General features: G+C 40.8%; 2 protein-coding genes across 8 annotated transcripts; both read left to right on the top strand.

Annotated features, from left to right (window-relative positions):
• The first annotated feature begins 732 nt into the window (after positions 1 to 732).
• On the top strand, positions 733 to 45076 carry LOC120852500 (kinesin-like protein KIF23). 6 transcript variants are annotated; one of them, XM_040225768.1, is made up of 24 exons: positions 733 to 933; positions 3337 to 3406; positions 4429 to 4557; positions 12572 to 12677; positions 25176 to 25312; positions 25533 to 25642; positions 26004 to 26174; positions 27858 to 27899; positions 28574 to 28686; positions 28823 to 28944; positions 30520 to 30622; positions 35149 to 35228; positions 35322 to 35441; positions 35657 to 35783; positions 36118 to 36276; positions 37125 to 37282; positions 37910 to 38083; positions 38546 to 38725; positions 39040 to 39348; positions 41962 to 42192; positions 42977 to 43059; positions 43250 to 43328; positions 43678 to 43748; positions 44450 to 45076. In XM_040225768.1, exons 1-24 carry the CDS (start codon positions 923 to 925, stop codon positions 44463 to 44465), a joined length of 2901 nt encoding a protein of 966 aa, XP_040081702.1. In that variant the 5' UTR covers positions 733 to 922; the 3' UTR covers positions 44466 to 45076. The 6 variants fall into 6 exon arrangements, with proteins under 6 accessions (XP_040081702.1, XP_040081704.1, XP_040081706.1 ...); XM_040225770.1 differs by lacking the exon at positions 41962 to 42192; XM_040225772.1 differs by lacking the exon at positions 39040 to 39348 and having other exon boundaries at positions 44450 to 44840.
• An 11484-nt stretch (positions 45077 to 56560) lies between these two features.
• Positions 56561 to 58782, top strand: LOC120852502 (60S acidic ribosomal protein P1). 2 transcript variants are annotated; one of them, XM_040225776.1, is made up of 4 exons: positions 56561 to 56784; positions 57604 to 57678; positions 58329 to 58446; positions 58657 to 58782. In XM_040225776.1, the coding sequence occupies exons 1-4, from the start codon at positions 56713 to 56715 to the stop codon at positions 58734 to 58736; spliced, it is 345 nt and encodes a 114-aa protein (XP_040081710.1). In that variant the 5' UTR covers positions 56561 to 56712; the 3' UTR covers positions 58737 to 58782. The 2 variants fall into 2 exon arrangements, with proteins under 2 accessions (XP_040081710.1, XP_040081711.1); XM_040225777.1 differs by lacking the exon at positions 57604 to 57678 and having other exon boundaries at positions 56571 to 56784.
• Positions 58783 to 60948: the final 2166 nt, after the last annotated feature.

Genomic DNA, 60948 nt, shown 5'->3' with positions numbered 1-60948 from the left:
TCTTACATGTCTCCTAGGATTCTGCATTTGGACATTTATGGAGGACAGTTTAGCAATATCTGTGAAACATTATGTAAGACAAGTATACTCTTTATCACAGTACTCTTCTGTAAAATGATGAATTTCCAAGTTTACTCACTGTAACTATGTAACAGCAAAGATAGGAACCATCTTTATGTGGAACATTATGGGTTGAGGATATTATGTCTATTCTTACTGATGTCTGGTCCTGTAGAAAGTTGAGGAGAATAGGATTACAGTTCCATGAGAGCAAAGATGTAGGTGCATATTTCATAGTCATTGGTTTAGGGGCAAAGGTGGAAGTGAGAATCAGTTCATCTTAGAAAACAGTGGTTCGGGAAGAGCTAGAGAAACCAGAGAGGGAGATTCCCGGAAGGACAAAGAAGAGAGAGAAAGGAAGCCAACGTGATGTGATGATCTGGAAGCCAGAAAGTGAGTCTGTCTCTGCATAGGGTACAGACCAAGGACTGGACACTCCTGGGTCGGACCGACACTGCTGATCTCTGAATCAGTCCTGGACTTGCCCTTCCATTGGACTTACTGGGATATGGGAACAGAAACTCTCAGTGTCCTCAGAGAATACGGATGGGGTTTATTTCCAGGCTGCCAATGCTCTGTTTGCGTCGGTCGCCTAGGAGACGAGCACCACATCCCACTGAGCAGGCGCTTTTTCTGAGGCCACGCCCCTCCCGTGGGCGGGTGCTGATTGGCCCGTTTGAAATGCGCCGGGCGCGAGCTCACCTGGCCCCTCAGCGGCGTTTCACAAATTCCTCAAGCGCCGCGCTTGAGTCGCCGAGTCGCCGTCCCTGTGGCCGGTCCCTGAGGCCCGCCGTTCTCGTCAACCCCCGACCGAGTCCGGCATCCCCCGCGCGCGCGTCTGGGCAGTTCGGAGCTTACTACCATGAAGGCAGCGTGAGTACTGGGCCGCGGAACTGGGGCCGGCGTCTCCCCCCGCCGCGGCAGGCCCCCGGCCGCGCCGTGGGCACCAAGCCCTTGCCGCCCGGGACCACCGAGCCCCCCACCAGGACCGCCCAGGGGCAGACGGGCGTGAAGACCCGTCCTCGTCCACCCCGTCTAGCTCCGCGCCTCGCGGAGTCGGGCGCCTGGCTCCCCGCCCTGGCTACACTCGGCCGCGAAGGGCGGCCCCACGTTGGGAGGGGCGGGAGGTTTGGGCCGGGACCGCCGCCTCCAATCCTTTCTCTAATTCCCCTTTGCTTCCCTGGCCGCCCGCACCCGCGGGTTGCATTTTGCCCAGTTAGTGAGGGTCGGGGGTCGTCCCGCGGGTGGGCCTGCTGTTGTGTCCTGGGTTTGGGGTTGGGTAGGTGGTCTCAGTTCCTGAAGAGCCCTTGGCATCCGGGCGCACTGCCTGCCTTTCCTAGTCTAATTCGGTAGCCTCGGGGCCGCGACCCTCGGGTGTAGGCCAGTTAGTTCCTTTTGCTCTGTTCTTTTGGTCTCAGACAACCCCGCCCCCGGCCACAAACGTCCACATTCCTCGCGTAGTTGGTTGACATTTGCGCCGCAGCCTAATTCCTTGACCGCTACTGGGTGACGAAATACTTGTGCAAAGAAGGTTAACTTTATAATCATCATCATGATATCGCTGCTGCTGCTGCTGCTGAGTCGCTTCAGTCGTGGCCGACTCTGTGCGACCCCAGAGACGGCAGCCCACCAGGCTCCGCCGTCCCTGGGATTCTCCAGGCAAGAACACTGGAGTGGGTTGCCATTTCCTTCTCCAACGCATGAAACTGAAAAGTGAAAGTGAAGTCGCTCAGTTGTGTCCGACTCTGCGATCCCATGGACTGCAGCCTACGAGGCTCCTCCGTCCATGGGATTTTCCAGGCAAGAGTACTGGAGTGGGGTGCCATTGCCTTCTCCCATGATATAGCTAGTCGTTTGCCAAAAAAAAAAAAAAAAAAAAAAACAACCCAGCTTGTTTTCTTAAGAGGCTAAAGTCAAAATTTTTATCTTTGGAGAAAAAAAAATGTTGAGTTTAAGTAAACCTACCATAATATTTTGCACTTAAAACACGAATTTGTTTTGTTTCATTGGGAAAGTGCTGAGAAAGTATTTTAACAACCTGTATAGTCCAAGCCAATAATTTCACTTAGTGTCAAATGTTTATCTCGTCTGTAGATAAATGGAGGGGAAGAGGGGAGTGTCATACTAGAGAAATGGTGAAATAAACCAAAATATCTTTTTCTACTGCCCCCACTTAAGAGAGCACAAAATTGCAGTTTGGGGACCACATTTTGTCTGGGAACAAAGGATGATAGTTTTGAGAATTCAATAGTCACTTGTTCTTTAAAAATAAAGACATAAATCTTGATCAAAGAGTGGATTTCTCCATCTGCATTTTTATAATTTAGAAATTAATCACTTGGTCTGCCTTGGCAATGGGCTAAGCACAACATGTGTGCTTTATGAAATGCCTTTTGAGATAAGTGTGCTCAATTATCTGTTGAGTTTTCAAATTTGTTATGCCTGTAAAATTGTTGGTCAAGAAAGCAAACCACTTAACATACAGAACTATAAGTAGATACTAAAAAAAAAACAGAATTTGACTGAGTAAGTTGTAAAGATCTTACAGGTTTTATTCAATGATTTGTGAATCAGACAGCCTCCTATCTAGCAGAAAGGTGTTCCTAAGAGCTGTACAAAATGGAAGATTTTTGGGGGGGGGTTGTGGAACAAAGGAATTATACTAGCAATGAGTGGGTTGTTTGTAGCAAGGTGAACATCCTTTACTCTATGGCAGGGGTCTATCAGTGGCTAAGGAAACGGCAACCCACTCCAGTGTTCGTGCCTGGAGAATCCCAGGGACGGGGGAGCCTGCTGGGCTGCCGTCTCTGGGGTCACACAGAGTCGGACACGACTGAAGCGACTTAGCAGCAGCAGCAGCAGCAGCAGCAGCAGCAGGGGTCTACCAGATAGATCACTTTACCAGTGCTGACCAGGTAATTCCAGATTGACTGGTTTAAGATTCTTCTATTGGGAGTGGTTGGAACTGTAAGTTAGGTATTAAGTCACAATTTGGTGGCATGGAACTTAGCACAAATAACTCCATTTGGGGCCGGTTATTTCTGTTTTTGGTGCCACAAATGTCTCCTAAGCCAAATTTTAATTACTTTTAAGTTTCACATGTCACAAACACTCTGCTACTAAGGTAGTTTGTACGTATTCATATTATTTGGGGCATAGTGTTTTGGAACTGCTGAAGAATAATTTTATAACCCCTAGGAAGATTGACTCTGTATGAATTATAGGTTAGGTTTTTATGTTAGTATTGAACTGAAATGTTTTTGTTTCTATGACCAGGAGGACTAAGACACCCAGGAAACCACCAGTGAAAAAAGGATCCCAAACGAGTCTTAAAGACCCAGTTGGGGTAAGATCTGCCTGTGAATTTGTGTATTCTTTCTTCAGTCCCTTTATGTTTTGTATGCTTGAAAGGGACAGAGATGTGGAAGTGGAATCAAACAACATTTAGCTAAAAGGACTGTACTAAATTGCTTAAGGCTGATTCCAGCTTTGAAATTTTGTTTCTATGTAGAATTTATTAGTCTAGTGAAATGAAGCCTTTGGTTGTCAATTGCATACTTCCTATAACTACTTATATTTGAAAAGTTGTAGATAATGAAAAAATATTTTTCAACATGTTGGAGATATTCTTCATAGTCTCTGGGATGGGGAGAAATTTTGTGCTTGGATGAACATCCTCTATCTTTACGACAGTTATATAGTAACTTATGGCATACTTCAAGAGTAAAGCCCCAAACTCCATGCTTTTGGGGACCAAGTTTCATAGACTGGTTTAGAACAGTTTCATTTATCTCGTGACTACTCTATGAACTTCACTAGTTTCAGGCTTGGGAACTTTTAAAAGCAAATGGCAAATAAAAGAACATTGGCTTGCTCTGTTTTTTTGTTTTGTGTTTGTTTGTTTTAATTTTCCCTTCATTGGCACTGGAGTGTTATCTTTGATCTGAGTTGTAGGAACCAGATGCTTTGCATATACAGCAAACAGTTTTCTCCCAACCCTATTACTGATTAAGAAGATGACGTTTTGAATCTCTCACTGTAGTATATTGTGTTACGCTGGCAAGTTTTACCTGACATCCAATTCCAAACAATCCTAACAGCTTTTCAGATATTTTTCATTGTGTGACATGTTCTTGATTTTTAGAGTTTTGATTTTATGTGCATTTAAAATTGTCTCATATCTCATATATCTGTTTGCGTTTGACAATCAGCAAATTAGGTAGCAGATTTTTGGCTTTTGTAGCTCTTAAGTTTATATAGCTCTCAAGTTTAGATGCCAAATGTTGGTTGGTGAATGAATAAATGAGTGAAGGAAAAGTCAGGTAAAAAGTCAACCTTTGTTGTTTAAGCGCCTTCTTGTATTTTCAGGTGTATTGTAGGGTACGCCCACTGAGCCTTCCTGAGCAAGAGTGTTGCATAGAAGTAATCAATAATACAACAGTTCAGCTTCATACTCCTGAGGGTTACAGACTCAACAGAAATGGAGACTATAAGGAGGTAATTCTGCTTGGAACCACCTGTTTTTAATTGATAGGTTTTTTTCTTGAATTGGTTTTCTGTTTTTTAAATATGACAAAATTCCTGTGTTTCCACTTGACTAAAAGACTTATTTACTTCAGTCTAACTACCTACCATATTAAAAGTGTCTAATTTCTGGGTTTTATAAACACACCTTTGGTATACTGAAGTTAAAAGATTCTTTTCAGATGATAATTTCTTATACTGGATATTTATTGCTTTTTAGAGCATATGTTAGGGATAGTTTAATGTGCAATGATATCTGATTGTGCTGCTGCTGCTGCTGCTAAGTCACTTCAGTCGTGTGCGACCCCAGAGACGGCAGCCTACGAGGCTCCCCCATCCCTGGGATTCTCCAGGCAAGAACACTGGAGTGGGTTGCCATGTCCTTCTCCAATGCATGAAAGTGAAAAGTGAAAGTGAAGTCGCTCAGTCTTGTCCGACTCTTCGCTACCCCACGGACTGTAGCCTACTAAGCCGCTCTGTCCATGGGATTTACCAAGCAAGAGTACTGGAGTGGGGTGCCATTGCCTTCTCCAACCTGATTGTACTAGGCAGTTACATATATATATATATATAGTTCCATGTGTGGGATTGAAGTAACATAATAGGCATTGTGTACTTGTATCGATTTCTTATGAAGTGTTTTTATTTTTGTAAATAAGCAAAGAGTTCAGTTCAGTAAATATGTGCTAAGCTGGAGGGTGGAAGGAGACTTAAAAATGAATAAGACATGATCCTTGCTTTTATGGAGCTTACAACTTAGTTGGGAGCACAGACGCTAAGGAACTAATGCTCAGAGGTAAGACAGAGATGTGCTTAAAGAAATGGACTCTGGGAATGCAGAAAAAAGATTAATTCAGGCTGTCAGCTCTTGTAGATGCCTTTACTCTTTTATGTACACTACTCCTGGGAGATTGTTGGTCAGAAGCCTACCAGTGGCCTCTTTGGTGGTGTGATGTGATGGACACCTCTTTGTCTTCATCATGATCTGTTTCTCAGCAGCACTGTTCTGTCTTCCCCCTCGAACTTTCCATGTTCTGTCTTTTATCCATAGCTTTACACATTGATTACATGGTAATAATTTTGGAATTTTTATCTTCAACCTACATCTTTTCTCTAAACTGGAATGTCCACTGTTTGGATACTGTGGCATGTCCAAAAGAACTCTTGATTGTTTTTCCCCTCTAGATCAGTACTTCTCTTGTTTTTCTTGTCATTAAATAACATCACCACCATCTATTTGCTCAAACCAGAAACCTTGTCCCTACCTTTTTCTTGGGGGCTTCCCTAGTAGCTCAATTGGTAAAGAATCTGCCTGCAATGCAGAAGACCTGGGTTTGATCCCTGGGTCGGGAAGATCCCCTGGAGAAAGAAATGGCAACCCACTTGAGTACTCTTGCCTGGAGAATTCCATGGACGGAGGAGTCTGGTGGGCTACAGTCCATGGGATCATAAAGAGTCAGACAGGACTGTAGACGAACTTTCACTTTCACTTTTCTGTTCAGTTCAGTCGCTCAGTCGTGTCCGACTCTCTGTGACCCCATGAATTGCAGCATGCCAGGCCTCTCTGTCCAGACCAACTCCCGGAGTTCACTCAGACTCACATCCATCAAGTCAGTGATGCCATCCAGCCATCTCATCCTCTGCTGTCCCCTTCTCCTCCTGCCCCCAATCCCTCCCAGCATCAGAGTCTTTTCCAATGAGTCAACTCTTGGCATGAGGTGGCCAAGGTACTGGAGTTTCAGCTTCAGCATCATTCCCTCCAAGGAAATCCCAGGGCTGATCTCCTTCAGAATGGACTGGTTGGATCTCCTTGCAGTCCGAGGGACTCTCAAGAGTCTTCTCCAATACCACAGTTCAAATGCATCAATTCTTTGGCACTCAGCTTTCTTCACAGTCCAACTCTCACATCCATACATGACCACTGGAAAAACCATAGCCTTGACTAGATGGACCTTTGTTGGCAAAGTAATGTCTCTGCTTTTGAATATGCTATCTAGGTTGGTCATAACTTTACTTCCAAAGAGTAAGCATCTTTTAATTTCATGGCTGCAATCACCATCTGCAGTGATTTTGGAGCCCCCAAAAATAAAGTCAGCCACTGTTTCCACTGTTTCCCCATCTATTTGCCATGAAGTGATGGGACCAGATGCCATGATCTTCGTTTTCTGAATGTTGAGCTTTAAGCCAACTTTTTCACACTCCTCTTTCACTTTCATCAAGAGGCTTTTTAATTCCTCTTCACTTTCTGCCATAAGGGTGGTGTCATCTGCATATCTGAGGTTATTGATATTTCTTCTGGCAATCTTGATTCCAGCTTGTGCTTCTTCCAGACCAGCGTTTCTCATGATGTACTTGGCATACAAGTTAAATAAGCAGGGTGACAATATACAGCCTTTTCCTATTTGGAACCAGTCTGTTGTTCCATGTTCAGTTCGAACTGTTGCTTCCTGACCTGCATATAGGTTTCTCAAGAGGCAAGTCAGGTGGTAGGTATTCCCATCTCTTGAAGAATTTTCCACAGTTTATTGTGATCCACAGTCAAAGGCTTTGGCATAGTCAATAAAGCAGAAATAGATGTTTTTCTGGAACTCTCTTGCTTTTTCGATGATCCAGCGGATGTTGGCAATTTGATCTCTGGTTCCTCTGCCTTTTCTAAAACCAGCTTGAACATCAGGAAGTTCACGGTTCATGTATTGCTGAAGCCTGGCTTGGAGAATTTTGAGCATTACTTTACTAGTGTGTGAGATGAATGCAGTTGTGCAGTAGTTTGAGCATTCTTTGGGACTGGAATGAAAACTGACCTTTTCCAGTCCTGTGGCCACTGCTGAGTTTTCCAAATTTGCTGGTGTATTGAGTGCAGCACTTTCACAGCATCATCTTTCAGGATTTGAAATAGCTCAACTGGAATTCCATCACCTCCACTAGCTTTGTTCATAGTGATGCTTCCTAAGGCCCACTTGACTTCACATTCCAGGATGTCTGGCTCTAGGTGAGTGATCACACCATCGTGATTATCTTGGTTATGAAGATCTTTTTTGTATAGTTCTTCTGTGTATTCTTGCCACCTCTTCTTAATATCTTCTGCTTCTGTTAGGTCCATACCATTTCTGTCCTTTATCGAGCCCATCTTTGCATGAAATGTTCCCTTGGTGTCTCTAATTTTCTTGAAGAGTTCTCTAGTCTTTCCCATTCTGTTGTTTTCCTCTATTTCTTTGCATTGATCGCTGAGAAAGGCTTTCTTATCTCTTCTTGCTATTCTTTGGAACTCTGCATTCAGATGCTTGTATCTTTCCTTTTCTCCTTTGCTTTTTGCTTCCCTTCTTTTCACAGCTATTTGTAAGGCCTCCTCAGACAGCCATTTTGCTTTTTTGCATTTCTTTTCTGGATGATCTTGATCCCTGTCTCCTGTACAATGTCACAAACCTCCATCCATAGTTCATCAGGCACTCTATCTATCAGATCTAGTCCCTTAAATCTATTTCTCACAGGTCATACCTGAATGGTCTAGTGGTTTTCTCCACTTTCTTCAATTTAAGTCTGAATTTGGCAATAAGGGATTCATGATCTGAGCCACAGTCAGCTCCTGGTCTTGTTTTTGTTGACTGTATAGAACTTCTCCATCTTTGGCTGCAAAGAATATAATCAGTCTGATTTGGATGTTGACCATCTGGTGATGTCCATGTGTAGAGTCTTCTCTTGTGTTGTTGGAAGAGGGTGTTTGCTATGATCAGTGCCATTTTCTTGGCAAAACTCTATTAGCCTTTGCCCTACTTCATTCCGTATTCCAAGGCCAAATTTGCCTGTTACTCCAGGTGTTTCTTGACTTCCTACTTTTGCATTCCAGTCCCCTAGAATGAAAAGGACATCTTTTTTGGGTGTTGGGTCTAAAAGATCTTGTAGGTCTTCATAAAACCATTCAACTTCAGTTTCTTCAGCATTACTGGTTGGGGCATAGACTTGGATTACCGTGATATTCAATGGTTTGCCTTAGAAACGAACAGAGACCATTCTGTCATTTTTGAGATTGCATCCAAGTAGTGCATTTTGGACTCTTTTGTTGACCATGATGGCTACTCCATTTCTTCTGAGGGATTCCTGCCCTCAGTAGTAGATATAATGGTCATCTGAGTTAAATTCACCCATTCCAGTCCATCTTAGTTCGCTGATTCCTAGAATGTCGACGTTCACTCTTGCCATCTCCTGTTTGACCACTTCCAATTTGCCTTGATTCATGGACCTGACATTCCAGGTTCCTATGCAATATTGCTCTTTACAGCACTGGCCCTTGCTTCCATCACCAATCACATCTACAACTGGGTATTGTTTTTGCTTTGGCTCCATCCCTTCATTCTTTCTGGAGTTATTTCTCTGTTATACCCCCTCATATCTAGTTCATTAGCAGATCCAATCAGTTCTGCTCTTGAAACTGTCCTTTTATTTCTATCTCTACTGCTGCTACCCTTGTCTGAGGTCTGTTTTAATTAAGGAGACTAGTGCTTCTCAAACTGTCTATGATGAAGAAGCAACTTTTTTATTTTCAGTGCATTGTGACTGATACTTTTATGCAGCTTTGCCACAAGAAACTGTTACACAATTGTTAGGCAAAGTTAGACAATGGAGAACTGGTTTATAATCTGTTCAGACTAAGCTCACTGATCACATGCTGGGATGTTGCAGCCATGTGAAATGACTGTAGAGGTTCTGAGCAATTACTCTCCATCTCTGTAATTACTTCCCCGGGACAGGAGACAGATAGCCCTCAGAGGGGCACTGGCTCGCCTGCTGACCGCACTTTCAGTGGCTTTGACAAGACTATGCTGAAGCCAACTGGACCACCTGCTTCCATTCTGAATCTTCTCTGATCTGTTGTCACAGAGCAGCCAGTCAAAGCAGAAGTCAGACCTCACTATTTCCCTTTTTTTTTTAAAATTGAAGTACCGTTAAGTTATAGTGTTGTATTAGCTTCTGGTATACAGCAAAGTGATTTGGTTATACATATATGTACACATTCTTTTTCATATTCTTTTCCTTTATAGTTTACTACAAGATACTGAATACACCTGCCTGTACTATAGAGTAGGATGTTGATGTTTATCTATTTTATATATGTTGTTGTTCAGTCGCTAAGTTGTGTCTGACTCTTTGTGACCCCATAGACTGCAGTACACTAGGCTTCCCTGTCCTCCACTATCTCCCAGGGTTTGCTCAAACTCATGTCCATTCAGTCAGTGATGCCATCCAACCAGCTCATCCTCTGTTGCCCCCTTCTCCTCCTGCCTTCAATCTTTCCCAGTATCAGGGTCTTAATACTTTGTATCTCCTAATCCCAAACTCTTAATTTGTACCCTCCCCCACCATTTTTCTTTTTAAAGCCTTCTAAAGGATAAAGTTTTAAAATGGGAAAATCCTATTTAACCTCACCTCTCAGTACTCATCCAATCCGTAATGGGCTTCCCTTGTAGCTCAGCTGGTAAAGAATCTGCCTGCAGTGCAGGAAATCCGGGTTCAATCCCTGGGTTGGGAAGATCCCCTGGAGAAGGAAATGGCAACCCACTCCAGTATCCTTGCCTGGAAAATCTCATGGACAGAGGAAGCTGGTGGATTGCAGTCCATGGGGTCGCAAAGAGTTGGGCACGACTGAGCGACTAACACACACACAATCCGTAATTGCTTGGATAAGCCAGAATCCTGCCTTAGGCCTTTTGCCTTAGCTCTTAGCAGGATGGCTCCTCATCCTCAGGTTGAGCTTAAACCACCTTCTCCAAGAGTCTGTCCAGACCACCCCCATCAGAAGCAGTACCATTCCTCCTTCTGTCCTGGTCTGGTCTATACTTCCTTAATAGCACTTATCACAATCTGTAGACTTATGTACTTGTTTATGGTCTCTTTCCCCAGGTGCAATATGCACTTCTAGGGGGTGTGCACCTTATGTGTCCAGTTGGCCAAATACTCAGTAAAGTGGAGTAAGCATGAAGGAATGGTTTGGGAAGGCATGGAAGAGTAGGGCTTTGAGAATATAAAATAGTTGAGAAGTGACTTATTGAATTTTACTTTTATTAGAGTTAATTTCATGTATGTGTAAATAGTACAAAAGCTTCAGTGGGGATTAAAAGTTCTCAGTGTCTTGTGACAGAAGGCAACACTGGATAATGGGAAAAATGTTAGAATGGAAATGGCTTTGACACCAATTAGCTTCATTGGCTTGGGCAAGTTCCTTCTTGGCCTCAGTTTTCTTCACCTGGAAGGGGGTGGGAGTTGTTCGTGAAGACTTGGAGGTCATCTGATTGACCTGTCACACTATCCTGTGTGTATCCTTTCAGTTCCAGGATTCTTTGTTCTTTCTATGAACTCTAAAGCTGTTTTCTAAAGGGCTTTCCTCATAGGTCAGTTGGTAAAGGATCTACCTGCAATGCAGGAGACCCCCCCAGTTCAATTCCTGGGTCTGGAAGATCTGCTGGAGAAGGGATAAGCTATGCACTCCAGTATTCTTGGGCTTCCCTTGTGGCTCAGCTGGTAAAGAATCCGCCTGCAATGCAGGAGACCTGAGTTCAATCCCTGGGTTGAGAAGATCCCCTGGAGGAGGGAAAGGCTACCCACTCCAGTATTCTGGCCTGGAGAATTCCGTGGACTATAAAGTTCATGGGGTCACAAAGAATTGGACACGACTGAACAACTTTCACTTTCAAAGCTGTTTTATAGCATTGGAATAAAGACAAAGGTGAGAGTTAGCTGAAGTAAGTGTGTGATATGCTAGACAGTGTTTCAGACATGATTAGTATTAAGTGTGAGCTGCTATTATGATGATGGTGTATTTCAGTCCTAATCTATACGGTCTCCATTTGGGGGACAAAACTGCTAATAGTTTTCATAAGGGTTATGATATTGATATCTGAGCAGGTTGAATTTAAGATAAAAGATATAGAACAGGGAAAAGGGGCCATGTTATAAAGGCTATAATCCATAATAAATTCTGATGAATGCTCAGACACCAATAACAGCATTGATGTTCATGGAGCAAAAACTGAAAGAAATTCAAGAAACCTACAGGAACAGTTGCAATGTCTACAAGCTACTAAAACTAGGAAATAATAAAAATAGAATAGAATTCCAGTCTTTGGACAGTTAGGTCATTTTAGTTTACCTTGAAATGTATTTGTTTACCCCAGTCCCTAATCTTATTTTTCAGTTGGAGGTTGGTAATATTTTCGATAGTATAGCTATATTTCATATGTTGAAAGATCTGAGTATTGAAGTATTACTGCACTTTAAAGGTCACAATTACTTAAAATTTATTTTATATTAGAACAGAGATCAAAGGTTTCCCTGGGGGTCCAGTGGTTAAGACTCAATCCTTCCACTGCAGAGGGCTTCATTCCTGATCAGGGAACTAGGATCCTGCATGCCTTGCAGTGTGGCAAAAGGAAAAAAAAAAAAACTCAGATGAGATTATATTGACAGTTATTTTCTAGTTTTAAAAAAGCAATACATCAAAACTCTTAATTTTTTACTGTTATGCTATTTTAGAATGACACCTTTATTAAAAAAAAAAAGCAGTAAAGTAGTATATGAAGTAATGCTTGAGGATTTTCACAAATCTGTGACTGAATTGTTATAATACCTTTTGATCTTCTTTGTCACTTAATTAAAACAAAATCAGCCTTAGTATATGAAGCATAAGTAGATTTAAGACTTTTCTCCATATATACTTTTATACATATATATGTACATAAAACCCTTCAGTAGTTGTGACCATACTATATACTTCAGTACTATAACCATAAGTATTTACCAGTTTATAATTGGTATAATTTAAGTATGTCATGACCTTTTAAAGGTTCCAAGTTTAAAGTCTATTGATATTTTTTCTTTTCATGTCTAGATTTAAGTGTTCATGAGGAAACATCTGAATGTGTTTAAGCAGATGTATTTCTATCCTAGATATAGTGTGATTCCATTTATGTGCTTTTTATTTCTTCCTTCTCCACAGACTCAGTATTCATTTAAACAAGTATTTGGCACTCATACCACCCAAAAGGAGCTCTTTGATGTTGTGGCTAATCCCTTGGTAGATGACCTCATTCATGGCAAAAATGGTATGATTCTGGAGTTTTGCTGAATTTTACTTTTTTTCTTCTGGTAAAACTTTTTTGATACTTACATATTTACTTTATGTTTGGCCTTGAACTCAGTTAATTTGTCAGGATTGTGTTAAACCTACTTTTTTGAGCAGTTGATTTTATATTTTAATTCACTTATTTTTTAAAATTTCATATTGGAGTATAGTTGATTTACGGAGAAGGCAATGGCACCTCACTCCAGTACTCTTGCCCGGAAATCCCATGGACAGAGGAGCCTGGTGGGCTGCAATCCATGGGGTCGCTAAGAGTTGGACACAACTGAGTGACTTCACTTTCACTTTTCACTTTCATGCACTGGAGAAGGAAATGGCAACCCACTCCAGTGTTCTTGCCTGGAGAATCCCAGGGACGGGGGAGGCTGGTGGGCTGCCGTCTATGGGGTTGCACAGAGTCGGACACGACTGAAGTGACCCAGCAGCAGCAGCAGCATAGTTGATTTACAGTGTTGTATTAGTTTCAGGTGTACAGCTAAATGATTCAGTTGTACATACATCCATTCTTTTTCAGATTCTTTTCCTGTATAGGTTATTACAGAATATTGAGTAGATTTCCCTGTGCTATACAGTAAGTACTTGCTGGTTATTTATTTTAAATATAGTAGTGTGTGTATGTCAGTCTCAAACTCCCAATTTATCCCTCTCTGGTAACCTTTGGTAATCATAAATTTGTTTTCTAAGTCTGTGAGACTGTTTCTGTTTTATAAATAGGTTTATTGGTATACTTTTCTTTTTTTTAGATTCTACATCTAAGGAATCACATTGTCTTTCTCTGTCTGATTTGCTTCACTTACTCACTTAGTATGATAATCTCCAGGTCCATCCATGTTGCTGCAAATGACATTATTTCATTCTTTTTATGGCTGAGTAATATTCCGTTTGATATATGTACCACGCCTTTATCCATTCATCTGTTAATGGACATTTGAGGTTGCTTCCATGTCCTGGCTATTGTAAACAGTGCTGCAGTGAACACTGGGGTGTATGTATCCTTTCAAACCATAGTCTACTCTGAATGTATGCCCCAGTAGTGGTATTGCTGCCTCCTATGGTAGCTCTATTTTTAGTTTTTTAAGGAGTCTACATACTGTTCTCTTAGTGGTGTACCAATTTACATTCCCACCAACACTGTAGGAGTGTTCCCTTACCTCCACACCCTCTCCAGCATTTATTGTGTGTAGACTGTTTGATGATGGCCATTCTGACAAGTGTGAGGGGATATCTTATTGTAGTTTTGATTTTCATTTCTCTAATAACTAGCAATGCTGAGCATCTTTGCCTGTGCCTCTTGGCCATCTGTATATCTTCTTTGGGGAAATACCTATTTAGGTCTTCTGCCCATTTTTTTATTTGATTGTTTTGGATGTAGAGCTGCATGAACTGTATTTTGGAGATTAATCTCTTGTTGGTTACATCATTTATAAATGTTTTCTCCCAGTCTGTTGGTTGTTTTTTCATTTTGTTGATGGTTTCCTTTATTGTGCAAAAGATTTACATTTTAATTAGGTCCCATTTATTTTTGTTTTTACTTTTATTACTCTTGAAGGTGGGTCCAAAAATTATCTCACTGTGATTTATGTTAGAGTGTGTGCTGCCTATGTTTTCCTCTAAGAGCTTTATAGTATCTGGCCTTACATTTAGGTCTTTAATCTATTTTGAGTTTATTTTTGTGTATGGTGTTAGAGAATATTCTAATTTCTTTTTTTTTTTTTTTTACATGTAGCTGTCGAGTTTTCCCAGCACCACTTATTGAAGAGACCCTTTTCTCCATTGTATATTCTTATCTCCTTTGTCGCAAATTGACCATAAGTGTGTGTTTCTGGGCTTTTTTTCCTGTTCCTTTGACCTATAGTGTTGTTTTGTGCCAGTACTGTAGCATTTTGATTTCTGTAGGTTTGTAGTATAGTCTGAAGTCAGGGAGCCTTATTCTTCCCACTTCATTATTCTTTCAAAGGATTGCTTTGACTGTTGGGATGTTTGTGTTTCTGTATAAATGTAAAAAAAAATTTGTTTTAGTTCTATGAAAAATGCCTTTGGAAATTTGAGAGAAACTGCATTGAATCTGTAGATTGCCTTGGGTAGTACAGTCATTTTGACAATATTGATTCTTCCAATCTAAGAACAGGGTATAACTTTCCATTTGTGTCATCTTCAGTTTCTTTCTTCAGTGTCTTGTCGTTTTCAGAGTACAGATCTTTTGCCTCCCTAGGTAGGGTCAGTCCTAGGTTTATTCTTTTTGATGTGATAGTAAATGGGATTATTTCCTTAATTTCTCTTTCTAGTCTTTCATTGTTAGTGTATAGGAATGCAAGAGATTTCTGTGTATTAATTTTGTGTCCTGCAGCTTTACCAGATTCATTGAGGAGCTGTAGTAGTTTTCTGGTAGCATCTTTAGGATTTTCTGTGTCATCATGTCATCTTCAAACAGTGACAGTTTTACTTCTTTTCCTTCTGGACTTCTTTTTCATTTTCTTGGATTGTTGTGGCTAGGACTTCTAACACTATGTTAAATAAACATGAGAAAACATCCTCATCTTGTTCCTAATCTTAGAGGGAATGCTTTCAGCTTTTCACCATTGAGTATGGGCATAAACTGCAGGTTTGTCATACATGGCCTTTATTATGTTGAGGTGTGTTCCCTCTATGCCCACTTTCTGGAGAGGTTTTTGACAAAAGCATTTTCTGCATTTATTCCTCAGTTTGCTAATGTGGCATATCACACTGATTTGTGGGAACTGAAAAATGCTGTATTCTTGAGATAAATCCCATCTGATATTAGTGTAAAATCCTTTTTATGTGTTGACTGAAAAGATGAGTTTTCAAAGTTGCGAGTTAAGTTTTATTTGGGGCAAAATGAGGACTGCAGCCCAGGAGACAGCACCTCAGATAGCTCTGAGAGACTGGTTTAAAGAGGCAGTAGGGGAGAGTCAACAAAAAGATTTTGGTGAAGGGGGAGTTCAATGCAATCAAGCCCTTACTTTACAAAAGCTTTTCTGCTAGTCATCAGCTGATGTCACTATGAAGGGATTTAGTGATTTTTCTAGATATGAAAAGAGGCAAGGATTTGGATCATGAAATCAGTTCCTGAAAATACCTAACTATCTAAAGACCTGTTCCACCAGTTTCCCTATCCACCAGTTTCCCTAGAGCACAGAGTGACGCACTCTCCACCCTGAATTCCCCTCAGGGTGTGTTGAAGGTTGGCAGCTGAAGCAGCATAGGGTTCAGGTGGCAAATGCTCTTGTTCAGTTGCTGGCAAATGCTCTTGGCAAGTGCCAGTTTGTAGTTGATAATGTATTGTTGGTTGTGCTTTGCTAGTATTTTGTTGAGAATTTTTGCATCGATACTCCTCAGTCATGTTTGCCTGTAATTTTCTTTTTTGTGATAATTTCTCTGATTTTGGTATCAGGATTATAATGGCCTTATAGAATGAGTCTGGGAGAGTTCCTTTCTCTGCAGTTTTAGAAGAGTTTCAGAAGAATAGATGTTAACTATTCTCTAAACATTTGATAGAATTCTCCTGTGAAACTGTCTGGTCTTGGACTTTTGTTTGTTGGGAGTACCTTTTTTTTTTTAATGGCGTATAGTTGATTTACAATGTTACGTTAATTTCTTCTGTACTGCAGAGTGACTCAGTTATACACATATATATTCTTTTTTATATTTTCAGTTATGCTTTGTCACAGGATAGTAAATATATTTCCTTGTGCTATATAATAGGACCTTGTTCATCCATCCTATGTATAATAATTTGCCTCGCTAACTCCAAACTCCTACTGCTTCCCTCTAGTACTCCCTTCCCTCTGAGAACACAAATCTATTCTCTGTATCTGTGAGTCTGTTTTAGTTTTGTAGATATGTTGATTTGTGTCATATTTCAGTTCCACATATAAGTTTTATCATGTTATTTGTCTTTTTCTGACTTAGTATGGTCATCTCTAAATCCATCCTTGTTGCTGCAATGGCATTGTTTCATTCTCTTTTTTTTGTGGCCGAGTGGTATTCCAGTATCTCTGTGTATGTATGTGTGTACACCATATCTTTATCTATTCGTCTGTCAGTGAACGTTTATGTTGTTTCTATGTCTTGGCTATTGTAAACCATGAACACTGGGGTGCATGTATCCTTTCAAAACATGGTTTTCTTTAGATATATGTCCAGGAATGGGATTGCTGCATCCTATAATAGCTCTAATTTAGGTTTTTTAGTAACCTCTATACTGTTCTCCTTAGTGGTATACCAATTTACAAACCCACCAACAATATAGAAGGGTTCCCTTTTCTTCAGACCCTCTCCAGCATTTGTTGTTTGTAGACTTCTTGATGAGGGCCATTCTGATTGGTATGAAGTGGTACCTTATTTTAGTTCTGAATTGCATTTCTCTAAGAACTAGTGATACTGATCATCTTTTCATGTGCCTCTGGGCCATCTGTATGTCATCTTTGGGGAGATGTCTGTTTAGTTCTTCTGTCCATTTTATGATTGGGTTGATTGTTTTTGTAAAAGAGATGCATGTTATTGTTGTTCAGTTGCTCAGTTGTGTCTGCTCTGTGACCCCACGGACTGCAGCACGCCAGGCTTCCCTGTCCTTCACCATCTCCCGGAGCTTGCTCGGACTCACGTCCATTGAGTCAGTGATGCCATCCAACCATCTCATCCTCTGTCATCCCTTTCTCCTCCTGCCTTCAATCTTTCCCAGGAAAGAGGCTGTCCTCTTTCCCAGTGGTCTTTTCCAGTGAAGTGGGCTCTTCGCATTAGGTGGCCAGAGTATTGGAGCTTCAGCATCAGTCCTTCCAATGAATATTTAGGACTGATCTCCTTTAGGATTGACTGGTTTGATCTCCTTGCAGTCCAAGGGACTCTCAAGAGTCTCCTCCAGCACCATAGTTCAAAAGCATCAATTCTTTGGCACTCAGCCTTCTTTATGGTCCAACTCTCACATCCATACATGACTACTGGAAAAACCATAGCTTTGATTATATGGACTTTTGTTGGCAAAGTAATGTCTGCTTTTTAATACACTGTCTAGGTTTGTCACAGCTTTTCTTCCAAGGAGCAAGCGTCTTTTAATTTCATGGCTGCAGTCACTATCTGCAGTGATTTTGGAGCCCAAGAAAATAAAGTCTGTTTCCATTGTTTCCCCATCTATTTGCCATGAAGTGATGGGATCAGATTCCATAATCTTAGTTTTTTGATTGTTGAGTTTTAAGCCAGCTTTTTCACTCTCCTCTTTTACCTTCATCAAGAGGCTCTTTAGTTCCTTTTTGCTTTCTGTTGTAAGGGTGGGCTCACCTGCATATCTGAGGTTATTGATATTTCTCCCTGCAATCTTGATTCTAGCTTGTGCTTCATCCAGCCCGTCATGTCACATGATGTACTCTGCATATAAGTTAAATAAGCAGGGTGCATGGGTTGTTTGTATTTTGGAGATTAATCCCTTGTTGGTCACATCTTTTGCAAATGTTTTCTCCCAGTCTGTTGGTTGTCTTTTCATTTTGTTGATGGTTTCCTTTTCTGTGTAAAACTTGTAAGTTTGGTTAGGTCCCATTTGTTTCTTTTTGGTTTTATTTTTATTGCCTTGGGAGAATAACCCAAGAAAACATTTGTTACTGTTTATGTCAAAAACATCTTGCCTATGTTCTCTTCTAGAAGTTTTATGATATCCTCTTATTTGTTTGCTTTCTGGCCATTCCATCTGGCATGCAGGACAGTTTCCCAACCAGGGATTGAACCTGGGCCACCACAGTGAAAGCACCAAATCCTAACCAGTAGACCACTAGGGGACTCCCAGTGTCTTACGATTAGTTATATTATTAAGCCATTTCGGGTTTATTTTTGTGTATGGTGTGAGGGTATGTTCTTCCTTCATCAATTTACACGTGGCTGTCCTCTTTGCCAACACCACTTGCCAAAGACACTGTCTTTTCTCCATTGTATGTTCTTGCTTCCTTTATCAAAGATTAGTTGTTAATAAAAGATTGTTTATAGGTGTGTGGGTTTGCTTTGGGGTTCTCTATTTTGTTCCATTGAGCCACCTATCTGTTTTCGTGCCAATATCTTGTTGTTTTGATTACTCTAGCCTTGTAATATTATCTGAAGTCTGAGAGAGTTATGTCTCTTGCTTTGTTTTTTCTCCTCAGGATTGCTTTGGCAATTCTGGGTCTTTTGGTTTCATGTTAATTTTAGTATCATTTGTTCTATTTTTGTGAAAAGTACCATTGGTAATTTAATAGAAGTCACATTAAATCTGTAGATTGCTTTGGGTAATCTGGCCCTTTTAGAAAAATTAGTTTTTCCAATCCAAGACCATGGGATATGTCTTCCTATTTCTTTGAATCATCTTTAATTTCCTTTATTAATGTTTTGTAGTTCTCAGCATATAAGTCTTTTACCTCCTTGGTGAGATTCATTCCTAAGCACTTTATGTTTTTTGGTGTGAGTTTAAAAGGGATTGTTTATTTGTTGTTGTTCAGATGCCAAGTCATGTCCAACTCTTCACAACCCCATGGACTGCAGCATGCCAGGCTTCCCAGTCCCTCCATTTCTTGTTTATTTACATCCACATTTTGCTATTTCATTGTTAGAATGCAGCTGATTTCTGTATGGATACAAGATTAATCTTGTATCCTGCTACCTTGCTGAATTTATCAGTTCTAGTGGTTTTGTGTGGAAAAACCACTTTAGGGTTTTCTGTATATGTTATCATGTCATCTGTGTATAATGACAATTTTACCTCTTTCCAACCAGTGTAATTGCCTTTTATTTCTTTTTCTTGTCTGATTGCTGTGACTAGCACTTCCAATCCTATGTTGAAGAGAAGTGGTAAGAGTGGACATCCTTGTCTTATTCCAGATTTTAGTGGGAAGGCTTTCAGCTTTTCACCATTTTCTGTGGGTTTGTCATAAATAGCTTTTATTATATTGAGTTATGTTCTCTCTATACCCAGTTTCAGAAGGATTTTTATCATGAATGGATATTGGATTTTGTCAAATGCTTTTTCTGTAGCTATTGAGCTAATCATGTGGCTTTTGTCCTTTCTTTTATTAATGTGGTGTATCACATTGATTTTATATATATTGAATCATTCTTGGAATCCTGGGATGAATCCAACTTGGTCATGCTCTATGACTTTTTTATATGTTGTCGGATTTCACTTTGCTAGTATTTTGTTCAGAATTTTTGTGTCCTTATTCATCAAAGATAATGGCCTGTAATTTTCTCTTTTTGTGTGGTATCCTTGTCTAGTTTTGGTGTCAGGATGATGGTGGCCTTATTGAATGAGTTTGGGAGTGTTCCTAATTTTGCAATTTTTTGGAATATTTTCAGAAGGATAGGTGTTAACACTTCCCTAAATGTGTGATGGAATTTTCCTGTGAGGCCATGCGGTTCTGGACTTTTGTTTGCTGGATGTTTTAATCACAGTTTCAATTTCAGTACTTATGATTGGTCTTTTCATATTTTCTGTTTTTTCCTGGTTAGTCTTGGGAGATTATACCTTTCTAAGAATTTGTCCATTTCTTCTATGTTACCCATTTTATTGGCAAACACTTAATTGAAAAAAAAAAAAAAAAGTTGGCTTAAAGTTCAACATTCAGAAAACTTAGATCATGGCATCTGGTCTCATCACTTCATGGGAAATAGATGGGGAAACAGTGGAAACAGTGTCAGACTTTATCTTTTTTGGGCTCCAAAATCACTGCAGATGGTGACTGCAGCCATGAAATTAAAAGACACTTACTCCTTGGAAGAAAAGTTATGACCAACCTAGATAGCATATTGAAAAGCAAGGTCCGTTTAGTCAAGGCTATGGTTTTTCCACCGGTCATGTATGGATGTGAGAGTTGGACTGTGAAGAAAGCTGAGTGCCGAAGAATTGATGCTTTTGAACTGTGGTGTTGGAGAAGACTCTTGAGAGTCCCTTGGACTGCAAGGAGATCCAACCAGTCCATTCTAAAGGAGATCAGTCTTGGATGTTCTTTGGAAGGAATGATACTAAAGCTGAAACTCCAGTACTTTGGCCACCTCATGCAAAGAGTTGACTCATTGGAAAAGACTCTGATGCTGGGAGGGATTGAGGGCAGGAGGAAAAGAGGATGACAGAGGATGAGATGGCTGGATGGCATCACCGACTCAATGGACGTGAGTTTGAGTGAACTCCGGGAGTTGGTGATGGACAGGGAGGCCTGGTGTGCTGTGATTCTTGGGGTTGCAAAGAGTCAGACACAACTGAGCAACTGAACTGAACTGAACTTCTGATTGTATGTGTTTTTCTCTAGTCTCCTATTTCAATTCTAATTTTCTTGATTTGATCCCTCTCCCTTTTTTTCATGAGGAGTCTGGCTATAGGTTTGTGAATTTTGTATACCTTTTCAAATAACCACCTTTAGTTTCATTGCTCTATTCTGTTGTCTTCTTCATCTCTGTTTCATTTATTTCTGCTCCAACCTCTATGATTTTTCTACTCTGAGTTCTGTTTGTTCTTTCTCTACTTGCTTTTTATATCAGGTTATGTTCTTTACTAGAGATTATTCGTGTATTTTCCAGTGCTTTTTTTTTTTTTTTTTAACAATTGCAAAAATCTACTTATCTTTTTAATTGAAATATATATGATAATATAATTTGTATATATACATAAGGTTACAGCACCTTATATGTATAATTAGATCATTTATTTATTGTAATGTGATTGCCATTGTAGCAATAATTAGCACCTCTATCATATTTCATGATTATTCTTTCTTTTTAGTAGTTAGAATAATTAAGTTCTAGTCTCTTAGCTAGTTGGATATTTGTAATACAGTTGTTATTTAGTCACTAAGTCGTGTCCAACTCTTTGCAACCCATGGGCTGTAGCCTGCCAGGCTCCTCTTGCCAGGATTTCTCAGGCAAGAATACTGGAGTGGGCTGCCATTTCTATCTCCATTATAATGTAGTACTGTTGTCTATAGTCACTGTGCTGTGCATTATATCTCTAGGTCTTATTTACCCTTGTTGTAAGTAGCAAACTTAACATCTCTTCTCTCTTCCCACTTCCTGTTCCCAAGTAACCACTGTTTTACTTGATTTTTAGAAGTTTGGCTTTATAAAATCCACAAATAAGTGACATCAGAGTACTTGTCTGACTTAGCTCACTTAGCATAATGTGCTCAAGATTTATCCAGGTTGTCTCAAATGGCAAGAGTTTATTCCTTATTATGAGCGTGAAAGTGGCTCAGTTGTGTCCTACTCTCTGTGACCCCCATGGACTATACAGTCCATGGAATTCTCCAGGCCAAAATACTGGAGTGGTAGCTGCTCCCTTCTCCAGGGTATCTTCCCAACCCAGGGATTGAACCCAGGTCTCCCACATTGCAGGCAGATTCTTTCCAGCTGAGCTACCAGGCCCTTTCCTTACTATGGCTGAATAATATTCCATTGTGTTTATATAACATGTTTTCTTTGTCCATTGGTTTGTGGACTCTTAGGTTGTTTCCATATCTTGGCTATTGTAAATAATTCTGAAATGAATGGGGGGGGGCGGTGAAAATATCTTTTCAAGGTAGTTTTTAAATTTTCTTCATAAACTTTATTATGTTTGGGTATGTTTCTTCTGTACCCAATCTGCTTAGGGTTTTTATCATGAAAGAATGTTGTATTTTGTCAAATTGTTTTTCTGCGTCTATTGAGATGATCATGTGATTTTATCCTTTATTTTATTAATATGTTTATTGATTTCCTTACGTTGAACCATCCTTACATTCAAGGCATAAATCCCACTTGGTTGTTATGTATAATTCTTTTTAACTGTTCTTGAATTCAGTTTGCTGATACTTTGTTAAGACTTTCTGTTCCTGTATTCATCAGGGATGTTGGTCTATAGTTCTCATTTCCTGTGGTGTCATTACCTGGCTTTGGTTTCAGGTTAATGCTGGCCTCATAGAATGAGTTTGAAAGTTCCCTTCTCAAATGTTTGTGAAAAGCTCGAGAAGGACTGATGCTGGTGACTATTTGAGTGTTTGGTAGAATTCTTCAGTGTAACCATCTTGTCCTGGGGTTTTCTCTGTTGGGAGGTTTATGATTACTGATTTAATCTATTTGGTTATTATTGGTCTGTTCATATTTTCTATTCCTGATTGAAAGTTTATATTTTATATTGGAGTGTAGTTGATTAAGAATGTCATGTTAGTGTACAGCAAAGTGGTTCACTTCTGCATATACTTGTATCTGTTCTTTTTCAGGTTCTTTCCCAGTTTAGGTTATTACATAATATTGACTAGAGTTCCTGTGCTATATAGTAGGTCCTTGTTGGTTATCTGTTTTAAATAAGTAGTGTCTATATGTCAATCCCAAACTACCAATTTACTCCTTCCTTTTGGCAACCTTGTTAAGTTTGTTTTCTAAGCCTGTGAGTTCATTTGTTTTGTAAGTAGGTACATTTATCATTTTTATTTTTTTTTAGATTCTGCATATAAGCAATATCATGTGATATTTGACTTCACTTGGTCTGATAATCTACAGGTCAATCAGTATTAAGCAAATAGCATTATTTCATGAATTTTAATGGCTGAGTAATATTCCACGTGTATGTATACCACAATTTCTTTATCTCTTCCTCTGTTGATGGACATTTAGCTTGCTTCCATGTCCTGGCTATTGTAAACAGTCCTGCAGTAAAATTATAGTTTTCTCCAGGTATATTCCCAGTAGTGAGATTGCTGGATCTTCTTTTCCAGTTTGGATTCCTTTCTTCCCTGTTTTCTGTGTCTAGGACTTCCAAAACTATGTTGAATAAAACTGGCGATAGTGGACATACTTTTCTTGTTCCTGAGCTTAAGGGGAATTCATTCCACTTTCCACCACTGAGTAAGTGACGTTAGCTGTAGGTTTATTCACATATGGCCTTTATTGTGTTCCGTTAGTACCCACTTTCTGGACAATTTATCAAATGCTTGCTGACTTTTTTCAAAGGCATTTCTGCATCTATTGAGATGATCATATATATGGCTTTTATTCTTTAGTTTGTTAATGTAGTGTATCACACTGAGTGATCTGCGGATATTGAAAAATCATTGCATACCTGGGATAAATCCCTCTTGATCATGGTGTGTGATGCTTTTAATGTATTATTAGGTTTGCTTTGCTAGTACTTCACAGAGGATTTTTGTGTCTTTGTTTATCAAAAGATGAGCAGCATATTCATTTGTGTAATTTTTTTTGAGGTATTCTTGACTTTTTAAATCAGGATTATAATGGCCTCATAGAATGGGATTATTTCTTCCTCTGCAGTTTTTTTGGGATAATTTCAGAGGGATAGATATTAACTCTTCTTTAAATGTTTGGTATTTGCCTGTGAAGCCATCTGTTTCTGGACTTTTTGTTGGGATTTTTCAGTCAGTTTCAATTTTAGTACTTGTGATTGGCCAGCAAACCAGATTTTAGTTTTATTGCTCCTTTCTGTTGTTTTCTTCATCTCTATTTAATTCTGCTCTAATCTTTATAAACTCTTTCCTTCTACTTGCTTTGGGTTTTGGTTGTTCTTTATCTAGTTGTTTTGGTGGTGATGGTGGTGGTTTAGTTGCTAAGTCGTGTCCGACTCCTGTGACCCCAGGCACTGTAGGCTCCCCTGTCCATGGGATTCTCCTGGCAAGAATACCGGAGTGGGTTGCCATTTCCTTCTCCAGGGGATCTTTCCGACCCAGGAATTGAACCTGGGTCTCCTGCATTGCAGGCAGATTCTCTACCGACTGAGCAATGAAGTTGCTTTAGGTGTAAGGTTAAGTTGTTTGAGATTTTTTTTGTTTTCTGAGGTAAGACTGTATTGCTACAATCTTCCCTGTTAGAACTGCTTTTCCTGTGTCACACAGGTTTTTAATTATTATGTTTTTGTTGTCATTTATCTTTAGGTATTCTTTGATTTTCTCTTTGATTTCTTCAGTGATCTATCAGTTATTTAATAGCATTGTTTAGCCTCCACTTGTTTGGGGTTTTTTTTGACAGTTTTTTTTCTTGTGATCGATTTCTAATCTTCTAGTGTTCTGGTCAGAAAAGATGTCTGATATGATTTCAGTTTTCTTAAATTTACTGAGACTTATTTGTTATCCAGCATATGATCTATCCTGGAAAATGTTTCATGTGCACCTGCAAAGAATGTGTATTCTGTTGCTTTTGGACAGGATGTTCTATAAATATCAGTTAAGTCTCTCTGGTGAAAAGTGTCATATAAGGCCTGTGTTTCCTTATTGATTTTCTGTGTGGATGGTCTGTCCATTGATATAAGTGGGCTGTCAAAGGCTCCCTATTACTGTTTTACTGTGATTTCTCTGTTTATGGTTGTCAGCATTTACCTTATTTGTTGAGGTATCGAGTAGTTAATATTAAGTGTCATCTAATACGGTATTAGAAATATTATAAGTGAAGAACTTTTAAGATAGAATCCATTGTGACTTTCACTATATAATTATGGCTTGTTATGTTGTAGGTCTCCTTTTTACGTATGGTGTGACGGGAAGTGGAAAAACTCACACTATGACGGGTTCTCCCGGGGAAGGAGGGCTGCTTCCTCGCTGTCTGCACATGCTCTTTAACAGTGTAGGGTCATTTCAAGCTAAACGATACGTAAGTGTGTGTGTGTGTTTTAAATTAAATTGTGACTCTCACTAAAAGACATAGGTGCCAAAATACCTGTGACTATAATTATTAAGGGAGAACTAAGGCACTGAATACCTTTTAAAACCTTAAATATGTTTAAATGTTAACTGTCTTGTTTCTTAAATATATTTCTTACTATTTATGACAAAGTCTAAAAATTATGGTCTGATTTTTGCCCTCACTTCAGGTTTTTAAATCTAATGATAGGAATAGTATGGATATACAATGTGAAGTTGATGCTATATTAGAACGGCAGAAGAGAGAAGCCATACCCAATCCAAAGACCCCCTCTAGCAAGTAAGTAGTTATATTTTGTAATACTGGCCTCATGGGAACCCTGTCTGGTTACGTCAGAAGTGGAGAAGTTGGTGTGACAGTTGACTTTAGTGAGATAAAAGTTGAGGGATGTTCTTAATTATGTTTGCTCAGATGTTCTATTTGGTTTTGAATGCACTGCCCTTGAATCACTGTGTAGGGAAAAGGTGCCACTCTGGGTGAAAGAAGGTGTAAAAGTCTGTGCTGTGTATCTGGGAAGGCATGGGAGAACGTTGGCCCAGCCATGAGTATGAATAAAGTTGCTCTGTGCATTCTTGCTTGTAATAAAGGTTATTTCTCATAATGTGTAAGATGAGATTGAGACTTTTTTTTTTTTTTTCAGACGACAAGTAGATCCAGAGTTTGCAGATATGATAAATGTGCAAGAATTTTGCAAAGCAGAAGAGGTTGATGAAGATAGTGTCTATGGTGTATTTGTCTCTTATATTGAAATATATAATAATTACATATATGATCTATTGGAAGAGGTGCCGTTTGATCCCATAAAGCCTAAGTAAGTAGTGGAGAGAGTCCCTTCTTAAGTTGACTAACCTTGACGAAGTCACTTCACATCATTGACCTTAGTTTCCTCACCTATAAATGGGGATAAAGCTTACTTCTGTTTTCAAAATGAAATATAACTCATATATCATGCAGTTGGTGTGTGGTGAATAGTTCTGTTATTTACTTGATATGTAGTTAGTTGTATTAGGAAGACCAGTGAGTTAAAGCATCTAAGGAGAATATTTGCCTTGGACTTTACTTTTAGAGAAGGAAATGGCAACCCGCTCCAGTATTCTTGCCTGGAGAATCCCATGGACGGAGGAGCCTGGTGGGCTACAGTCCACGGGGTCGCAAAGAGTTGGACACGATTGAGCGACTTCACTTTCACTTTACTCTTGGCCCTAGGCTTTATTTTGAGAAGGATCTTAATTGTATAAAGAAGTGTCCCTATAGATGTGCCTTGGGGCTACCTTACAAGAACCTAACACTTAATGTTGGGAATTTGTAGCCTCTAATCTGTGTCCTGGTGATCTCCACAGAATGGAGCCTAAAGCTGCTGTCTGCACAACTAATAGTCACAGACCTTCCATCATTGATTAATAAGAAGCAACATCTGTATTGTCATTGCACCAGAGTTAAAAGACTATGCCTTAGATTTCCTTGGGTCTTGCCCTGCTGAGACTGAAGGCCAACTACAGTCTGGCATTACAGATTACCTTTGTGCCAGAGTGGACTCTGGAGTCTCATGTCTAATAACAGTACCTTGTTCATAGTCTTAAGCTGATGCTTGTCTTCAGTGCTGTCTCTGTTAGGGCCTCTTAAGCCGTGAATAATGTGAAGACCTGTATTATATATTTAACTTTCACATATATGACTCAATCAGATATTATTGAAGGAACAGCTAGATTTGGAAAACCATTACACTGAGGTGTCAGTATATCCACTTTATATTATAAATATAATACTTATAGACGAATTACTTTTTAACTTAGTATTTATATTGAAGACTTTATAGACTAAATTATTATCAGGCTTCCCTGGTGGCTCAGTTGGTGAAGAATCCGCCTGCAATGCAGGAGACCTGGGATCAGTCCCTGGGTTGGAAAGATCCAGGCAGAAGGAAATAGCAACCCACTCCAGCATTCTTGCCTGGGGAATCCTATGGACAGAGGAGCCTGGCAGGCTGCAGTCCATGGGGTCCTAAGAGTTGGACATGACTTGTCAACTAAACCACCACAGACTAATTACTTAACTTGTTTCAAAGTGTCAGTTGTGTGCACCCCTTTTCCCAGATTTCTTTGATGTCATTTGTTGCTACCAATCACTTGCACTCTGCACATGCACCAAGTTTCTGTTCTATCTGTTCCAGATGGGATTGTTTTCTAAGAAGCCTATCTTGTTTATATTATGTGAATGAAGACTGACAAATGTGACTGTGTGCTTTGTAACCTTCCTGGTAACACCTTGAATGAACTCACAGGGGGCTTATTTGGCAGTGAATTCATTTTGTTAGGGTGGTGTTTAACCTGTTTTGGGGGTTTTTTTTGGAGCTGATTTAAGATTTAGTTTTTAATACAATGAAGGAGAATTTTTAAGATATGACTCACTGTAACTGTCACATACTCTTGGCTGAATGTGTTGTTATGAGATGGCTGCTGTAGAAACAGTAACTTCTGCCTTATTCCTTTGGTAGGTGGAACAGTTGCAGCACACCCATGAGGAACACAGATTTTGTGTATGTGATGTGTTGACTCTTTTCTTAAGGAGAAGGGTGCAGTTATACTAGTGGTTGGCATTGTGGCATGTTCGCATGCAGGTGATTTTCCATTGGTCCTGGGCCGGCTGCTACCTTATCTAAGCCCCTCCTTCCTGAGAAATCTGCCATTGGCTGAATAATGGTGGCTGGTAACTGTTTCTGCCCCTACTATTCACACTACTGAGGCCAACCAGGCAGCCTCTTTTCCATCTTCATCCTACCTTAAGAGTAAAACTTGACCAGCCACTTTGAAAGGATTGCCACTCCTGGTATATACCAAACTCCTTCTGAATTTGTTTTTTTGTTGACAGAACCAGCTCGATCTGTTGATCTTTTAAAATTAAGAAAATGCTAGATTTTAATGCTTAACCTTTGCATGTGATGGTGCTTACCACTACTTTGATCTCTGTTTAGTTAAGTGTTGTTTCATGTGCTTTGTCGGAATGAATTAGAGCAAAGCTTTTATAACAAAATAGATTCCTGTTATGTAACTAATCTTAACTGTATATCCTTGTTCTTATCCAAGTGTAATATTCTTCTGGAGTCTTGCTTAGGCTTATTCCCATTGTAAGAATGGATATCATGTTACCTGACATTTTAGTCCTTAAGTCCTGAGATAGTTTAGGAAACTAATGTTTTTTTCTTTCCCCTAGACCTCCACAATCTAAACTGCTTCGTGAAGACAAGAACCATAACATGTATGTTGCAGGATGTACCGAAGTAGAAGTGAAATCTACTGAGGAGGCTTTTGAAGTTTTCTGGAGAGGTTAGAAGCAGGGTTAGAAGTACCAATATAAAAGTGATAAATATAATCCTGAAAGTTGCTACTCTACTGACAATACTTTTTAGTTTGGTAGAAAGTATATACACTGAAATGAGCAATGATTTCTCTCTCACTGTAGGCCAGAAAAAGCGACGAATTGCCAACACACATTTGAATCATGAGTCCAGCCGTTCCCATAGTGTGTTCAACATTAAATTAGTTCAGGCTCCCTTGGATGCAGATGGAGACAATGTCTTACAGGTAAAGGTTTAATGTGTGGAGCTTTCCTGTTCTGAATCCTTAATGTAGGAATTAAGAGTTAAATCATGAAGGTTTCATTACACTGAATACTGTGCTAGAGTTATCTTTTGTGTAGGTGATGACATTTTAAAAATGTTCCATTAATTAGGTAGATAGTTCCAGAAGTGTCAGTTGCTCATGACTCAGTCGTCTGTTCGACACCCCACGGACTGTAGCCTGCCAGGCTCCTCTGTCCAGGGGATTCTCCAGGCAAGAATACTGAAGTGGGTTGCCATTCCCTTCTCCAGGGGATCTTCCCGACCCAGGAACAGAACCTGGGTCTCCCGCATTGTAGGCAGATTCTTTACCATCTGAGCTACCAGGGAGACTCCTGTTCTAAGAAATCAGCTGTTAAATCTTAGAACCTGGAATTTTGTGAAAAAGGTTTACAAATCTTTATAAATATCTAATAGAGGAGATATATGTTATGATTCATTGTTTTCCTCTGAAGACTCATTTTGTATGTAGAAATTGTTCCTGTTTTTAAAATGTTACCAATAAACTTTCTAGGAGTGGTCAGTTCTAGACTGTTCTCTCTTGGTGACAGGCCAGTGGAGCCCGCAGCTGCTGGTCACTGTTTAATGCTGGGCCTGTCATGCTGCAAGGCTTAATTAGTAACAGCATCTGACCCTGAATGTAAAAATCATTTAATGAGTTTAAGGTATTAAAATGTAATCCCATTCAAAACATACCATGAAATTGTGGTATATCATGAAGGTTTTCAGATGGCAGTAGATGGTACGGCATGGTACTAAAGACCACCAGGATTTGAATTCTGGTTTGTATACCTTTACTAGCTGTCTTACCTAGTTGTAATAAACTCCTCTATGTAATAAATAACTTCTATGTAATAATTTCTACATACAAAATGAGTCTTCAGAGAAAAACAATGAATCATAACATATTTTATCTCCTCTATTAGATATTTATAAAGATTTGTAAACCTTTTTTACAACAAAATTCCAGTTGTAATGCTGTGAGGATTAAAGGAGGTGATGCATGTGAAGTTCTCAGTCCATTGCTTGGCTTACAGTCAGCACTTGATAAACGTTAGCTAGAAAATGCTTCTAAGTTTCTATCCACTTGCTTTCCTCTGAATCACATCTAATGTATTAGTAATATCAGTTATGTGTCTCTTGACTTTCTTATAAAAGTTATTAGAGTATTATGAAATTATTAGGCTGTAAGATTATTAAATCTCTCATTATACAAATATTTAGTCTTGCTCTAGACTATTTAGCAGACATTTATTAAGCTCCTGCTGAGTACTTGAAACTGTGCAAGGTGCTGGAGATGAAGTGGTTAAAAGACAGAGTTCCTGTTCTTGTGGAGCTTACAGTATAACATGGTCTGCAAGTAATGTCATGAGGATATTTATCATATGCTTTTAGTAAACTGTTCCCCCCAGACATGTATCCTTCCCCCTTATTATGCATTTTGTATTATGTAAACCTAAGACTTAATTTCACTTGAATATATTTAAAGAACACTGTAAACCAGTTATAACTCATGTGATTGACATTATCTTCCCTTCAGGAAAAAGAACAAATCACTATTAGTCAGTTGTCCTTGGTAGATCTTGCTGGAAGTGAAAGAACTAACCGGACAAAAGCAGAAGGGAACAGATTACGTGAAGCTGGTGAGCATAGTATTTACTTATTGCTACAACTTTAAAAAACTTGCAGTGCCAGTTTATTGCCTACTTATTGATGGTTTAAGCCTAACTGTCCTCAATCTGACTAAAACTTTAGAGGCTAAGTTAAGTGACTAGTGCTTTTTCTTTAGTTATGCTGGTTTCATGTTGATCTATTACACTAATTTCTCTAAGAATGAGGTGTTGGTTTAGTCGCCATGTCTGACTCTTGTGACCCCATGGACTGTAGCCCTCCGGGCTCCTCTGTCCGTGAGATTTTCCAGGCAAGAATACTGGAGTGGGTTGCCAATTCCTTCTCTAGGGGATCTTTCCAACTCAGGGATTGAGCCTGCTTCAGGTGTTCTACATTGCAGACAGATTCTTTACTAAGCCACCAGGGAAGCCTAAGAATGAGGAAAAGTGACTAAATATAAAGTAAGTTATATTCCTGTTGAAGGTGTTATATCTATGGCTAGAGTGCCAGTACTGGGTCCATAAAATTAAGTGATTTAATAGTTCCTCCAGCATTTACAGTGGTAAAAATCGGCTTCTGGAGATAGGAAAAATCTTTGAACACAAAAGCCATTTGAATTTTTTTTTTCTTTAGTACAGCCATTTATGATATGATTTATGCTAATAACATTCATGGAGTACCTACTGTGTTACAGGAATTGAAGACATACCTAGTACAAAAGAGGCAAACAGCTAGTAGAGCGTGAGGGAGGTGAGCAGCAGGTGCTGTGGGAATACAGAGCCGGGCGTTCCATCCATTCTGGGGCTGTGTGTGAGATGGGGTTTTGGGGAAGAATGCGTGGAGCTGAGGCATGAGCTCTCAGAAGAGCGATGGGATTAAAGCTGTCCTCCCTGGGAGAACATGACACAGTCAGGGCGGCTGAAGTGGGGGGCGTGGGTTGGTGAACTGTGGCCCCTGAGGCAGGAGCGCAAGGCAAGTTCATGAAGACCCCGGACTATCACATTAGTGTGAACTTCTTGTTGAAGGAATAATGGTGACTACCGATTATTAAGGGCTGAGTATTTATCATAGAATCTACTATATATGAGCTTGATTTCTTGATTCTGACTTTACAGGACTGGATCATACCTATTTTGTCAGACTGGAAGAGGTTAAGTAATTTTCCCAAGGTTAGAGCCTGGTTCGAACCCAGGTTGGTTGAACTTCCAAAACTTGTATCTTTCTGCTGTTACACAGCCAGTGAAGGATCAGTTTTAAAGAGATTTTCCCAGTGTTGTAGATTAATTTATCAGAGGCAAGTCTAGAGAGATGAAAACCAGTTGGGAACCTTTTGCAGTAATTCAGATGAGCAGTCCTGTCACCTGGAGGCAAAGGTCAGCCAAAACTAAGAGCTAGTTTGGAAGCAGGTCCACCTGGACGTGGAGAGGAAGGAAGCTGCTGCTGCTAAGTCGCTTCAGTTGTGTCCGACTCTGTGTGACCCCATAGACGGCAGCCCACCAGGCTCCCGTCCCTGGGATTCTCCAGGCAAGAACACTGGAGTGGGTTGCCATTTCCTTCTCCAGTGCATGAAAGTGAAAAGTGGAAGGAAGAGAGGAGGATAAATCAAAGAAAACCTTAATTAAGGAGTAGTTTGAGGTACAGGTGTGGGCAGCTAAGAGTTGTATGTTGAACATATTCAATTTATTCAAGTGTAGGTATCTAGCAATTGGATACAGAAGTAGATAGATATGGAAGGAGAGAGATTTGACTTGAGGTTTATAGGTTTAGGTTTTGCTAGTGAAGACATGATTGAAGCAATGGGGAAGAAAAGATTATTCATGGAGTACAAAGAGGAACACTGAGGGCAGGGCCTTGAGGACAACAGATCCTTGAGTCTGGGAAGGAGAGTAGGGGGTAATAGCCAGGTGACTTGGCGTTATGAAAGGACTAAACACACACTTTTTTTTTTTACTTTTTGCGGTGCTGAGTCTTTGTTGCTGCGCGTCCTCTCTCTGGTTGCTGCGCATGCTCTCTCTGGTTGCAGTGAGGGTCTACTCTCCAGCTGCGGCATGCAGGCTTGTCATTGTGGTGGCTGCTGCTGAGAAGCAGGGGCTCTAGAGCGCACGGGTTTCAGCAATTGCAGCTCAGCAGCTGTGGCGCACTGGCTTAGCTGTTCCGCGTGCGTGCGTGCTCAGTCGAGTCTGATTCTTTGTGACCTGGTGGACTGTCGCCCACCAGGCTCCTCTGTCCATGGGATTTTCCAGGCAAGAATACTGGAGTGGGTTGCCATTTCCTTCTCCAGGGGATCTTCCCAACCCAGGGATTGAACCTGCATCTCTTGTGTCTCCTGCACTGGCAGGCAAATTCCTTACCACTGAGCCACTTAGGGAGCTCCAGGCTGTTGCCCAGGACTAACAGCACACACGCATTATATACGTCTATATGAAAAGGCAAAGCATCCAGAATCCAGATCACAAGAGGAAGGATTGACCTTGGGAAAGCAGGTTTAGCTTTGGGGACAGGAACAGAAACCGTATCAGTGTTGACATGATGGGCAAGAGCTGACACAGTTAGGGAGTTAAAACTAGACTGGGGCTGGTTTGTGGCTGGGGCACATGACCACCTCAGGTTTCTAGAGGTTTCGGAGTTCTGAGTGACAAGGTTCAGGGCGTGGCTATAATGCTAAAGAGAGAAAGATTTCCTGGACTTGCGGCCTGGGCCCTCTGGCATGTTAGAGTGACCTTCCTGTTAGATGCTGAAGTTGACCCAGGAGCTGGCATATAAGGGGAATTTGTCTTTGAAGAACAACAGCAAGGGACTAGGAAAATGCGGCTGGCCACCTGCTGCCCACCATCCTTTTAGTATGTCAGGCTTTTAGAAAGCAGGCAACTTTTATTCACAAGGCTGCAGGAGAAGCACCACTCTTCTAGGAAATAAAAATAAGGTTGTAGGGTTTTGCATCATGGGTGGGGTGAAGCCTGTGGATATGATTCAGAATATTTTAGAATGTATAACATAAAATACAGGATTACAGAAGAAAGCAATTAGACTGAAATGTGTTTTTAAAAGTATTCTTAAAACCTTTGTCATACAGTAATTTATGTACTTTATTAATGCCTTAAACCTGATAGCATGTCTATGACTACATAATTTCAAAGTAGTAATGAATATAAGTATCTTGAGATAAGCAATAAACTGTTATAAAAGTTATCTGTGACTTCTGTTGATTAAACACCACAAGTACTACTACTACCATTACTATAGGTGTTTGGTCTACATTTGTAATTGAAGAAACAGCTAAATTTCAGAGGTTAGTAAGAAAAAAGATGCATTTACTTCCCAACCATGTATGCACACTCCCTGAAGTGTACCCGTGGACAACATCCAGATCACAGGTGGCCATTAGAGAGAGAGATGGAACGGATCATTCTGTGAGAGGTCTGAGGGTATGGCAAGTCTGTTAGCAGGGATGTGGGTTTTGAAGAACACGTGGAAGAACGGAGGAAGGACAGTGCGAGCTGGGGTCAAGGAAGAGAAAGCATGAATCATGGAATACCATGGAGGCACAGATGAGCTCTGTATTTGAAAGGTGGCCAAGAATGAAAGCATGGTTTCAAAATGAAAAAACTTTTCTGTGTTGTAATACTTTTGGGGTCTCTGTAGGTGAGATCTCCTGTATTGTTGGCTTGATAGATCTGTCAGACTTGCCCTAACTCAGAAATTCAAACGAGTGGCCAGGACTAACAAGCATACTGCCTAAGAAACCTTCTTTAGATATAGAGGGAACAGATTTAGTTGGCTCTTGAGACACCTGACTGGTAGAAACAGGAGCTCCTTCTGGTGCAAGGGAGACATCGATGTCTGGATGGAGCCAACTGTAGCCTGAAATATGGGCATGATGAGCGCCAAAGAATTGATGCTTTTGAACTGTGGTGTTGGAGAAGACTCTTGAGAGTCCCTTGGACTGCAAGGAGATCCAACCAGTCCATTCTGAAGGAGATCAGCCCTGGGATTTCTTTGGAAGGAATGATGCTAAAGCTGAAACTCCAGTACTTCGGCCACCTCATGCGAAGAGTTGACTCATTGGAAAAGACTCTGATGCTGGGAGGGATTGGGGGCAGGAGAAGGGGACGACAGAGGATGAGATTGCTGGATGGTATCACGGGCTCGATGAACGTGAGTCTGGGTGAGCTCTGGGAGTTGGTGATGGAGAGGGAGGCCTGGCGTGCTGCGGTTCATGGGGTCGCAAAGAGTCGGACACTACTGAGCGACTGAAGTGAACTGAAACATCTGTACTCAATATACTCTTTTATGGTATTTAAGATTTGAAAGAAATCTTACGGGTCATGAAGTGTAATATTACATTCAGTGGAAAGTCTTTACGTAAGAATCCCAGTACTTACACTCTACTGCAACATTGCCAGATATGGACAGTTCTTTAAGCTGAGCCCACTAAAATCTGTCATTTGTAATTTCCATCTAAGAGTTCTATGAAGTAGATATTTCACAGACAAACAGACCATGCTCTAGCTACTCCATTGGTGTCTTCAAATGACTTCTGTGTACATTTTTCTGTCAGGTAACATTAACCAGTCACTAATGACACTGAGAACATGTATGGAGGTCCTGAGAGAGAACCAAACTTACGGTACTAACAAGGTGAGGAGCAGCCTTTGGTTGTTTGTATACTTTGTATAGTTTTGTTTGTGTGCAGTTTCTGCCTGATGTATTTGGGTTTGGATATATTTATAGATGGTTCCATATCGAGATTCAAAGTTAACCCATCTGTTCAAGAACTACTTTGATGGGGAAGGGAAAGTACGCCTGATCGTGTGTGTGAATCCAAAGGCCGAAGATTATGAGGAAAGCTTGGTAATTTTAATGCCTTTATGAAATCTGAGTTTCTGTAGAGAAAACCATTTACATGTGAAGAATAACATTTTGAACATTTTAAAAACTGATATAGAACCACTGGTTACAGAAGTGAACTAATGACCAATCTATTACTGTCTCATTTACTGATTTCTGAAGAAAGACTGCAAATGCTTATATATAAAAACAAAATCAAACCCTATTTTGTATCTTAGCAAGTAATGAGATTTGCAGAAGTGACCCAGGAAGTTGAAGTAGCCAGACCAACAGACAAGGCCATATGCGGTTTAACACCAGGGAGGCGATACAGAAATCAGGCCCGGGCAGGTCCTGTTGGAGACGGTATGAGCTGCTGTGGCGTCATCTGCCTGCTGATGAGTCTGTCTCTCTTTTTTTTAAATCTATTTCACTTAAGAAAACTGTTCACTTTCTTTCCCCTCAACAAACAAGTGCAAAAAAAAGTCTGAACCAAAGTATAAATCATACTTCTTTTATTACATACTCTCAAATTTTTTTCATTTTTTCTTCTTTACAACTCATATAACTCATTTTTAAGGAAATATGAGCCCAACAAAGTACACTGTTCATTTGGACTGGGGGCTGTTACCAGTGTTAAACTTGTTTGAATAACTCTTTCTCGCCTGTGTAACTTTTTTTTTTAAACAACTCCATACAGAACCGCTGGTTTCAGAAGTGGTTTTACAGAGTTTCCCACCTTTGCCGTCCTGTGAACTTCTGGATGTCAATGATGAGCAGACTCTTCCCAGGCTGATCGAAGCACTAGAGAGACGACATCACCTACGACAGATGATGATTGAGGAGTTTAACAAGCAGTGTAAGAGCAGACTGTTTACAGTCATTTTAACAGGAGAAACTTGCAGGGAGTTTTGCGTTGGGTCAGCATCTCTCAAGGAAGTGTTGTCTCTGAACTTAGGAGCCCCCAAGGCATCATCTTATATCCTAAGAACGTAAAGCAGAAGATCAAAGTGGATGTGAATTTCTCCCTTTTAAAAATTAACAGTCATGATGAAAGGGATAAGAGCTACTTCTTAGCTCCTACTAGTTATTTATATGCAAGGCATTTAACATGTATTATTACATCATCATAACTGTATCTTTGAGAAAATTACTTAATCCTTTGTTTCTAGTTTCTGTCTGTAAAATGGGATTGTAATTGTTCTACTTCAGAGAGAGGGTTGAGATGATATATAAATGTATGACATCCTGGTACACAGGAAGTGCTCATTGAATGTATGTATTCTTATCACCATCATAAGAAAAATGTGAGATAAATGATACTTAAATCTCCATTCTGAAATGAAGAAACATGCTCAGAAACAACTTGCCCACGTCACATGACTAGTGAATGGTGCACAGGGATTTCAACTTGAATTAACTGTCCCTAAGGCTAGTGTTACTTCTGTTTGTTTCTGCATTTGTTCTGAACAAATTATTTACGCTATAGTGCAAAATGAAAACCTTAAGTGTTTTCAGTAACAAAAGTGTCTCTTTTGTGGATCTGAGAAAAATTCTTGATTTCCTTCCAGACTTGTTTTCTGATTATAGACTTTCAAAGGGGTATTTGCTGAAGAGCTTCATTTTATATAAATAGCAGTTATAAAAGTTGACTTCACCAGTTACTTTGGAATTGGAGTAAACTTGGCCTGCATGCTTTTGTTTCAGCTATTACTTTTAAGGCTTTGTTGCAAGAATTTGACAATGCTGTTTTAAATAAAGAAAACTATATTCAAGGAAAACTAAATGAGAAAGAAAAGATGATCTCAGGACAGAAAATGGAAATAGAACGACTGGAGAAGAAAAACAAAACTTTAGAATATAAGGTTGGTTTTGGGATTATAATGGATGTACATGCTGGACATTTAACACTGGTCTTTGATTTAGCTATTCTGCTATACGGACCTGCAGCTGCTGCTTCCTTGGGAGTTATCACTTGGTTATTTACTAATCTTCATCCCATTCCCCCCGTAGAGCAACTGTTAGTGAAAGGCAATAAAAGGGTAGAATACTCTTTATGAGACAGACCTTACCAATTGAAGAGAATGTTCTGGTGTTTTAGTTTTGATTATAAATTGCTTTTTGACTTACTATTGAGGATAATTTAGGGGATACATGATTCATTCTAAAGAGAAGCTAATCTCAACCGATACAGTGTTCTCTATTCTAAAAGTGGCCTTTATAAAAACAAAATTTTAGGCCTTAGTTTTAGGGAACAGTAATTTTCACATGAAATCAATTATAACTTCATCTTTCAGTGAGGAGCTTGTTTAAAAGTCCTCATTTCTAGGAACAGAGATGGGCATTCAGATGAAATTTTAGAGGAAAAGGTTTTCTCCATGATTCTTCTTTCCATAACTATGCTTGCATAGGCAGATTATGAGAGAGGTTATTTTAAAGCTAATTGAAATGTTTACACATCAAATGTTGAACATAATGGTCTAAATTCCCAGGTTGAGATTTTAGAGAAAACAACGACCATCTACGAGGAAGATAAGCGCAATCTGCAACAGGAGCTTGAAACCCAGAATCAAAAACTTCAGCGACAGTTTTCTGACAAACGTAGACTAGAAGCCAGGCTGCAAGGGATGGTGACGGAAACCACCATGAAGTGGGAGAAAGAATGCGTGAGTGTCACTCCTACAACACTCCTCTCATGGGTGACTCATTTCTGGCTGCAGGGTTCTGAACAGCTTGTGCTGGGGTCCCTGGTGGCTCAGCTGGTAAAGAATCTGCCTGCAGCGGGAGACCTGGGTTCAGTCCCTGGATCGGGAAGATTTCCTGGAGAAGGGAATGGCAGCCCACTCCAGTATTCTTGCCTGGAGAATTGCATGGACAGAGGAGCCTGGCAGGCTACAGTCCGTGGGGTCTCAAAGTGTCAGACACGACTGAATGACACAGTGTTTTAGTGGTGGGGGCAACAGTAGCCACTACTCCGTCCCTTTTACTTTTTTCTCTGCCCTTACAAGTCACAGCAAATAGCATCATGAAGAACTATCATCTTTAGGAAATAAAATGTTCAGGTGAACCGATGCAGTTGGTTTGGTATAACTGAATTAGACTACTTATTGCCATTCATAAACCTTCAGGAACGTCGAGTGGCAGCCAAACAGCTGGAGATGCAAAATAAACTCTGGGTGAAAGATGAGAAACTGAAACAACTGAAGGCCATCGTTACTGAGCCCAAAACTGAAAAGCCAGAAAGGCCCTCTCGGGAGCGGGATCGAGAAAAAGTTACTCAGAGATCTGTTTCTCCATCACCCGTACCTGTAAGCTGTTTGTAGTTGTGTAGTAACTTCACAGTACTAGAGAAGATTTGTTCAGATTAGCTGACTATTTCTATGAGAATCAACTAGCTGACTATTTCTATGAGAATCAAATTTTTGTTTTAAATTTATTATATTTCTCAAATTTCTATTTATACTTAAAAATTTAGTATAAACAAATTTAGTGTAAAATTAGTAATTCAGTACAATAACTGTCTTAAAGAATTATGTCTTCATGAGCTAAAATTATAGCAAAATAATGAATTGTTTCTCAGTTTTTCAACTCCTGCTCATTAATTTCTCTTCAATTTTTTTAGCTTTCTAGTAACTATATTGCTCAGATTTCCAACGGCCAGCAACTCATGAGTCAACAGCTACATAGGCGCTCTAACTCTTGCAGCAGCATTTCTGTAGCTTCCTGTATTTCGGAATGGGAGCAGAAAATTCCTCCGTACAACACACCTCTCAATGTCACATCTATTGCGAGGCGTAGGCAGCAGGAGCCAGGACAAAGTAAAACTTGTATCGTGTCAGACAGAAGGCGAGGGATGTACTGGAATGAAGGCAGGGAGGTGGTCCCTTCGTTCAGAAGTGAGATAGAAGTAGAAGAGGATCACTGCAGCAGGGTTAGTGCCAGTTATCATTTTAAAGCATTGCAGCAATAGATTTTAATGTTGTGTATTTTTATACCTTGGTTCTGAAAGTTCACCAGAATGATGGGTGAGCTCTAATATCTAAGCAAGGTCTGATTTTTCTGTTAGTTTGAAAGATCAAATCACCCTGAAACTGAGGCCTAGCTCTTCATCTGAAAAAGCCTAGCTGCATTTGGCACAGAAAGTGCCTTGTGTTCAGCGAACACATGCTCTTCAGCTGCATGAACTGATGAGCATCCACAAAATCAGTGACTGTCTTAGAACACATTTTCCATTCTTTTCTTTTGGCTTTTCTTCCTCAAATTGGAGTTTTTACTTTTTTTAAATTTCCATTTTTAAAACTGCTTTCCTGGACTTTTATTTTAAAAAATAGATATGTAAATATTTTTTTTCCTTCAGCCTTTGACAGTAGTAAGTCATAGACTTTGTGTCTTACATACATAACCACAATCTTCATCATACCTGAGAAAGTTAGTGGTATCCCAATAATGGCTTTTCATTTTTCAAACCTTGGTCCTATCAAGGTGAATACATTATATGTGGTTATTATCTCTTTAATCTTTTTAATATAAAATAGTCCATCCTCCCCATTTTTTTTAATTTTCACGATACTATTTTTTGAGGAGCCCAGGCCAGTTGTTTTATAACTGCCGAAGGAAGGTTTACACGTCCAATAAATTGCTTTTAATCTCAAGGCCTTTGTCTCAATTTAGAAGGGCTCTGCCTCATTCAAGGTTGTTTAAACAAATTCATGTTTATCTTTTCTTCTTAAAGATGAAGGTAAAATTTTCCTCTGAATCTAAGTTAACAAAGTTAATATTGTGAATCTATATTTAGTAAAATTTTAATATATCTAAGAATTTTTCTTCTAAATAATTTAATTTATAGTAAATATTTGCTTTAGATTTTCTTGGGGTACAGAAAATATTTTATTGAGGTGTCCTGCATTCCTGATTATTAAGGGATGATGATGAATTACAAGGTATTTACCAAAGGCAACAGATAAGTCTAAAGTCGCTTAAGCTACTTTGCAGATTTTGCTTTAAACCTTTTTGGGGAGCAAATTATATGGTGACTGGTCTTTCTGATCAACTCTAATAAATCCTCCTTATTTCATGCAAATTTATAGACTGAAAACTATTCAAGGCCTACTTAATGCCTGGTCAAGATTAATGTAGTATCTAATGTGGCTATGAGATACTTAAGAGAATTTACTAGAGATCCTTTAACTTCTTCATTTGAAATCAAAATCTCTTTAGAAGTGCAGCAGAATACACATCTAGGTTTGTTGGTCAAAAATTATGTCAGGCGGAACTCAATTTATATACTTCAGTGAGGAAGAAAGCTTAATTATTATTTATTTCATAAATGACAGTAGAGTGTAAGTAAGGACAGTCATCTTCCCAAAGTTTGTTTCACAGTGTCTCTACTGCTAAATGTGTTTGAGAAAACTATCACCTTTGCTAAATGGTAGGTCATGAGAACATCTTTCTTCCTCGTTCAGCATTAAGCCATTTTAAGAATGGGACGTTTCTTGCTTGTTGTGAGGCTTGGGTATTCTTAGTGGCAAACGCTGTTGCCCATGTTTTGGTGTCATGATTTTGTCACTGGTGCATTTGTTTCTTATAATTGTACAGGGGAAATACTTCAGTTCAGATACACATTTTAAATTAGGTGTCCACACTTGACCGGTTTTGAAGGATTTGGCCTGTGACACACCCTTTCATTTGCTTTCAGTTTTGCAAATAAAAACTTTGCAAAGTTACAAAGAAACTATTAACTATGTCTGTATGTGATTTCCACACCCCCTTAGGCTGACTGTGCTAAGCTTTCCTAAATTTATATAACATTTTACTGGATGTATGTAGTTTTTTATTGCATGGTAGAGACTGATTTGATAGTGAATTCTGTATCTGGTTCTTGTAACCTTTAGGAAATGTTTGTGAACTTTTCATAAAGCTACATTCTGAGATTTTTTAAAGTATGCAGAAGTACTTTATTTACATTCTTTCAGTCATTTTATACACAAGGTTCTTAAAATACTTTGTTTTTTTGGCATGTATGTACTATACAGCTCCATCAGCTTTTGCTGGGGGGAGAGGTCTGTTTTTTTAATAGGAGTATTTTCTCTTTTGTTTAGAGGCCTATGATATGTTTAGGGCTTTTATTGATCTTTTTGAAGCTTTTAACATAGCTGTGGACCTAACAGATTACTTCATGACAGCAGGAACAAATACTGGTTTTTGATCAAGAATGCAAAAATGAATTATTTGTCCTAAACATCACCTACACAGGAAAGACTAGCAGCATTACCAGAACTTTCCCTTCCACTCTTTGTTGAAAGGGAAGATCTCTAGTAGAATATATAATACATACATAAAATGGTGTTTAAATGTTTGTTGGTTTTGTGTTTACATACAAAGAGAACATTTAAATTGCTTGACTAACATAGCTTTTGAAAAGTTTCATGCATTTGTTTTCATACTGTCACCAACTAAAGTAGCCAAAACTGCTGCACTTCTAATAGTACCCTGAAATTAATTCTGGGTTATGCTTGTTTCTTGATTCCTCTCTCAATCTGATCAGAACGCACCACCAATCCGTCTGCGACACAGACGATCACGCTCTGCGGGAGACAGATGGGTAGATCATAAGCCTGCCACTAACCTGCAAACTGAGACAGTCATGCAGCCACATGTCCCCCGTGCCATCACTGTGTCTGTTGCAAATGAAAAGGCACTAGCTAAGTGTGAGAAGTACATGCTGACACACCAGGAACTAGCCTCCGATGGGGAGATTGAGACTAAGCTAATTAAGGTAAAATTTACACAAGAGAAGGAAATATTCAAAAAGCAAGAAACCATTTACTCTTCTGTTCCTCTGATGATACACAGGCAGTGTCAACTAGAAGATAAATGGCTATTTGATAAAACCTTTTAGTTGGTTAGAAAACTCAAGTTACTGCTTGGGTTCAAATCTGCTAAACTGGAACTAAATCTGCTCAATGTGTTTGTTAGAGGAACTCTAGATATATACTTTAATTAATGTGCATTTTGTTTTAAATCAAACAAAGAACTCCTGCCTTTGCATAAGAGTACTGTCATTGGAGGGAATTCCTTGGCAGTCCAGTGGCTAAGAAAGACTGTGCTGTCACTGCCAAGGACCCAGGTTCAATTCCTGGTCTGGGAACTAAGATCTCATGCGCTGTACATAACGGCCAAAAAAATAAAAAAGACTGTACTGTCACTTGTGTATGAGAGAAGGGGAACATCTAAAGAGGAAAGGATATTGCCTTAGAACATTTAGAAATTTGATAGGTTGCTTGATCTTTACTGTAGTTTTTAAATTACTGGTTGAATAAAAAGGAATGTTATTTTCTGCAAGTAAGAATGCTATTAATTATACTGCATTGGACTTCTTTTTTAGTGAGACATATGTACACAAATCTTTAAAGTATTTTAAGGTATAGATCCAGCAGTCCAAGCACCATCTGGTTTTGTGGATCGGAGTTTTCATAAAAGTTAAAAAATCAGTTTGAAATATGTACGTATATCATTTGGAAGTATAAAAGTGTAATGGTGATCTTTTCTCTTGGCTGTAGGGTGATGTTTATAGAACAAGGGGTGGTGGACAATCCGTCCAGTTTACTGAAATAGAGACGTTAAAACAAGAATCACCAACTAGGTGAGTGAGCATCAAATTGCTTTATTTAGAGGGCTGTAATTTTCTTAGCTGCTCGTTCTTGAGGAACAGACTAGCCCGTAAAAACGCGTCGTTAATTCTCTGAAGGAGTATATATGGTATTTCTGTTTCTAATATTTCTCCTGTTCTTAGATGTAAAAAATAACTGTTGCGTCGTTCCCTTTTTCTGTAGTCGAAAACGAAGATCGTCTACAGCAGCACCTGCCCAACCAGATGGAACAGAGTCTGAGTGGACTGATGTAGAAACGAGGGTAGGATGAGAGATCTGTAGGGGTGTATTTCTGCTCTGGTCTTACTGGATGGAGCTCTTCAGTTCGAAGCCCCTGTTTTTAGTGTAGTAGGTCTGTGCCCAAAAATCAAGTAAGAGAGCATCACCTAGAAGAACAAGAATGTCCATCAAGCTGATGGGAACCCTCTCAGGAGCAGAACTGTTATTCCTGGGGACAGATTAGCATTAAGAGTGTGGGAAGGTGGGGGCCAGGCTCCAGCCTTTGCCACTAACTTTCTCAGGAACTCTTTCTGATAGAAAATGAGATTACCTGGATGGTCTCTAAAGACCCTCCTACCTCACAGTTTTCCTCCTTGTGGTTTTCTCCCCAGTGCTCTGTGGCTGTGGAGATGAGAGCCGGCTCTCAGCTGGGGCCTGGGTACCAGCACCACGCACAACCCAAGTGAGTACTGACCAAGTGTGGCCTTTCTCTGTCTTCCCTCCACACCACCCCTTCTCCCTACATCCACCTTTTTATTTTTCCTAGAGGATCTGTGTGGTTTTGGTTTACCCTCTGGAATATCTGGGCCCTACTGGCAGACTACAGTAGGCAGTAACAGTGCTGAGAACCCTGGGGGTTGGATAATAGCAATTAGAGCTGTAAGAACACTCACTCTTGTTCCTAGTTTGTGAGTGCTCATAAAGCTTTCAGAGGCCTAAGGGAGGTACCTCTAAGGAGGGGAGGCTGGGGTCAGGGGTGACAGCTCCTCACATAATTCATTCTTTCCTAATCTGCCTCTTGTTATAGGAAGAAGTGTTCATTAAAATGAAACGGAACGGTGAAATCTGTGGTAGGGAAAGCAATCACATATTAAAGATATATCCAAGAGTCTGGCCCATTCTTTCACTGTTTTAAGCCCCCTGTTTTCAAGTATCTAACTGTACAGGTTCATGTGTCCATTCTGACACATGTATGTGCTCCTTAGGCAATCTGGAAAATCAGTGCAACAGGATAAAGATAGGAAGTCTAATTAAATACTGGATAAGCGTATTTTGCTTTCTTAGAAGGACTTTAACTTTTCCCATGATAAAACAGGAATTCTCTCAAAGCCCTCCTAGAGATTCATTGCAAAATTCAACACTAAATGCTGGCTTTCATTTTAGGCGCAAGAAACCATGAATTGACAGTTTCAATAACAGAACAACATTGTCATCATTTGTGTCGGTGATTTCTCCAAAGCAGTGCCTTCTGAAAACCATCTTATAAAACTCCAGCTTTGTTGAAAATCACAGACCTCATGTCATCACACACTGGCCTCCATCAGGGATGCCCCTGTGGCTCCAAAGATATCTAGGATTCTACAAACTTTTTATATTCTACACCTTGCCATATTTAATATTAGCAGCAGAGAAAGAGCCCTCTTTCTCGTTGCTGTATGAACTTTTTTATATTGCTATTTTTTTGTATATTTCTTGGATACTTATAAACTAATTCATGCATGTGTTTGTCTTGGATAATTAAGGAAAAATATATCTAGATCACGCTTTGCCTTTTGTGACTTTTCCACCTGTTGTCTGAATATTTCTTAAGGATTTATAAACAAAAAAAATGCTGCTATTGATTAGCTGCGAGAATGCACTTTAGACATATATTGGACAATTCAACCTGAGATGTCAGAGACTCGCCAATACTAAACCCATTTTAGGAAGCTGTTTGGAGTTTTGTATGTATGTACTTTCTGACATTTAGATATGCCAAAAGAAATGAAATAAAAGCACTAAGAAATACAAGGTCATGTGATGATAATTTAGCACGTACTCCCAGAACCTAGCATCGTGCTTTTCATTTAGCTGGCAATCATTTGTGGGGGAATGAAACAAAAGCACTAGAAACTGCTGTCACCATGCTGAGGATACCTGTTTCTGCATGCAAAGAAACAGGTTTGCAAGGGGCTATTTATTCTGCTGAAGACCAGGAATACCCTCCCAGCCCACACAACCCGCTGGTATACTGTGGTCCACAGGCCATCCTTTGTACATAAACTGTGTTTGACCTGGAATCCTCCTTTTACTTCATTCAGCTAACTTAGGGTTTCAAGAGCAGCACTCAGTCTCAGTATGAACATTTTAAATTACTGGTGTTATACCCGACTTACACGTGCAGATAAAAAGTAGAGGAGCAAGTGATGGCAGCAGCATGGCAGCGTGAGCTGTTCCTTTTCTTTTATTTACAACTGGTTGTTCATGGGCTTCCCTGGTAGCTCAGACAGTAAAGACTGCCTCCAATGCAGGAGACCTGGGTTCGATCCCTGAGTCATTCAAACTGAACAAAAGTTTCTCTGTACACTACACCAGAACATGCAAAAGATTTCTACCAAAAAGTGCTTCAGAACATAGGTGGCGAGACCTTAGCAGGACTGAGGACCCAAGAGTTCGTGAGCCTGCCTCACCCCCACCTGCTAGGAGGAGGGGCGGGAAGCCAGACCGGAGAGTGTGGGGGACCAGGCAAACGGCTTGGGGGAGAGAAACCAGTTTGGAGGCCGAAGAGGAGCAGCAACACACAGGGCTTCCACTGCCAGGGACCACAGCTGCCTCCCTCAGAGGTCTTAAGGTGACTGCCTAGCTGCCTGGCTGGGCACAGCTGGAGGAACCTGCTTCTCTCCAGCAGCACTCATTCCTCAGGACCGACTGGTGGGAGTGGGGAGAGGGAGACGAGAACAAGGGCACTGAAGGATCTCACGCCCTGCTGCCTGCCTTGGGTTTCAGCGGGAGGTCTGTGCGTGGCCCTCTGGGGGGCTTACCACAGTGGAGGGTTCCCCCTGCCTGCTGTGGACGACCGCGGGTGCTAAGTCCACACCTGCCCCACTCTGCTGCCAGCTTTTTCCAGGCTGACTGTTTTTAACAGGCTCTCTGTAGCATGGCCAGAGAGCCAGCTCAGGTAGAGAAACCAAAAATTGAGCTATGCCGCCACCTCGTGGAGAACAAAAGAAAGGTTTCTAATGGTCCGTGTTGAACTGGAACATCTAACAGCTAGTAAGAAAGAGGTGTGCTACTTGAAACTCAGTGGCAGAGGCACATTTTTACTAAACTGAAAGAATGACAGTGATATGGAATCCCAAAAAGAAAAACAATAATAATTCTTTAGCAGCTGAATCCACGAGCACAGTGATCTGATAAAAATCCACAGGCACTGTTACCTCATAAAAATTAGAAACAGCTGTGATGAAGGTACTAGAACGCTTAGGCAGTTACTTACCAAATATAGGTGTTATTTACCAAATATGTTGAATTTTCAAAAAGAACCTAATTCTTCAGCTGCAAGAATTCAATGAATGAGATCAAGAATATATAGAAAGCTTAGAGAATCAGGCAGATGAAATCTGGGAAAGAATTAGCAACTTGATTCTTAAAAGGTGAAGAAAACCCAAGAGAACTCTGATGCGTGATGAGTTGAGAAAAACAAATGTGAGGAATAATAGTCTATCTGAAGAAGCAGAGAGGGAGAGGAGAGCAGAGAGTGTATATTTAAAGAAATAGCCGAGAATTTCCCAAGCCAGGCAGGAAATTGGACCTAAAAGCCCAATAGGACACCCTATTATCTCAATGCCAAAAGACTTCTCCAATTACATCAAAAGTCATTAAAAAAAAAATCATAAAGCCAACAGTGGGGAGAAAAAGTAATTTACAAACAAATGCTTGCAAGGCTATCAGTGGATATCCCAGCAGAAATTCTACAGGCCAGGACAACGTGGAATGACATATTCAAAGTGTGGAAGATAAATATGGCTGGCCAAGAATACTTTATCCAGCAAAGCTGACCTTCAGCTATGAAGGAGAAATAAAGGCTTTCCTAGACACACAAAACTTGCCTTACAGGAAATGTTAAAAGGAGTTCTTAAGTTGAAATAAAATGGTGCTAACTAGTGACACAGAAACAAAGTACACATCAAAAGAGGTAAACTGTGACATCAAAAGTATAAAAGGGGAGGAATAAAAAGGGTTGAGCCATCACAGGAGAATGAAAATAAGATGCTATCAGCATGAGAAGGACTACTTTACTTATGAGATGTATTATGAAAGCGACAAAGTAAGAGGTGAGTGAAAAAGCTGGCTTGAAACTCAACATCCAAAAAACTAAGATCATGGCATCTGGTCCCATCACTTCATGGCAAATAGAAGGGGAAAACGTGGAAGCAGTAACAGATTTTTATCTTCTTGGGCTCCAAAACCATTGCAGATGGTGACTGTAGCCATGAAATTGAGATGCCTGCTCCTTGGAAGGAAAGCTATGACAAACCTAGACAGCATATTAAAAAGCAGAGACATCACTCTGCCAACAAAGGTCCTCATAGTCAAAGCTATGGTTTTTCCACTAGTCGTGTGGAAGTGAGAGTTGGACCATAAAGAAGGCTGAGCGCCGAAGAACTGATGCTTTTGAAGTTGGAGAAGACTCTTGAGAATTCCTTGGACAGCAAGGATATCAAATTAGTCAATTCTAAAAGAAATTACCCTGAATATTCATTGGAAAGACATGCTGAAGCTGAAGCTCCAATATTTTAGCCACCTGATGTGAAGAGCTAACTCTGGAAAAGACCCTGATGCTGGGGAAGATTGAAGGCAAAAGGGGAAGGGGGTGGCAGAGGATGAGATGGTTAGATGACATCACTGGACGCAATGGACATGAGCTTGAGCAAACTCTGGGAGATGGTTGAGGACAGAGGAGGCTGGTGTGCTGCAACCCATGGGGTCACAAAGAGTTCGACACGACTGAGTGACTGAACAACCACCACCACCACAAAGCAAAAAAAGCAGAGGCAAGAAACATTATAAAGAAAAAATGAGGAGACAGCAAGTCACTAAGGAAAACTACCACTTTACAAAGGTAGAAACAGGAACAAGATAAAAAAAACAAGGCAAATGATAAGACAGCAATAGTGAGTCCTTATCAATAATCACTGCAAATGCATTATATTATTTATAGGCAGAAACAAAAAAAATAAAAAATATTATAGAAATGAGCCCATTTACAAAACAGACTGACTCACAGACTAGAAAACAAATTTATGGTTACCAAAGGGGAGGGATAAATGGGGAGTTTGGGACTGACATAGGCACTTCTATATTTAAAATAGGTAACCAACAAAGACCTACTGTGTATAGCACAGGGAAATGTAAACGGGAAAAGAATCTGAAAAATAGATGCGTGTATATGCAGAACTGAGCCACTTTGCTGTACACCTGAAACAAGTGTGACATTCTTAATCAACTACACTCCAATATAAAGCAAAGTTTAAAAAGAGGACTGAGTCAGGAAGAAACAGATAACATGAGCAGGCCAATAATAACCAAATAGATTGAATTAGTAATCATAAACCTAGCAGAGAAAACCACAGGACAAGAGGGCGACACTGGAGAATTCTACCATTCAAAGAATCATCATCAATCCTTCTGAAACTCTTAGAAAAGTTTGAGAAGGGAATACTTCCAAACTCATTCTATGAGACCAGCATTAACCTGAAACCAAAGCCAGATAAGGACACAAGAAACAAAAATGACAGATCAGTATCCCCGATGAATACAGGAACAGAAAATCTCAATAAAGTATCAGCAAACTGCATTCAAGAACCCTTAAGAATTGTATACCATGACCAAGTGCGATTTATGCCTTGTATGCAAGAATGGCTCAACCCAATAAATGTACCACACATTAATAAAAGATAAAAATCACATGATCATCTCAACAAATGCAGGAAAGCTGTTTGGCAAAATACAACATCCTTTCGTGATAAAAAACCTTAGCAGACTGGGTGCAGAAGGAACCTACCTAAGCATAAAGAAGCTCATGAATAACAAACAGTTAACATACTTTCACTGGAGAAAGAAAGCTTTTCTTCTAAGATCAGGAATAAGACAAGGATGTCTATTTCTCATTATTCTTATTCAATATAGTACTGGAAACCCTAGCTAGAATAATTAGGCAAGACAAAGAAATCTATCTGAACACAATGAAAACACTACCTTGAAAAGACAGCTAACCCCCATGTTCATTGCAGCATTATTTAAAATAGCCAAGACATGAGTCCACCAACCAATGAGTGGACAAAGAAAACATGTTATATATAGTCACAATGAAATACATTCAACTATTAACAAGTAATAAAATCCTGCCGTTTGAGACAACATGGATAAACCTCGAGCACATTTTAAGTGAGTTTTAGACACGTACTGTCTGATGTAACTTATATACCCATCTGAATGCAGAGTTCCAAAGAATAGCAAGGAGAGATAAGAAAGCATTCCTAAGTGAACAAGGCAAAGAAAAAGAGGAAAATAATAGAATGGGAAAGACTATAGAGATCTCTTCGAGAAAATGAGAGATACCAAGGGAACATTTCATGCAAAGACAGGCACAATAAAGGACAGAAACGGTATGGACCTCACAGAAGCAGAAGTTATTAGGAAGAGGTGGCAGGAATACACAGAACTATACAAAAAAGATCTTAATGACCCAGATAACCACGATGTTGTGATTACTCACCTAGAAACAGACAACCTGGAGTGCAAGGTCAAGTGGGCCTTAGGAAGTATCACCATGAACAAAGCTAGTGAAGGTGATGGAATTCCAGCTGTTTCAAATCCTGAAAGATGATGCTGTGAAAGTGCTGCACTCAATATGCCAGCAAATCTGGAAAACTCAGCAGTGGCCACAGGACTGGAAACGGTCAGTTTTCATTCCAATCCCAAAGAAAGGCAATGCCAAAGAATGCTCAAACTACCGCACAATTGCACTTATCTCACACCCTAGCAAAGTAATGCTCAAAATTATCCAAGCTAGGCTTCAACAGTACATGAGCTGGGAACTTCCAGATGTTCAAGCTGGATTTAGAAAAGGCAGAGGAACCAGAGATCAAATTACCAACATCTATTGGATCATAGAAAAAGCAAGAGAGTTCCAGAAAAACATATACTTCTGCTTCATTGACTATGGTAAAGCCTTTGACTATGTGGATCACTACTAACTGTGGAAAATTCTTAAACAGATGGAAATACCAGACCACCTGACCTGCCTCCTGAGAAATCTGAGTGGAAGTCAAGAAGCAATCGTTAGAACCGGACATGGAACAACAGACTGGTTCCAAATTGGGAAAGGGGTATGTCAAGGCTGTATATTGTCACCCTGCTAATTTAACCCTATACAGAGTACGTCATGCAAAATGCCAGGATGGATGAAGCACAAGATTGCTAGAGGAAATATCAATAACCTCAGATACGCAGGTGACACCACCCTTATGGCAGAAAATGACGAGGAACTAAAGAACCTTTTGATGAGACTGAAAGAGGAGAGTGAAAAAGCTGGCTTAAAACTCAACAATCAAAAAACTAAGGTCATGGCATCTGGTCCCATCACTTCATGGCAAATAGATGGGGAAACAATGGAAACAGTGACAGACATTATTTTCTTGGGCTCCCAAATCACTCCCATGACTGCAGCCATGAAATTAAAAGACGCTTGCTCCTTTGACGAAAAGCTATGACTAACCTAGACAGCATATTAAAAAGCAGAGACATTACTTTGCTGACAAAGGTCTACAACAGTCAAAGCTATGGTTTTTCCAGTAGTCACATGTGGATGTGAGAGTTGGACCATAAAGAAAGCTGAGCATCGAAGAATTGATACTTTTGAACTGTGGTGTTGGAGAAAACTCTTGAGAGTCTCCTGGACTGAAAGAAGATCAAACCAGTCAATCCTAAAGGAAATCAGCCCTGAATACTCACTGGAAGGACTGATGCTGATGTTCCAATACTTTGGCTACTGATTTGAAGAACTGACTCACTAGAAAACACCCTAATGCTGGGGAAGGCTGAAGGCAGGAGAAGGGGACGACAGAGGATGAGATGGTTGGATGGCATCACCGACTCAATGGACATGAGTTTGAGTAAGCTCCGGGAGTTGGCGACAGACAGGGAAGCCTGGCATCCTACAGTCCATGGGGTTGCAAAGAGTTGAATGTGACTGACTGAATCCAAACTTGTAAAACTCAAGAGTATTATGGTGGTTACTTGGGCCTAGGAGGTGGGAGGACCCGACAGATGTTAAGTTTACTCCATGCAACAAGTATAAATAAGCCCTAGAGATAGAATGCACAGTACAGTGAATACAGACAACAGTGCTGTACTGTGAGGAGCTTCCCAGGTGGCTCAGTGGTAAAGGATTTACCTGCCAATGCAGGGGACGCAGGAGACACAGGTTCAATCCCTGGGTCGGGAAGATGCCCTGGAGAAGGAAATGGCAGCCCATTCCAGTATTCTTGTCTGGGAAGTCCCATGGACAGAGGAGTCTGGTGGGCTACAGTTCATAGAGTCGTGAAGAGTCGCACAACTAAGCACGGGGCATGCATACACTGTATCATAAATGTCAAACCTACTAAGAGACTAGAGCTTGATTATTCCAACTAGTAAAAAGAAATAATCCTGAAATGTGACACAGGGGCTAATTATTACTACGTGCATGGGTGCTCATTTGTGTCTGACTCTCTGCAGCCCGTCAGGCTCTGCTGTCCGTGGAAGTCTCCAGGCAAGAATACTGGAGTGGGTTGCCATTTCCTTCTCCAGGGAAATCTTCCCCACCCAGGGGCGGAACCCATATCTCTTGCACCTCCTGCATTGGCAGGCAGATTCTTTTATCACTGCACCACCTGGGAAGCCCAATCATTACTACAGTGGCAATCATTACAATACATAAATGATCTAATTATACGAGATGCTGTATACCTTAAATTTACACAATGTTACATGTTAAATGTATTTCAATAAAAAAAAAGTAGATTCTTGCAATTGTTAAAAAAAAAGGAAGCATTAGATAATATAAAAATAATTTGCCACGAAATGACAAATTCAGTGAATTTCCATGACAACTATATGTGCTAAAGCACTTCAGTCATGTCTGACTCTGTGTGACCCTGTGGACCGCAGCCCGCCAGGCTCCTCTGTCCATGGGATTCTCCAGGCAAGAATACTGGAGTGGGTTGCGATGCCCTCCTCCAGGGGATCTTCCCCACCCAGGAATAGAACCCAGGTCTCCTGCACTGTAGGCAGGTAGTCTACCCCTAGTGCCACCTGGGAAGCCCAGAATATCTATGTGTTAACTATGCTCTTCTAGACATTTCAACAAAAAACATGGTTTTGGGACAAAATCAGACATAATACTATGGAATACCATGATGACACAGCCATTCTTAGCTCAGTGAACATACATTTTTCTGTTTGTTTTTTTTTTTTTGAGGCTGATTTTTTAATTACTAAAATTTTTACCAAACCACAAGTTTGTGTACACGACACACAGTGAGGCCAACCAACACCAAAACTAACTAGGGTCTGGAACAGAGAAAAGTTTATTACAGATTCATACAAGGAGATGGGTACCTTATGTCCTAAGAAGCCCAAAGTTACTGAAAGCTTTCAGCAAGCTCCTTTACTCAGCAAGCCCCTTTCAAAGCAAAAGGTGAGGGAGGGGCATGGTTAGCTGCTGCAAACTTCCTGGTGTCCGATCCTTTGTTCTTGAGGTCAGGTCATGGTCCCGTAATGATGTTCCTGTAAACCTCTAACAGATGAATGTTATTCTCTGTCCTGACCAGAAAGGGCAAAGTCCAAGGCACAGCTTTCACCCTCCAAGGTCCCCGTCCTGCCTAAGAGGAGGCAGAGCTCAGCTGGCAGCTCCTTCAGGCCCAGGTTCCCACACCCTGCCCAGCTGTCGTCCCTGAGCTCACCCAAGCCACACTGGCCCTGTCTCCTCAGGCTGCGCAAATGGGGGACACCGGGGCTCAGAGACTGCAGCCCAGGCAGATGGGCACTGCTAGAAGGTCACAGAGACAGGGCTGGGGGAGAGGCTCACCACTGCCTCCAGGTCTGGGCCACGGCTAATGGAGGCCCTTAGTGAGGGCTCTGGAGCTCTGCAGGACATGGTCCCCAGTCCGTTCCTGGGCCCCCCAGCTCACCTGCTGGCCCAAGGCTGGGTGAGCTGGAGGGCCTCTAGGAGAAGGCCTGACCCTGCCTCTTAACTCACTCTCTACCTGATGACCACCACACCACCGACCCTTAGCTAAATCGCTTCCCTAATGGTCCACCATCAACAGTTACTTGTGAGCAGGGCCCACTGCAGCGCTGACCAAGAGCTGAGCAGGACACGAACAGTCGCTCACTGACAGCTGGTTGCTAGAGGGCAGGGCCCACTGAGGCACCAGAGCAGTAACTGAGCAAGACCTGTTGCCCAGTGATAGGGAGCAGAATAAAGAGCACAGCAACGGCTGCCTCCTAAGGACTGTGCTCATCTTGCTCCCTTACAAAATGACAGTTTATCTGTTTAAAATTTTATTTAATTTTAATTGAAGGATAACTGCTTTACAATACTGTGTTGGTTTCTGCCATACATCAAGATGAATCAGACATAGGTCTATATACGTCCCCTCTCTTTTGAAACTCCCTCCCACCCAATATTTTTTTTTATTATTATTAATGGTGAAAGTGCGATATTCCTAGCAAAAAGCATATCCAAATGTTAGGCGGAAAGACAAAATCCACTTATTTGTAAGCAAGGTCATATGTTTGTTTCTAGAATGCTTCAGAGTACCTCTCGTAATAGCTGTTACTCTATTTCTTGACTATTTTTAATTCTTTAAAATGTCACATTGCTTAGTCTTTTGAAATATATATATTTTTTGGCCTCACTACACCGTTTATGATCTTAGTTCCCCCATCAGGGGTTGAACTCGGGTCTCTAACAGTGGAAACGCTAGAATTCCCATGAAATAGATCTTAACAGGAAGTTTTTACTATGCTATGGGAACATAGGGTAGTAGAATTTGTCTGAAGTAAGAGTATGTTGAATCCGTAAGTCTCTGAAAGGGAAATGCATCAGCAACTGATGTTTTGCTTAAACAGTTGAAAACAGTTACAAAGAATAGCTGCAGTTAATTGGGTGGTCAGTCTCTGACACCCTGTAAGGGTGTTATTCGTCATTTACAGGTGAAGAAGTAGACCGGAGGCGAAGGGAAGGGGGGTGCAGAGGATGAGATGGTTAGATGGCTTCACTAACTCAGTGGACATGAACCTGAGCAAACTTTAGGAGATAGTGGAGGACCGAGGATCCTGGAGTGCTGCAGTTCATGGGGTGGCAAAGAGTTGGACACAACTTAGCAACTGAACAACATCATCAAACTAAAAAGCTTCTGCACAGAAAGTGAAACCATCAACAAAATGAAAAGGCAACCGACTGAATGGGAAAATAGACTTGCAAATCACGTGTCTGATAAAGAGTTAATATCCAAAACATACTAAAAATTCATACAACTCAGTAACAAAAAAGCCCCCAAACAACTGAATTTTAAAAATGGGCAGATCTGAAGAGAGGTTTTTTTCCAAAGACGACATACAGATGGCCAAACAGGTACTGGAAAAGGTGTGCACCATCACTAATCATCAGGGAAACACAAATTAAAACCACAACTCACACCTGTTAGGAATGGCTATCATTAAGAAGTGTTAATAAATGTTAGTGAAGACGTGGAGAAATGGGAACCCTGACGTACTGTTGATGGGAATGTAAACTGGTGCGGGCACTATGGAAAACAGTATGGCGGTTCCTCCAAAAATTAAAATTAGTGTAAGATCCAGAAATTCTACTTCTGAGTTTTTACTTGAAGACAACGAAAAAAAGTAACTTGAAAAGATACCTGCACCACCATGTTCCTTGCAGCATTATGTACAACATCCAATGCGTGGAAACAACCTTGGTGCCCACCAATGGATAAATGGATAAAGAAAATGTGATGTGACGCTATTCAGCATAAAAAAGAATACACTCTAGCCATTTGAGACAACATAAATGGACCGTAAGAGCAGTATGCTAAATGAAATGTCCGACAAAGAGGAATACCATATGATCTCAATATATGTGTAATCTTGAAAAAACAAACACAAAAAACCCCCAAACAAGCTCATAGATACAGAAAACAGGTGGTTGACAGGTGAGGTTGGGGGGAGGGGAGTGAGAGAAATTGGTGAAGGGGGGTCAAAAACTACAAACTGCCAATTATAAAATCAGTCAGTCATGGGGATGTAAGGTACAGCATGGTGACTGCAGTTAATAATGTATCACATATTTAAAAGTTGCTTACAGAGTAGACCTTATCACAAGAAAAAAAAAAAACTGTTGTCTCTGTTTAGTGATAGATGTTAACTAGACTTATGATGGTCACTTCCCAATATAAACAAGTTATCTATTATGCTGTATACCTGAAACAAATGTCAATTACACCTCAACTTAAAAAATTGTAAAGAAAACCTCTCAGTATGAATCCAACACCAATTTTCTTAGCTTCAAAGGACACAAAACAGCAGTAAAGCACCTAGCGAGAAAGCAGCTACATCAAGAGGTCTTTTAAATCACAAGTGCAATTTCAAAGCTTTTACACCGAACCAGAAGGTCCTTTAAAAAAAAAATGAAGTTGAAGTGGAAAGTTCCCCTATATTCCTAATGTATCTTTTATGCTTTGGGAAGAAAAAAAAAAAAGGACAAAATTTACTTATAACCCCCAAACCCATCCCTCTCTGCAAACAGAAGCAGGAAGCACTGAATTTAGGTTCCCAGATTTCGAATCCAGGTTCCGTCTCGCTGTAACGCGGAATCTCGGGAAACCAGGACTATATTTCAATTTTGCCATTACAAAATGGAGATAATAGTACTTACCTCTTACACTGGGTGAGGCTAAACTTAATCTTTGTAGAGTGTGGCCCAGTGCCTGGGACATAGTAGCCACTGAAATGCTCTGCTATTTCAACGCTGCAGATTTCCTATTTTCTCCTATATTCAGTATTTTATCGGAGACGCTGGTCTAGGCACCGGGACCTCCCTGCTAAACCCCAGTTGCTGCCCTCCAGCAGGTCGCTAGGGTGGGGATTGGGAAGTGGGCTGACAACGTCATTAAATGACTGCTTAAGAAGTGTCACACGGGCTACAGTAGGTGGGAGTGACGCCTATTTCCCTAGGTAACTTTTCCGTAAAAGTAGTCTTACTGTTCACAAACCCTGAGAGTTTAACCCAAACCAAAGAAGTTAGCATTCACAGCTACCTGACAACTTCTTGACCCCGCGAACTACTTTACAGGTTTCCGCAAGCGTCTTCAGCGGAAAGTCGCGGTTTGATCTATCCCCGCCCCTTCCGGCCCCGCCTCTTCCAGAAATCCCGGGAGCCGATTGGTTCGCGTGACTGGTATAAGAAGCTGCGCGCAGGCGCGTGGTTCTCTTTCCTCCGCTGTCGCTAAGGTGCTCGGTTCTTCCGAGGAAGCTAAGGCCGTTTTGGGGTGAGGCCCTCACTTCATCCGGCGACTAGCACCGCGCCCGGCAGCCCCCACCTAGCACTCGCCCGCACCATGGCCTCCGTCTCGGAGCTCGCTTGTATCTACTCTGCCCTCATTCTGCACGACGATGAGGTGACGGTCACGGTGAGTGCGGGCCTGGGCCGGCGGCGGGGCGGCCGGTTCCCCACCCTCGCAGGCGTCAGGGGCAGGCCCTTCCGGCGGGAGCGGCGGCCATCGACACCGGGAGGAGGGGCGGACAGGCGGGACGGGCACCCATCGGATGGGCGCATGTCTGGGGCATCGGCCACGTGCCCGCCCTGGAGTGAGTGAGTTTCACTTAACAGCCGAGCGCTCCGACTTTGAGAACTTTTTCTTATTTAGAGAAACGTGTGCAACCCGTAGCCTTATGGCGCAGCTATAACGTGTCCCAGGACACCGTATCTCCTTTGGTTGTAATTTCCTTGGTTCTCTGAGTAGGCCTTGTGGGGCCTGGCTCTGTGGTGTGGTGGAGAGCACTGCGCTCTGCTCCACCTCTGGCCTTGCCTCACAGCTTAAAATAGCAGTGTAACTTGGGGAGGTCCCAGCCTGTGAAGTGGCAGCGATGAACTCGAGGCCTTGCCAAGTACCTGGGACACGGGAGTAGAAACATTTTTTTGCCTTAAGAGTGGAAGAAACTCGTCTTAGATTAGTATACATGCAATGTCAATAGAGTACTCGGATTGGTAAACGGTACTTTTGTACTCAGGTTATGAAATGGCAGTCCACTCCAGCACTCTTGCCTGGAAGATCCCATGGACGGAGGAGCCTGATAGGCTACAGTCCATGGGGTCGCAAAGAGTCGGACACGACTGAGCGACTTCACGTTCACTTTTCACTTTAACAGTTATTTGCTTTCGATTTGCAGTATTTTGAAGACATTTACGAAAGTGCTGTCTGATGGGGTGCCCGTCTTATTTGTTTTAGGAGGATAAGATCAATGCCCTCATTAAAGCAGCCGGTGTAAATGTTGAGCCTTTCTGGCCAGGTTTGTTTGCAAAGGTAAGGTGATGGTGAAAAGGTGATTTGTTTGGAGAAGCAGATTTTGGAAGACCTACTGATTTATTAAAACAGGTGCTCGTGCTAACCTCCAAAAGTACTGGACTTGTCCAAGCAGAAGTATTTCCTCATATTTCTGTCTCTAGGAGCGAATTATGGTTTGCTCTGTGGTGTCTTTTTCTCATGGTCTCATACCCTGCTTTCTCTTTTCTTCTGTTCTAAAATCATGAGGAAAATATAATACCAGGTCATTCTTTCAATATATAAAAAGGTCATCCAAGATATACTATACATGCTATTCCAAGTAAATCCTGCCAGCATGGTGGTGACATTTTATTGATCGCTTATTCTTTATCGGAATATAAAAGATCAAAGAATTTAGCAGTGGCCACCTTAATCTCTGGCAAGTGAAACTAATAGCCTCTCTTCACCTCCTGTTTTTCAATCTTGAGATTGGAAAGATTGGAAACACTGTACCTATATCTCTGTTAGAGAATTCCCTTGGGAAAATTATATAGAATTACATAGCAGTCTAAAAAAATAGAATTCACTGTTAAGAGGAGACATGAACTGTACTTGTAAGTTAAGCCAGCTTTTCGGTGCTACAACAGGCCAGAACTAAGCATTTACCTGAATATGCACATGTGTTGCAGGCCTTGGCCAATGTCAACATCGGGAGCCTCATCTGCAATGTGGGGGCTGGTGGACCTGCCCCAGCAGCCGGTGCTGCACCAGCAGGGGGCCCTGCCCCCTCCACCGCTGCTGCCCCAGGTAGGAAACTTGGTATTGGAGTGAGGAGGGTGGAGATTAAAGGTACTAGGGGCAAAGTTGCTCTTCATTTGCTAAGAGTAGATGTGTAGAAATCTTAAGAGGCATCATTTGATGAGGGAAAGTTAAGATATTTTTGACTATGTGAGTTGTAGGGCCTGGAGCTCTTTGGAGTTTTAGTGAGGTAACTGACTGTTTTTGCTTTGTTTTTAGCTGAGGAGAAGAAAGTAGAAGCAAAGAAAGAAGAATCTGAAGAGTCTGATGATGACATGGGCTTTGGTCTTTTTGACTAAACCTCCTTAGTAACACATTCAATAAAAAGCTGAGCTGTTTGCTGCTGTTGGTCTTAACTGATAGTTCTGGGGGTATGTTGTGTAAAAATGAACTTTGGCTTTCAGTGTTTTCTGCCATGAGAGGAGCTGGGTGCAACATTGAGAACTGCATGGGGAGGCTGGAAGAGAAAGGCTCAGAGCAGACACCTTGTCCAGATTACTCATGACTTCATGACTGCAGGATTTGTTCTCTAGACTGAATAAGAGTCACTGTTGGGCATGGGGGTGTGTGGCCCAGATCTCAGATTTTTCAAAGATGAAGTAGCTCTGTGGGGAGGGGTGGCTGAACAATGGCATGAAGGGTAAATTGGTTCACTTTTCAAAATGCCAGGGCTACCCTAGAACTTGGATTCATATAAAATGTATATTCAGAGCATCTGTTAGGTGCTAGGCACTTGGGACATCTCTGCATTTGACAGGGACATGAGGTTGAGGTGGTAGGACTTCTGGCCCATGGCCCTAAGCATCTTCACTCCAGTGTATAGGACCAGTTTGTATACATTATTGTAGCCAAGTCTCAGGGGTCCATCGAAGAGTAGGACATGACTTAGTGATTGAACAACAACATTCAAACAAAATAAGTGGCCCCAGACTGTCAGTGGAAACCACAGATGAGGATCTTAAGGTGTCAACAATTTAGGACAGGTGGGGTACAATGAGAAAAATGACAAAAGTGTCACTCAAATTTTGGAGATGTACAAAATGCATAACGGCTAACCTAAATGAAGGCCAGCATTGTGCTAATAAGTAATTAGCACAGTAAATTCATGGATTAAAACCACATAATGACTCCAAGTAAAAGTCCGCTCAGTTGTGTCCAACTCTGGGATTCTCCAGGCCAAAATACTGGACTGGGTAGACTTTCCCTTCTTCAGGGGATCTTTCCAACCCAGGAATCAAACTGGGAATCAAATTGCAGGCGGATTCTTGACCAACTGAGCTATCAGGGAAGCAGTGACTCCAAAGCCTACTTTTAACTGCATTGTTCCCCATGTTCCTGCCCCGGCTGTTCCTGCATCAGCTTTCTCATGTAGTGAAGGAAGTAGTACATTTAAATTTTATTACTTTTGGTTAGTGCTGGCTTTGCCCAGGCTTTAAGTGCTGCAAGCAGGGATGGGGACTCTGTTGTGTGCTGGCTTCTGCTTGTGGTGGCTGCTTTTGTGGAGCACAGGCTTTTAAGTGCACGTGCTTAGTTGATCAGAGATGGGATCTTCCCAGGCCAGGGATCAAACCTGTGTCCCCTGCACTGGCAGGCGGATTCTTAACCACTTGGGAAGTCTCAAAAGAAATCTTAATATAGTAAAAATCTATAAATGTAGAGCTAAAAGTTTTTCCAAAGAATGTCCTGATAATCAAATTAGGAGGCCATAGCAGTCTTATTCATTTGATACCAAAAAGCCTGCCCAGTTTTACCCACCTTCCAGTTCCCTGAACCTTGATTTCCTTTGCAAAGTGAGAATCACCTACTTCACATTGGAGAATGTGCAATGAATGTGGAGAAGTAACACTTGCACATGCATGTTACTTTCCTTCTGCATAAGGTATAAAGAACACAGCTGGCTTCCCAGGTTTCCTGAATCCCAGGCAAGCCTTGTGCTCCCCAAGTCCCTTTCCTGCTGATCCTGCTGGATCATGCAGCAGCTTTGCAGCTTTGGTGTCTCATAGCTAGTTTCACACGTCATACTTCTTCACCAAGCATACTTGTTTACAGTTGCATTGTTAAAATTCTATTCACTTGTGGCCACTGAAAGTGTAGGTCCATGGACAGCTTGCTCACCCCTCTAATGCTGCATTACCAGGAAGCCAATAGAAAAAGCAAGAGAGTTCCAGAAAAATGTCTGCTTCTGCTTTATTGACTATGCCAAAGCCTTAGACTGTGTGGATCACAACAAACTGGAATACCAGACCACCTTACCTGCCTCTTGAGAAGCCTGTATGTAGGTCAAGAAGCAACAGACCCAAACGTGGAACAATGGATTGGTTCCAAATTGGGAAAGGTATGTTTAGGCTGTATATTGTCACCCTGCTTATTTAACTTATATGCAGAGTACATCATGCAAAATGCTGGGCTGGATGAAGCACAAGCTGGAATCAAGATTGCTGGGAGAAATATTAACCTCAGATACGCAGATGAGACCACCCTTATGGCAGAAAGTGAAGAACTAAAGAGGCT

Source organism: Oryx dammah, unplaced genomic scaffold (assembly GCF_014754425.2).
Source record: "Oryx dammah isolate SB20612 unplaced genomic scaffold, SCBI_Odam_1.1 HiC_scaffold_26, whole genome shotgun sequence".
In the NCBI taxonomy this organism is placed as follows: Eukaryota; Metazoa; Chordata; class Mammalia; order Artiodactyla; family Bovidae; genus Oryx; species Oryx dammah.
This window is presented reverse-complemented; position numbering and strand designations above follow the sequence as displayed.

Excerpts from the sequence above, each read along its gene's own strand:
- LOC120852500 (XM_040225768.1), top strand. Across the intron at positions 38,726-39,039 it reads TTTCTCCATCACCCGTACCT|CTTTCTAGTAACTATATTGC; the intron begins GTAAGCTGTTTG and ends CAATTTTTTTAG. Across the intron at positions 43,060-43,249 it reads AAACAAGAATCACCAACTAG|TCGAAAACGAAGATCGTCTA; the intron begins GTGAGTGAGCAT and ends CTTTTTCTGTAG.
- LOC120852502 (XM_040225776.1), top strand. The coding sequence starts at position 56,713 with ATGGCCTCCGTCTCGGAGCTCGCTTGTATCTACTCTGCCCTCATTCTG. Across the intron at positions 56,785-57,603 it reads ACGATGAGGTGACGGTCACG|GAGGATAAGATCAATGCCCT; the intron begins GTGAGTGCGGGC and ends TATTTGTTTTAG. Across the intron at positions 58,447-58,656 it reads CTCCACCGCTGCTGCCCCAG|CTGAGGAGAAGAAAGTAGAA; the intron begins GTAGGAAACTTG and ends CTTTGTTTTTAG.